General features: G+C 27.3%; 1 protein-coding gene across 1 annotated transcript; it reads right to left on the reverse strand.

The window, feature by feature from the left end:
- Nucleotides 1-2648: 2648 nt before the first annotated feature.
- On the reverse strand, nucleotides 2649-34937 carry LOC107436467 (homeobox protein six1). Its single transcript, XM_016048204.3, has 2 exons — nucleotides 34055-34937; nucleotides 2649-6323 (listed from the first exon to the last, which is right to left on the reverse strand). The coding sequence occupies exons 1-2, from the start codon at nucleotides 34660-34662 to the stop codon at nucleotides 6017-6019; spliced, it is 915 nt and encodes a 304-aa protein (XP_015903690.1). The 5' UTR covers nucleotides 34663-34937; the 3' UTR covers nucleotides 2649-6016.
- Nucleotides 34938-72089: the final 37152 nt, after the last annotated feature.

Consider the following 72089-nt stretch of genomic DNA (forward strand, 5'->3'; position numbering starts at 1 on the left):
TTTAATATTTATATTCATATTTTGACATGAAGCTTTCAAATATTTTAATTTTGGCCATAAACATAAAATAGTTAAAACCACTCTGTCTCTATGTAATAAACAACCATATTTCACAAAGCTCAACTTGAAGTAAGTTAGAAGCACTGTTAATTCATGTATTTTTCAGAGAATATTTAAATGTTCTTATTTTCATAAAGATATTGATATCTAAATCGGTTATAAATATTTCCTCGGTTATATTACCTTTCAAGATGTCTAAAATTTTCCTATTTCTGAGAATGAAAAAGAATTTTTAAGATCTTGTGAACAATAGCTATTGAAATATAATGTTTCGTGAAAATGAAATGTATCAATTTGTTTAGTTATATTTCACATTTAAAGCTAAGATGATAAATAATAATAGCAATTAACTCAGATGCAACAGCTTGCAAAATAGAAGGATGAGCTGTTGAATATCGTTGTAAACTGAAGATGAGTTTTTCTTCGCTGAAATTCTAGTTAGTGATTATTTTCAGAAGTCGAAGAAGTAAATCAGGAAAATAAAACTTTTCGGCTTATTTTCTCGTGGTTTAAGAGCATTTTCTTGGAAATTCTAAAAGCACATTTCCGGAATTGATGTTGAGTGATAAAGGTTGATGTTGAGTGATAGGGCTATAACGAATCACATTTAATTTTTATGAAACATTGTGTTTCTTCTTTTGAATTTTAAAAATTACAAGGAATTATTTTAACTCACTCTTACCTTAGTGTTTGATCTAGGCAACACGAATTTCATGAAATTTACATTTTTATCCCTTGAATAACGCTACTTTTCAGCTAATAAACATTTCTCACTGCTGTTTTCGCGTTCATTTGTTAATAAACGAACTCTTTTTGAGAATTCATAATTTTAGTGAGCAATTTAGTTTCAATAATCATAATTTTTTTATTTATTGAAGGGAAAATTTGAAAAAAATTTCAATGAAAAAGTAAATTTGTTTTTAGCGAACAATTTATAGTTAGTTTAAATAAAATTGTTTATAAAAAAATCGTTTTTATAAACAGTGTGGAACACAATGGAATTGTAAGGTAAAATAGTCCCATGTAATTTTTAGTTTTTTTTTACTTAACTTCATTTCATTTACTTTAATAATGATGTTTTTCAATTAAAAACCTTTTGATTTTTAGTTTTGAGAACTCATTTAGTAATAGACAAACTCTTTTCGAGAAATTGTCATTTGGTAATTGTTATTCTTTATTCATGGATGAAAATTAATTTTTTTTTTCAAAAGAAAATGGAGCTGGCTTATTTATGAAAAGGAATTGTAGGAAAATTTAAGGCAATTCAGTTTTATTTTTTCAGTTAATCTAACCTTAAAAAAAAAGAAGTCAATAGACACGTCAATAACTATTAAGGTGCGAAAAGACCTTAAAGTACGTTTATTTAAATTTTCCTTAATTTCTTCATCCACTAATTTTTTTTCCTTTTATGAATGCATTTAATAAAAGAATTTTTATTGTCTTTTAAAACAATACAGAAAAAACCATTTTCTTTTTAAGAAAATGCAGTATTTTATTCGAATACTATTACAGTATTTTTATTTCATCAGAAATTCTAATTAGCATGAAAAGTAATTTTCCATGATAAAAATTAATTTCAAAATGTTTTGCTCTAAATTGTACTAAAGATATGCAATTTTTATACCTAAATTGCGATGAAATTGATGACTATAAGCACAAATAACTCAAGTAATTGTATTTTAATTATTTTTTACCAGGTTTCAGTTTTTTAATATAGGTATTCTTTTAAATGGGTATCTTTAAATAATAACGAAGTTATTAAATTGTTAATCTGTCAGAGATGATTTTCTTTTTATTAAGGGGAAATAAATTTTTCAAAATTTCAACCCAGATAGACCTTTAGTTATTCATTATTTTAGAAGAAAATAATCGCCAAATACGGAATCGTCTTAAGATAACACTTGCCGGCTTGCAGCAGCCTATAAACTGTAGGCAGAAGACGTTCATTTTTAACATATTATTATATAATATGAAATATCACGCACTTTTTTCTATTAAAATTTATTTAGAAAAAAATTTGAAAGCATAACCCGTGAACGAACCAATAATTTATTGAAAATCTATAAACTTATAACGTAGCCGTGATGGCTAAGGGAATAGAGCGTTCATTTTCCAATGAGGTGAACTAGGGTTGAATGCCAGCGATAGCTGATTAATTCGAATTCCGCACCCGGCTGGCACTGACCACAATGCTGACGTAAGATATCTCAGTGGAAGACGGATCCTGGCTCGCCTTGCCGTCGAGCTGACAGAGGGAGGTTTTCCTCCCTATGTGACGCAAACGCGGATTAGTTCCATCAAAAAGTCCTCTACAAAGGCGAATTTCTCCAAACACTTGGTCCAGGAGTTCACTCGTCTTCTGGATTAGGTTCAAAATTACAAGGCTATGGAATTGAATATTAGTAGTCGTAAGCCCAAAATTGTGTCGGCTGTTCAACGACGGTTATTAAATATAAAACTAATAATATTTTTATTTCAATTAGTAAAAATCTTGGAAAAAATTAAATTTTTCAGGTTATTATATGCCTTTGGAGGAAGAAAAAAAGACAATTTATGGACGCTTTTTGTAATAAAAAATACACTTTGCCTACATTCAAATTTTATTTATTATCCTTCTTTGAATTACAACAGTCGTCGATATTCTGAATAAATGTACAAGAAATATACACTTCAACAATTTACAAAGAATATCAGTCATTAAACGATCCCATCACTTTTTTTTCCCTTTCATACATTTTTTTAAACATTTCTTGGACCGTTTTTAGTTGGAAAAAAAAGTCAATTTTAATGAGGAAGGACAACATTAAAAAACTGGAAACGACAATTGTGTATTACATTAAGTATTACATATCACACAAATAAAATTCTGGTTATCACATGTATCTTTGGCACACAAAAAAAAATGACATTTTCCCCTTTTTACACTGATATTTATATGCACAATTATAAAACACTTTTTAATAAATGGTTGGTTATAAACAATATTTCTGAAATTTTCTTCTCTTTCAAATATACATTTTAAATATATAATATTTATTGTAACTGGTTTTGGTAGATGCTGCAGCCACGACAATGAACGATGCTTTAAAAGTTGATCATGTTAAGCCATTATTTTCAAATGTAGGCTTATTTCTCATGAAAATTATTTAACATAAATTTTTGTAAAAGTAATCAAAAGGCTGCTGAAATTCATCGTAATAAAATTTGGTGTTTCCTTTTTACACTGATATTTGCATGAATAATTATTTTAAAAAAAATTTTATAAGAATATTTTGTCATGAACAGTGTTCCTAAAACATCTTTTTCCCCCAATTGAACATTATAAAAACATATTTATTGTACCTTTTTTAGGCTAATGCTGTAACTATGATATAAGCTTTGTAGATTTAATCTATTTTCCAAAATAAATTTAGTTTTTTATTTCTCACAGAATATGTACTTTATTCACATAAGAAAGTTTGTAACCAAAATTGCAGTTTTTGTAAAAGTAATCAAAAGGTTCCTGAAATAATTTAATAAAATAGATTTTCCCTTTTTAAAATGATATTTATATGAATAATTGTTATATAGATAAACGAAGAAAGATTAAGGCTTTTTGAAAGAATGTTTGGTTATAAATAGTATTCATGAAACCTCCTTCTCTTTCAATCACGTTTTAAAAACGTTATATTTATTATATCTAGCTTTGAAAAATGCTACAGCCATAACAATGCTTTATAGACTTAATGATGTTTAACCATTATTTTCAACTATAGTAAACTTATTAGCTTATTATTTCTCACAGAAATTTTGTGACCTAAATTACAGTTTCTGTATAAGTTATTGAAAATTTGCTGAAAATCATTGTATTAAAATTAGATTTTTCCTTTTTTGCATTTACATTTTAATATAAATAAATGTTTTTAGGACTATTTTTAAAAGAATATTTAGTTGAAAAAATGTATCCTTAGAACACGTTTTTTCATTCATTTAACAATATAAAATCGTGATGTATTATCATCTGATTCTATTAAATATTGCAGCCATGACAATAATCAGTGCTGTGTTTATTTAATCATGCTTAGCCATTTTTTTTCAACGTAGATTTAGATCAATATTTCTCACAGAATGCGTACATCATTTTAATGAGAAATTTTGTCACCATAAGTCGCAGTTTGTGTAAAAAGTTTGGTTTATCTTTTTTTAATGCTGCTAACGTACGATGATTTACTACTTTTTAAACTTAATTATATTCAGCCATAATTTTCCATAAATTTAGTTCTATATTTCTTACACAATATGAGCTACATAACTGTTTTTAAAAAGCAGACAAAGAAAGTTACCAACAAATATGTAACCAGCGCCTTTTATATTCCTTGTTCCTTACCAAAATGACAACAACAAAAAAATTATTTTCACATTTGGGTCTGCATAGCAAAAATCAAACTATGATGAAAATACCAAAATTTGTTGAATCACTACAGAGGAAAGCAGGGTAAAAAGCACGAAAATCAGTTTTATAGCAGGAAAAAACTTGACGGTGTTTCTACTGGTCCCCGCCCACAATATTCTTCAGCAATAAAATATGTTTTGGTGTTTTTAAAATTACAAACAATACATATATACGATTCGTAATTCTCGTTGAAATATTAATTTTCCACTGCCTTGTTAATCTTTATTTTTCACTTCATTTTGACCAGAATTGTAAAAAGTATAAATTATCAAGGGCACTGATTATTAGATTACCCTATATGAATATCAATATCTAATTGACTAATCAGTCGTCAATAGTGGGAGGCGGTATTATGGTCATTGTTCAATATTAGACTCAAATAGAAGAAAAAATAGTTGATATGGCCGTTTAATAGAGATGGGTTAATCATCTGAAGGTTTAATACTAGAAAAACTTACAGGAAGGTAATGATATTGTTATTTTCTTCATTTATGTGTTACATGTTAAAAAAAAATTTCTTTTAGGAAATAAATAAAGAATTACAACATCTAGCTGCTTAACATTTTTGGCTGCTATTTTGGAAAATTTGGCTAAATTAAACTACGTTTATTTTCGAAATAAACAAATGAAATTCGTCGTTGTTTGAAAATTCTATGTGTAAGTTTATATCTAGACATTGTAAACCAACCTGGTAGGAGTATCGTCATATTTCAATATGAGATTCAAATTAGGTGGGGGGAAATAACTAAATACTGGAGAGTTAAACATTTGAAAAGTCTATTATGCTTGACAATAAGTCATTGGAAGGAAATTATATTATTATTTTGTTTCAATAAGTTTTAAACGTGAAAAAAAACATAATTTACAGCAAACAAATTAAGTATAACAACATCTATGATTAACCTGATAATTAGCTAATTAACATATGAACAATGCAACGCAAGTTTGTAATATCTAGGCATTGTAAACTGACCTGATTGGAGTATCGTCATGGTTCAATATAGTAAGATCCAAATTAGGTGGGGAGAAAATAACTAAATAGGAACGAGTTAAACATCGAAAGAGTCTTTTAAGCTGCTTATTTTTGGCTGCTATTTTGGAAAATCAGGCTAAACTAAACTACGCTTATTGTTGAAATAAACACATGAAATTCGACTTTGTTTGAAAACTCAATGCACAAGTTTGTAACTATGCATTGCAAGCCAACTTGGAGTATTGTCATTGTTCAATATGAGCTCTAAATTGGGTGGAGAAAAAATACTAAATAGTGGCAAATTGTCTTTAAAGGCCTATGCTTGACAAAAAGTCATTGGAAGGAAATTAATTATTATTTTGTTTCAATAAGTTTTAAACACGAAAAAAAACTTAATGTTCGGCAAACAAATCAAGTATTACAACATCTATGATTAGCCTGATAATTAGCTAATTAACATTTGTGGGTTGCTTTTTTTTTGAAAATATGGCAAAATTAAAAAACATTCATTTTCGACACAAAATATAGGTGGTTCATGTATCACATGTTTGTCATAAGTTCTGATATTCTCCAACTGCTAGCCTCAGTTCGACCAAATCATTGATGGTCGATGAATTGACATGGTTCTGCATCGAGTCCAGAACTGTTGAGAAACGAAACTGCTGCTGCAGTTGATTCTGTTGATGTTGACTTGTGGTGGGTTGGTCATCAAGATGTGAGGAATGATTGCCTTCAGGCTTTATGTCCAGTTGGTAAAGAGAGTCATCAGGAGATTTCCGACTGTTGGAGTCGTTGTCTTCATTGAATGAATCACTTCCTGTACCACCAGCTTTTCCTTGGTCACCGCCCACGACATCTCTACAAAAAAAATAATAAATAAATAAATAATAATTACAATAATTAGGAAATTTTGGTATAAAATTAAAAACTTTAAGTATTTCTGATAGCTTTAAGCGTGATTTTGATAGTGTTAAGTGCGATTCCGATAGTATTAAGTGTAATTCTGATAGTGTTAAGCGTGATTCTAAAAGTGTTAAGTGTAATTCTAAAAGTGTTAAGTGTGATTCACATAATTAAAGGCTACATTTACTAAAAGCATTTCTAGTCGTATGCAAACCTTTGACACTTCATCGATTTTAATGACATTTCATCATAATTTCAAAAATGTTACCTTTATTTTAAGGTTCTTAGTTCTGTGCAAACCTTATGACACTTCTTTGGTTTTTATGACATTTTATTCTATATTAAGTGTTACATTTCTAGTTATATGCGAACCTTATTACACTTCATGGATCGATGACATTTCATCATAATTTCAAAAAAGTTACCTTCATTTAAACGTTCATATTTCGGTGCAAACCTTATGATTCTTCATTGATTTTTATGACATTTTATTATAATATATCATATTAAGTGAAACATTTCTAGTTATACGCGAACCTTGTGAGACTTTATCAATTGATGACATTTCATCATAATTTCAAAAATGTTACCTTTATTTTAACGTTCCTAGTTCTGTGTAAACCTCATGACAGTTCATTAATTTTTATAACGCTTCGTCATAATATATTAAGTCTAACATTTCTAGTTTTATGCGAAACTTATTACACTTCATCAATCGATGATATTTCCTCTTAATTTCATAAATGTTACCTTTACTTAAACGTTCCTAGTTCTGTGCAAATCTTACGACTCTTCATTGATTTTCATGACGTTTCATCATAACTTAGAGTATGACGTTTCATTAAGTTTAACATTTCTAGTTTTATGCGAACCTTATCACACTTCATCAACATTTCATCATCATTTCAAAAATGTTACCTTTATTATGAGTAACGTTTCTAGTCGTATGCAAAACTTAAGACACTTCGAATTTTTGACATTTCATCATAATCTTAGCAATAGTACTTCTTTTAAGAGTTATGTTTCTAGTTGTATGCACTCCTTATAGCACTTAATTGAGTAAAAGTAGCATTCCTCATTATGAGGGAAATGTCTTTTTCATGTTTACAAAATTAGAATAAACTAAATCAGAAACAAACATGGATGAGCACTAAACATCATTAGCTTTTATAACTTAATTCTTCTCAAATGGAGTCAGAGTATTCATGTTGTTCAGCTTAATTCAAATGTAGTACTAAGAATACCCTTTTGTCCTTTGGAAAATTATTATTTTAGTAGCTTGAAAAAGAAATCATCCCTGTTTTGAGAAAATCAAAACAACTAATCTTAACGACTAGGAAAAAAATCTCAACAAATATAAATTATGTCTAAGCTAAATATTAATATGAAATTAGGAATAAAATATAATAAAATTTTAAAACTTAAGTACATAAGTCATTCGTGTATATTAATAGGAGCAACTATTCCAATCTTTAGAAATCAAAAAATTTCAACGTAAGATTTTATTGCAAATTCGTTTATTCTTGATTAATAATCGTAAAGAAGGAAATTTATAAGTGAATTCTAAGTTTTTAAAAAAAAACACATCTTGGTCGGATTTTTTGTAAGTCCCTTCGGTTCATATATTTTCAGTTAATTTTACACTGAAAAAGACTATATTAAAATAGATTTACTAAAATACTAAAATAGACTTGTACTAAAATTACTAAAAAAAGAAACCTTTTATTTGAGTACAATCTCTTTTATCGAATCTCTTTTCAATCTCCTCGATCTATTTTCAACGAATTATTTTATTGCAAATTCTTTTATTCTTGATTAATAATCGTAAAAAAGGAAATTTAAAAGTGAATTCTAAGTTTACAAAAAAACATATAATCGAGGTCGGATTTTTTGTACGTCTCTTCGGTTCATATATCTCCAGTTAATTTTACGCTAAAAAAGACTATATTAAAATAGACTTATTAAAATACTAAAATAGACTTATACTAAAATTACTAAAAAAGAAACCTTTCGATTGAGTACAAACTCTTTCAATCTTTCGAGAGAAATAAAAACTTCTAATTAAAAAGGTAGTTTTAAAGGTAATTAAAGTTGTGGGGCTTCTAAATACCACTGGATGTGATAAGATTACTAAAATCTTCTAATTAAAATCAAATTTTTCTCCAAAGACAGAAATTATTTTTAAATACACAGTAATTCAAAAAGGATAAAATTTCTTATTATTTAGTAAATTTGTCTTCTACTGGTTTGAATCACCAACAGATTTACAAACCAATTTTGTTTTAATTAAATATAATTAATTTTTTCTACTACTTTCAATTTGTCTGTCAGAGATAAAAATTATTTTACAACCTCTACGTTTAAATCCTGAAAATCTTTTTATAATAACTTTAAAATTATATATAAATGGAGAGCTGCTTCATTAGCAAAATTTTAAAGTAAATAAAAAAATATACATCTTTCACATTATAGAAGATCAGGTGAAAGCGCAAAATAACAGCTGCATTATGTCCATCTTCCGTATTCTTCCTCACCCGTCAGAATTTATCTTAACAGATCTCAGCTGTTTAGTGAGCTGCAATAAACCATATATTTTGAGAAGAACCTTCTTCGCCAAATATTCGAAGGAGTTATAAGTACATTTTTCAAGTCCTAATATCTTCTGATATTGATAATATTTTTATTGAGTTGGTAAAATAACTTTTTTTTTCATTTGGATTCTGTTTTATTTTGCATAATTCCAGTTACATTAAAAACAAATTTATAATAGAGTTTAATTTTATTTAAAATTCATAAATTTATTCCACCTTTCAAAAATGCAATAGCTTTCTTAGAATATCAGCACTTGAGATAAAAGTTTGATTCCGCTTAAAATTCATATTTTTATTTCTTGCCTCAATCCCAGGGCCGTTTTATCCATTAGGCACTGCAGGCAACTGCCTAGGGGCCCTGTGCTACAGAGACAAAAATTGACTATGTTTCTCAAACAGTAAAAATTTAATTCGAAATTTCAATGACGATTGTCTTGCTCTGTACATTATATCGACGCTATTTTAGTACATTTCTGAACGCATTCCAAATTAGATATTAATATTATGGTAGTTAGTTCATATATAACGCAGTAATATAATCGCGAGCAATTTTATCGCGGTAATTTTAACGCCGACTAATCAGATGACTATACAGCAAGAGCAGCTTTTTTAACACAGCACGCTTGAAAAATGAGCAAAATTCTACGTTGTGAATGCACACTTACTGTTCTGGTACCTACCATAGGTATGTATATTCTATGGTCAAGCTACCAAAGAGTCTGTAAAAATAAGGTTGGCAGTATTGGTTCGTTCGTCGCATGACTGGGGAATTCCCCGATCCGCTAAATACATACGTTGTATTGTGTCATAGACAACATTTTTAATGTAATCGTTGAATTTTCACTTCGTGCAATTGAATTTTCACTTCGGCTGAACGTTTCCTTAAGTTTCTTCTCATACAGAACCACAAAGGGGAAGAACTAGCCACCGAGAATTGAAACTAATTAAAAACTGTCTTCGTTCAACTATGTCTCAAAACCGTTTAAATTCATTGGCCTTAATGGCAATTAAAAATGATGTATTGGAAAAGGTTAACTTTCAGGATGTCTTGAACGATTTTGTAACAAAAAAAGTTAGAAGAGTTAATATTTAAGCTTATTGTATGATTTTTTATAAATGCATATATTAATTACTAATATTCTTTTCGTTTGATTCAATATTTTTATTGAATAATGTGATAATATACTATACATAATATACTTTGATATATAATAATTAGGAAGTTAGAAGACGGTAGGGGAGGGGGCCCGAGACGAGCATTGCCTAGGGGCCGCGACATGCATAAGCCGGCCCTGCTCAATCCAGTTATATTTTTGTAATATTAGCAACTTTTGTAACAGAATTTCATTCCGTTTAGAATTCATAAATTTATTCCTCGCCTAAATCTTGCAATATTTTTATATAATTAAAAACTCTTCCAATAATATTAGTTCTGTTTTATTTTTGTAGTATTTCGCTTTTAATTCATAAATGTATTCAAAGGTAAACTTTTATAATTAATAATAACAACTTTTTCGTTAGTTACTATTAGGTGTAGTAACTTATTTTAGTTTAGTTAAAAATCCTATTTTAGAAGCATTTCTAGTTAATTAATTTAAATATTACAAAATTATTACAAATATAAGGACTCATGGAAGAAGTTTTTATGTTTATAAAATATTAAACTTTATTTTATTTTTTTCCATCCTTTTTACATCAACAAATAATTTTAGAAATTCATATTCCAAAGTTAATTTTAACTTTCAACTAGTCATTCGTTAATAAAACATTTTCAATACCTGTAGTTGCAAATATGAAAGGGTGAAAAATCCAATAGTTTGTACGAAATATGACAAATTTTCAGCGAACCATTAAGTAATATCTAAATTAAATTTATGGAGGTAGTTTTATGGAATTTCTTAGCCAATGAAATTTTAAGAAAAATTACGCTAATGACTACAAATTTAAGTGTATTATAAATTAATTATGACTATAAATTTAAGTAGAACAGAATGTTTTCCTTTTATGATTGAGAAATTTCTTATTTAAATAGTAGTGGAAATGAACTAACTAATATGTAACCTATTTTTTAATCAATTTGAAAAATACATGAAAGGCTGAAAATCGAATAGATTGTACGAAGTATGGTAAATGCAACATATTCTTTAATCAATTTAAAAAATAGAGTCCTGACTAAAATAAATTTAAAATTTTTGAATATTTAAAAATATGAAGCTTCTAACTAATTACTGTAAAATACTTTATCACTTAAATTTTATTATATGCTAACTTAATTCATAATTTGGAAGGAAGTAATTATAAATGCTTAAGTATAAGAAGTAATATGAGTAAGAAATATATTATGAAAAGGATTTTTTTTTTCAGGAAGTATTTGAATTTTAGGAAATTTCCAGAAATATACTAAAATTAAGAAAATTTTTGATGTTAAAAAAATAATAATTAAATTAATAAGAAAAAACATTTCTAGTTAATAAAATCAAAATATACGGTTTTTAAACCATTCATCTGATAATTTTTCCGCTCATATGATAATGGTTTTCTGGAAATTCTGGTTTTCAAAATTACAGTTCTGATCACCGTACATTTAATACAAATACAAAACTGAAAAGTAAATTTAACCTATTAGTTTTCTATGCCATACTCTAAGATAGTATGATAAAATTACCAATTTTCACCACATTTACCAAATTTTATAACATATTATAAAACCATTTTTATTGTTAATTTTACTAAAATGTTTTGGTAAAAATTAACGAGCTTCTTGTTGTTCCCTTAGAACCAGAAACACGGTAGAATTTTACCATATTCAGGCAGTTTTGATGAAACTTTTTTCTCAGCGTGGAAAATAATTTTGGGGGATATACTTTTCTTTAAAAAAAATCGCTTTTGGTGGGAAATATAATTCCAGTTGTTTTATTTATAGTTTTCAATGCATTCAATTTAATTACTTTAAAAAAAAATTAAAAAATGAAGAACATTTATAATGCTGTAGTAGGGAGGAAACGAAAAGTAAATTCGTTTATAAAAATATTTATGCGTTTTTAAAGAAGTTACTAAAGTAATAATGTGAGCTCTGTTACATTTCACTTAATTATTATGTCCTCTTTTTTATTATATCTGTCTATCTTTTTGCTTCATTTAATTTAAAAACAGTTTATAATAAAATTTATTAGCAATAATAATTTTTTAACTAACAACCTTACACTCCAGAATATGTTTTTCTATAAAGTTACTCACAAATTTTTATAATGATGTTAAACAAAAAAGAATGATGAAAAATAATTTCTAAAAAGTTTTTGAGTTTTGTTTCTACGTCAAATATAACAGAAGTAATGATTTTTAAAAAAAAAAAAAACATCTATATTAAATTCATAACTGCGTTCTTCCTTGACATAGTTCTCAAAACTAATTTTTCTGTTATTTTCCATCATTCTAAATGTATAATATATCAGTTCATATTGCTTGAAATTTTACATGAATGTTTTCTATGCAAATTTTAAATGAAAATTGTTAACTGAAAAACAATTGTGTGGCTGTAAAATTTCCAAATATTAATATTATGTCCAATGATGATGTCTATTTCTTAAGATGAATTTTTATGATTATTATAAAGCAAGAATAATGTGATTTTGAAAATTGTTAATTTTTCTTTATATTCTTAATTTTCCCGTGTCTTTATTTGCGTTAAGGATAAAATCTTCCAAACATGGTTCACTTCCGAACAATAATTTTTTAGATTCGCACTTTTTTAGATCTAACATTCATCATTGAAATTTCTTTAATTTACAAAATAAATTATTAATACATTTTTGAATATGAATGAATAATAAAAAAATTTCTAATTATTTTTTTTGTATTTTATACGTGAGTACAAATATAAAGCAGATAATCTGAAGAGATTTTTCTCAGTAACTATTAGTCAGCTTTTTGTGATTTAAAAAAATACCAAAACATATTTTAGCTAATAATTACGGTGCCAGAAAACACACATATAAAAGTGACACCGGTTTTCTATCTGCGGCAAAGGTGTGAAATTAATGGGCTTCATCTGTTGCCTTGACAGCCACCATAACATACACACAAACACAAAATAACAATTGATTTACATTAATTGTTATTCTGTGATACAAATAACAATTGATTTACGTTAAAATTGAGTTATTTCATTCAGCAAAAAAGTTTCTACGATCTAAAACATTTCATTTCCTTTCTCTTAGAAATTTGAATCTGTATCCATCCCAAATCAAAATCTGGATTTTATTTTTCTGTTGCTACGATTGATGTGAAATTCTCTCACAAAAACTGTTTTCTTTTTTTCTCCAAAACACCATGCGTGAAAATGGCATCTGAAAGAAGTGTCTGTTAAAAGAGGGGCATTTTACAGTTAAAACAATCCTTTTTGATTTCGCTGCTTCAGCTATGTTTACCCGGAAGAGGATGACTGACTTGTGTTTACACAAAAGACAGAGAGAAAGTTTATCCAGAGATCCTCAAGACTTCATGGTGGGACATGCGGTGGATCGCATTTCTCTATTCCACAAGTATACTACTAGATCAGCGGTTCCAAATTTTTTTTTTTTTTTTACTCTATGGAATATAAATGATCGAACTTCTTTTGGCAAAGCCCCGACTTTGTAAATAAAGTATATAAAGACAATTGTGAACTCATTAACCAATAAAAGGCGACTTTATTTTGAAAATATTTAAAAATATAATTTTTTTTCTTCATCGTTTTGTCATTAATAAATCTTACATTTGATTTTATGTCCGGCAGTTGAACTAGCAGTCTTGGAACTCAATTTAGTCTAGTTGCGATTTTTTTCCGGTGACTATACATATATGAAGTACTGAATAAAATAAGCTGAAAAATAACAGCAATAAGCGTTGGAAATGATTATTAGGGAAACATATTTCTTTAAAGAGTTTGGTTATTATATATGGATTTCAAAAGACAAATTAAAAATATTATTTCAATTTTACGTAAATGCAAGTGCTCTTCATAACTTATTCAATAAACTGTTATTGAAAATTATATTAAAAAATGCATATCTCAAAATAATTTTATAAAGGTCACCAAAATTTTAAGTAAACAATGATTATTGATTGAATCTAAATATAATTTCAGTTTTCAAAAATGGTTTATGATAATATGAACTCTCGAAACTCATTAAACTTTTCGAAATTACTTCATTTGGTAACTGCTGTACTAGATAAGTCTAAACTACGCTGTACTAAATCAAGAAAACAAATTTCAATAGAAAATTAAGCATTAAATTTTGAACTAAATATTTTATTTAAGGAAGAAACTTTCATGGGAATTTTGGTTAAGTGTATCGCATATTATATTACAGTAAACTAAAAATTTTAAAATGATAAATTTAACGTTATTTTCAAATTTCAACGGAAATTTTCTTTTAAATATCAGTAGGCGAATCACGAAAAAAAAAAGCAGCTGAAAAAAAGCATAGGAAGAAAATGCACGGGAAAATTAACGCCCGATTTAATTCGGGCCGTTAAACCCTGATTTAAAGTAATTAAATAATTATTCGAACGTAATTGGACTATTTTTCACTAAAAAAAGTGGTGGAAATAAAGTTTAATTTGAATGTGATTGAAAGAGGAAGGAAATTTTAATACTTTATACATTTATAATTTTAGTACAATTATATAATGTATACAATTATATAATGTAATGTGCTGTTTTCAGAATTTCGCAGTTAAATTAATAATATTGTATTAAGGTGTTAATCTTTTGATAAGTTAAAACACTAACAAAATGATAAAATATTTCAATTTCATACAATATGAAGAAAAAAAATAATCGCTAGTTGAAAAGGTATTATTTATAATCAGATTATATCAGAATAAATAAGTGTTAATTATTGAAATTTAGAACTATTTACGAATTGCTTAAGAGTTCTTATCATTTTATCAAATAGTATCGAGTGGAGAAAGTTCCTTACAGTAACACTTTAAATTAATCCTTATTTATTAATTAAAATTTTAAAAAATAATTTCATTTGAATAAACATTTAATAACTTGAAATTCTGCATTTAATTACATTAAAATTATATTGTTACTAACAAAGTACTTTTTCCGATATTCTTCTTTCCACCTCAGTATGCTACTCTAACAGAAGATATTCATTTTTATTCAATATACTTAATCAATAATCACTTACAAAGGGCCGTGATGGCTCAACATATAGTGTGCTTGCCTCCTAATGAGGTGATCTGGGTTCGAATCTCAGTGATGGGTAGTCGATTCGAATTCCGCCCCTAACTCGCACCGACCACAGTGCTGATGTAAAATATCCTCAGTGGTAGTCGGATCGGGGGTTAGAGTCCTCGTGCCGTCAGGGTAACCGTGGGAGGTTTTATGGTTTTCTTCTCAATGTAAAGCAAATGTGGGTTAGTTCCATTAAAAGGTCCTCCGCGAACTCAAATTTCTCTCAATTCTTGATCCAAAAGTTCACTTGTCTTCTGGGCAGGGTTCAAAATTACAAAGCTATGGAGTTGAACATTGGTTGTCGTAAACCTAAAATTGGGTCGACTGTTCAACGATGGTCATAAAATAAAATATGGTACTAAATTGAACCATATTGCTGTATTTCTTAAACTTAGTTATACAATACAATGGTTCTGTTTGTACGGAGATATGATAAGAAGAGATAGGTGGAAAATAAAATTAAATCACTTACGAAGCAAAGAAAAAACAATATCTAGCCGATTCATAGAAAAGCTTTAAACCACGGTTCCCATTTTTTTTCGGCTGTGGAACCCTAAACGATCGACCTCCTTTTGGCGGAGCTCCGGGACTTAATGAATAAATTTCATTAGAAATTGTGAACGGATTAATTAACGAAAGACTATTAATTATTTTGAAAATTTGTAATAATAAAAAATTTTTTTGGTAATTTTGCAAATATTTAGAGAATGAAATTTTTTCGTCTCACCGTATTATCAAAAATAGTCTTGAAATTGGATTTTATATCAGACAGTTGAATTCACAAGTCTCGAACGGTATCTAGTCTAGTTCTTAATTTAATTTTAGTTCATGCATAAACTGAAAATGAATGAGATGAAACATGGTTTCCCTTAAAATAAAAACGAAAAAGGAAAAAAAATTAACGCTCAGAATAGTTATCAGAGAATCATACTTTTTCACTGTTGAATCAGGTTATGTTTATTTAATGCGAAATGACACTGAAATTTTTCATAAATGTATATATCCTTCTCATCATTTATTAATTTCATGGTTATTAAAAAAACGTTGCTATGAAATTTCTTCCTTCAATCATTTCAATTAAATATCATAAAAATAACGGAGTTATTAAATTTAAAAAAGATTATTAAATGAATATAAATTTAAATACAGGTTTAAAAATCATAACTGGTTAAAAAATTTCCTAACTCTCGGGACCTCTGAGACTCATCCACAGAACCCTAGGGTTCCGCGGAACACCATTTGGGAACCGCTGGGTAAATGGAACACGAAGAACGGTATGGAAAGATAAGCTACGTGAAAGGACCAAAATCGAGTTACATAAACAAAAGTTCTAAGCAAGACAATAAATAAAAGTGTTTGAATTCCTAGAGAGAATTAAAATCCTCGAAGAATAATAGACTCGATGAGCAGACGATCGCTGGACCTCGAATGACATCAGACGTCCAATGAAACGACCGCAAACAAGGTGGCCAAATGAATTGAAAAACGTAGCAGGTGTGGATTGGGAAGCAGAACTGTAGATCGAATTTTTTGGAAAAGTTTGGAGAAGACACTTATTCTGCAATGGATTGATAAAGGTTGAAGAAAATGATTCTTTCATTTTATTTTTTGCGTAAAAACTAATGAGAATTATAGTATTGAAAATATAAAATAAACTAAATTAATGTATAAATAATAATGATGATTTTATAAAAATTATTGATTTAAATGAAAGAAGAAATATTTGAAATGCATGGAATGTCCTCCTCAAACAAACACTTCGATTTTTCCCGCAGCTAAAATTAAAAAGAAAAGAAAGAAAAATAAACCTAATACAAAAAACGTTAACATAAAAAAGTATCATTACTTAACTTCAATTTAATTACTTACGAAAAAAAATTTCTTACAAATTGATCTAATCTATTTTCAGTTAAAGACAATATAAAATGTTATTTTTCATCTTCCATTCAACTACCAAAATGACTAAATCATTATTAATTTTTGGACAATCACAACTTCTGCACTTTTTCAAAAGTTCGTGTAACCAGACACTGCTTGTACAATCATATTTGAATAATCACTACCTCACTGTTCATAATGAGTAATAAAAGAAGATGAAAAAAAAAAAAAAATAGTAAGAGGGACTCTCTGTGAATCTTTGGCCGGACGGAAATTTGACTCTTCCCCAACAAGCTTCAGAAACAACATCCAGAAGGGGATATAGAATTTCCAGCCGTGGAATAGAATGACGTAAATAGCCACTCCGTGTGCACGTACCATGATCCGCCATCTTGGATGTTTTCCAGTAAATCCCTCCTCCCGACACCCTGCAGAAGTAGAAAACTTTTTCAATGTATAAGAGAATGACTATGTCTCTTGCATTAGAAAAAAAAAATCAACTTTCTTGAAGTTTCTTCATGATCTTTTTCTAATCTAGAGGAACGCCAGAAGAGTTCATTCAGTTGGAAAACGCGTGGCGGTAGACATGAATGAAACTGCCGATTTACGCCACGTTTATATTTTATTGGCGAAGATTTTTCGAAGTGATAAAATTTTAATTAGGTAATTAATGTTTCACTCCGTAACGAACGGAGTTAATCATTTAATAAGAAACGGTTTTGGTATTGCTTAAAAAAAACTTGACTATGGATGTATTATGTAAGCAACGGGAAAAAAAAACTGCTGAGAATAATTTTTGATCCTATGACCGGCAAACTTCACGGTTAAAGCGTCCAATCTTAAATATTCTAATGTTCGAAATCAGATATAAAAACTTGCTTTCTCTGAATAAAAATTCCTTTTTAACAAAAAATTTACATTTTGACTCTCAAAATGTAACGATTGAATTTGTAGAATAGGAAATGCGATGATTTAGATCTGGGACCTGTGATTAATTAATGAGAGGAGACATTGAACTTTTAATATTGTTACCTCGACAAGTGAGGTATTTTTCCTTAAATTTTTTTTTTCACTAAATCCAATAAGTCGATAGTTTTGAAGTAAAGAAGGCTTTGTGTATGAAAATTACGCTATTTAATTTAACTTTTAAGCACAAAATTCTTATACAAACACAATTTTAATTTTATTGGATTAAGCCTATAGAATGCACAAAAATCAACGTCTCACTTATAAATATGTAATATAGTTAAATAGAAAACTGTATTTTTTATTCGATTCAGTATATAAAAAAAGAAGAAATCATTGTAAGCAATACCTTATTTGCCCAGAAAAGAATATTTTAGTCTCCCCTTCCCCTATTTTTTTTTATTTTTATCCTTCTCTAATTCGCTCGCGGATATAATTATCTACCATTGATTTTTGTTGTTTTTTGAAAAAAGTGAGTGAGAGACCGCATGCAATCAGGGTAGGCATGATTTAAATCACTTGTAATTTATGAGTTAAAACACGATTTAAAGCACTTGATTTTTTAGGAAAAAAATATTAATGATTTAAGTCAAAATTGTCTTTCAATTAGGATAATTTATAAATATATTCTTGAGATCGTGATTTTCTTAGGTCTGATTTCGTTGATATTGAAGGTTTCATCCAGAGAAATAATGAGAGGGTAATACGCGTAAATTATTATTTTTTGCACCAAATAGACTAAAAAAAGAATCTAAATTTGGACTGCAATGATTATGACAACTTTTAAATTATGATCTCCTATTATCTGAGAGTAGAATAATTTGCTATTAAAAAATGCATTTCAATAATACCAATTTAGTTTCACATTCAGTTCAATATAAATGTTTTTGAAACTTAATAGTTTATGTATTTAAATAACGAAGAAATACTTGTTCTTTTAATAGCTATTTAAAATAATTGCTTCTTTTTTTTTATGTTTCTCGATCTAAATTTATTTATTCTTCGTTTGAAATCTAACTTTACAAATAGGGTCTTCGTTTTTAAAAATTCATGAGAGTATTGAGGTTGAATCAAAACAATTATGATTTTCTTTATTCAGTGAAGTTTGAAATAATTGTATAATTATTTTAACTATTCTAGATAGAAATAATAAGTATTTTAGCTATAATATTGTTTTTAAATAGTATTCTGAATTATTAATATATTTTACATCGGATTTTTTTTTTCTAAATCAGAGTTTATATTTTTTTAAAACAAAAATTAGATTTTTTTATTAATAGAAAATATTTATTTTTTCGAAAAAAAATAATGATACAGCTAAAAAATTGTTTTCGTTTAAGGAAAAAACAGTTATTAGCTTCTTAAGGCAAACATTAAATTTAACATCTTCGTTGAAAAATAAAATAATAACAATTTATTCAAATATGTCTTCAATTAGAATTTGCAAACAAATTTCGAACTATAGAATTAAATTTCTGATAATTAGGGATTAAAGAAGCGTGCCATAATATTTTTAATTGCAAATATATTTCTAAAAACTGTTTAAGACTAAGGGTGGAAAAAGATTTGGTGAGAAGTCTTCTTCACTTTAAGTAGCAAGTAAGATAAGACACACACTGTTTATCTATTTTTAAACTAAGACATTTGTCATCCTTAATTTCAGAGTCGTATTCTGAGATTTTTTCACTCTTACAACAACAGTTCCCTTTTCTTCTTTCCTTAATATTCCTCTTTTAAGTATAGACAATCATTAACTGAAAAAGTAAACAGTTGTCCAAGTGACATCACACCTGCTGTTTTATAAAAACTTTCTTATGTCTTGTAACTTTAATACTGGGAAATAAAAACATGATCAAAACTATGTATGGGAAAAACTATACATGAATATAGGAAAATTTACTATGTTTCTAGTTTTATGGGAAGCTTGGTAATTTTAATCAAAACACTTTGGTGATGAATTTGGAATGTGTTGGGTAAAAAAAACTCATTAAGATACGACTTTAAAATGCGAGATAAAATTTGGTAAATATGGTAAAATTTGTAATTTTATCATGATACCTAACATAAAAACAATTTATTCGGTTTAATTTATTTTTCAGCTTTGTATTCTTTACTAAATGTGGGGTAATAAAAATTTCTAAAATAACGAAAGTGAGAATATCCAGTAAACAATAGCCATATAATCAGATTAATGAACTAAATAAATGGTTTAAATACCGTATATTTTGGTTTTATTAACCAGAATTATGTTTTACATTTATACCAAAATGTCTTTACCATACAGTATTTAAATTTTACTAGAATTTTCTTGATTGTGTAAGGTGATGTTTAGTGATTTAGGGCAACAAGGAAAATATCTATTTAAAAATACATCGTAGCAATCAAAATGTTTCGTAAAACGTCATTTTTGGATCAGTTTAAGTGTCATTTTTTCATCAGTCTAAGTGTCATGGATTATAAAATCATTTTTTATTTAATAACTTTCATAGTATTCATTAATTATCATTATATTTCATAGTGATTATATTTAACAGCTTTCATAGTATTCATTCATTATCATTATATTTCATAGTGATTATATTTAATAACCTTCATAGTAAAAATCATGAGCTTCAAAAACATGCAAGTGAAAACAAAAGTAGACATGTTTCGCTCAAAAATAAGCACCCATTCTCAAGATGTGTTTGGGTAAATAACATTTTTTGATAATTACGTTTCGATTCGTTACGTTTACGTTGATAATTACGTTTCGATTCGTTACGTTTACCTTGATAATTACGTTTGATTTTACGTTTCTTAGGCGTAAAATTTAGAGGCGATAGTTCAAACCTATCCAGCAAAACTCTAATTAATCTGAAAACTACTTATAATTTAAAGTGTGATTTTTGTCTTCCCCGAATTTGTAGCTGAATTAAAACAAAGAGGTCCGTGTTTAAAAATCACGAATTAAACTTAGTGATCACAACTTAGTGAATGACAAAGTGATTACAGAAACAAATAACATGGAAACGTCCAAATATATATATATACAGATATTTGCAAAGCACTGAGTTAATTTGTTATAATAAGTGTAACAGGGTGAGTAGCCAAATTTTTCAACAAAAAATAAGCCATTTTTAAGCACTCTTCAAGCACTCAAAAAATATTTTTAGGCACTTTAAAAAAATTATAATTGTGCAGAGTGGACAAGTTCTTGAAAATTATAGGTTTTATCCGTCATGACAAAAAAAAAAAATTGACAATTTTTGACAATAGTCAAAAACCCAAATTTTTAAATTTTGGGTCAAAACACCTATTATAAATATGAAGTATTTTTAAATTATCAATTCAAAACTAACTAAATCCTGAAATTCAGAATATCTTGCAAAATGCAGCAAAGTTGCACATGAGAGTGAAAGAATCTCACTGAATCCAGCTCAGTGTTCGCACATGCGGACCCGCAAGCATTTCATTGAACATGTAATGGCGTCTTCAAACGCCACACCCAGGGGCCACACCGAAATAGATCGGGGTTGAATTAACTGTGAAAACGTTGAATAGAACAATGTCATTTTGCACAGTTTGTGACGAAAATAAATATGGTAAAGAAAAAATATTTTATTTTTAAAAAGGTAAAATAAAGCACTTTTTAAAAACTTCCCATGAAAAAAAGCACCTTTAAAGGCTTTTAAAAAACGAAAATCGAAAATAAGCACCTTTAAGCACTTTTTAAAAACGCTACGCACCCTGTGTAATTATTGCGCGTCCGAGTTTGTAAGAGGTAATTTGTAGTCAGCCTTTAGTGCGTTGTAATCAGGACATTGTGCAAATTTAATTAAATAAAGTTAAAACTTGAACAGGCTTCATTAATATTAAATAGTTGTAGGTATTTATATGCATAGTCAAATTACTGATCACTAAAAGAAATTGTAACAAAACTGAACATGTATAGATATATAATTTTAATGGTGACAATGATGCATGTTCTTTCTCACTTTCTGATCCCCTCTTTCCTCCTTTGGGGGTGAGCTGGGGGTCACTGGTTGCATCACCACTTGATGAAAAGAGGGGAGACCTTAAAGCTGACCCCTTCTTAGAAGAGCGGAAGTAGGGAACATAAAAGAAAGTGCTGTAATCCCAAAGAACAACTCTAGTCTATTTGCCACCAACTTTTCACAAATAAACGAGTCAACAAATATCACCTGATATCTCTTAACATGAAAGATTCGTTGAATTTCTGAGATTTATTTTTGTATGTAGTTTGTAGTATGTTTGCGTGACTTGATCAAATTTCGAATTTTACAAGCAATAATACGGGATAATCTGCTGCTGAGAAATCTTTTCATAGAACAAAATTTTAGATTATTTTATAACTTAAAAAATAATAAAGATAATAATAAATAAAATTGTAAGAATAATAATAATAATTAGTCAAAGCATCTTCAAGTGTATAGCTATTACAGGAAGACATTGCATTTATCAATTTATATATTGTAAGCTTTTTGCACACGTAGAAAAAAAAAATCTGATAAAGTTACCGTACTGTATGGTAATAACATTTCTGGTAAAAAAATTAACATAATTCTGGTTAATTAAAAAAAAAATATTATACGCTATTTAAAGCTATTTATTTGGTAATTCTTCAGCTCTTATGGCACCTGTTCACGGAAAATTTCGGTTTTCAAAATTATAGTTTTTATTACTACACATTTAGTAAGAAACACAAATCTGAAAAATAACTTCAAATAAATGGTTTTTATGCCAAGCTTAAACGTATCATGATAAAAATTACCCCATTTTACTAAATTTACCAAATTAGATAACCACTGTAAAAATTTCCAGATCAAATTATGGTAAAAAGTACCAGCGATCAGTGTGCCTGTACTTTTTATTGTAAAATTCATTTTTACCACAACATGTTACGGAACAAAAATCTGATGTAGCGTAATTTTCACAGTAATAATCGTGAAATCAGTGAATCTCTCTATTTGAATAAATATTACTGTAAAAATTATAGTATAATATTTTACGATGAAATGATTTTTACGGATGATGCTCTCGAAGTGCTAGTACTTAATACCGTGATTTGATGCAAAAAATTTTACAGCGCATATTATAAAACATTATTTTATTGTATTAACATAATTTTACCAAAATCATTACCAAAGTGCTTCGGTAAAAATTATTTAGCTTTTTGGTGTTCCCTTAGATTCAGAAACACTTTGAATTTTACCATATTCTGGTTGTTTTAACTATAATTTTTTTTTTTTTTTTTAAGTGCATAATTCGAAACTTTGCAAACAGTCGCTTTTGGAAGGCCAGGCTAACAGGAAAAGTCTCCAATTGAACAACAGCCTGAAACATTTTAGACTAGTTAATAAACATTTTAGCTAATTCGAAATAACATCAAGTAATCTTTCTAGCATTTCCTTAATTATCTTAATGGCAAATAGGCCTAGTCAAATAGATACAGTGGAGACGTTTAGTTACATACCGTTAAGGAACTGCTTAGGTACATTTGAAAATACTGAAGACTCTTCCAATTAATTTAACATTTGCAAATATTTGAATTTTTCATTGAGACTACGAAATATGTCAGAACAAAATATAAATAAAAAGAATAGTAATTTAAAAAAATCAATTTTTAAAAAAAAAAATTATTTAGAGTTTTAGACTTCTAAATAAATCATTTTCAAGCACAATAATGAAAAATAAATTTTTTAGTGCATTATTTTAAATTTCGTTTTTAGAACAATTCATAAGTCTTGGAAAGACAAAGTATCTGTTGTCTCAAGATGGCCCTGATATAAAATGGTAGCTGAGTTTAGGTTCACTGTGACTGTCTTTCAATATACTTTCACCATTTCCGCTTAGTTACAAGTCTTATCTGCAGTTTCGGGAATGTGGAACGGGTTATGGATGGTGACCATCTCATTCTTTGCTGACCGTTAGCCAAATGTTCTCTTCTGGGCCGCTATTGGGAAGCCAGGGGGCCCTTTGAATTTGGAGACTATCGCCACAGCTGCCTCTCTCTATTATAACGTTTTTTGTATTTGTTGGTGTTGTTGTCTTTTAATCGTTGCATTCAATAAATAAATCAACCATATTTAGTCAGGACTTTGCAACAATTCAAGGAATTTTTAAAATCAACAGGTTTTTAAAAAAAGAAATCTCTGTAGAATCGAGAAATTTTTATAGCATTTACAAAAATAAATATACATGCTCTACGCGGTACAACAGAAGAGTAGGTGCCGAAGAATGACAATTCAAAAAAAGGAAATAAAAAAAAATGATTCCCGACAAAGAAATAAAAATGATGAATTTGGCTAAATAGTAAACATTCGTCTTGTAGCATGTGTACATCATAAATCAAATTACGTCAACTCCTCAGACACTTTTTCTCTTTCACGCTAATTTTTTTTAAATTTGGCATAACAAGATAAAAACTGCAACAGCAACAACTTGGCACACTGAATTAAATAATTATAAGTAAAAAAAAATAAAACTGGGGATAAATTAATGGCTTCTTCTATATTGCATAACTAGATACACTTTTTTCTAATATGTTCACCTGAACTTCTAAAAAAAAACATATTTATTTTTTAAAAAAGAAGAAAAAAACATGAAGATTTAATGAAATATTTATGAAGGAAGTTATTTTAATTGATGTTTTATAGTGCGAAAATAAACAGGGTTGGATAAACAAGAATATTTTTTATCCGCAGAATTAGCTCTAGAATTCACTGCTTTTTATTTGGCCATCAGAAACACGCCTATTTCAAGAAACATTCATTTTGCTACTCATTTACACTTTGTGAAACATTTATTTTACATAATCAAACGTCCACGTCAGGAAATTTATATGTTTTAGGATTTTAATCAATATAATTTTAACTTTGATAATATTATGTTTTGGACATACAATCTTTTGATCATCGAAATTGCAGTTTCCTTTCTATTAGTAAAACTTTTCATTTTACAATACCAAACGTTAACGACGTGAAATTTATAGACTTTAGTATTTTAATCAACATAATTACATTGATATATTAGATTTACTATTTATCGATCACTGAAATTGCATTTTCTTTTCTATCGGTAAAACTTATTCACCCTAGGCAAAAATCGTTCCTTCATGTCGGTGATCCGTTGGTCCAGGGCAACTCAAATTTGATTCGGACCACCATGAAATATTTACCAGTGATTGATATATTAGATTTACTATTTTTCGATCACTGAAATTGCATTTTCTTTTCTATCGATGAAACTTATTCACCCTAGGCTAAAATCGTTCCTTCACGTCGGTGATCCGTTGGTTCAGGGCAACTCAAATTTGATTCGGACCACCATGAAATATTTACCAGTGATTGATATATTAGATTTACTATTTTCCGATCACTGAAATTGCATTTTCTTTTCTATCGGTAAAACTTATTCACCCTAGGCAAAAATCGTTCCTTCACGTCGGTGATCTATTGGTCCAGGGCAACTCAAATTTGATTCGGACCACCATAAAATATTTGCGAGTGATTCCCCCGGTCAGCATTTACAGTCCAGCAGACTTTAACGACTCATTCTCTTTTATTGGAGATTTTTCTCGTGGCTGGTTGCAATAGTAATGCAAGCTTTTATTTCTTTTAAAATGTTTTACCTGAACTAAACAAAATAATTTTTTTTTTAAAAATCCAGAATCAATTTTTTTAAAGAAAAGGCCAAACATGAGAGCGGGTCGTTAAATGCTGCTGGATTGGAAAATCGCAGCCCCTCCCCCCTCCCCCTCACAAGTCAGCGATCAATGTAAAGGCATTGTTTATTGTTTGGTTTTTTAATTTCCAATTTCGTGTTTTGGTATATGTTAATGACCAAAAATAGCATATTTCATCACAATTGAGCATATTTATTATAATTTATAATTTAAACTCACTTAATTTTTTTTTTAAAAGTTTAATGGAGATATATAAACGGATCAGCGAAAATATGTATGGGTTTATTAATATATGCAATCTTTGTAAGTTGATTCAGATAAGTGATGTAATAAGCAATAACTTAAAGTAATAACGTACAAAAAAGATTGAAGAAGAGATATTCATTATAATTTTCACTTTAGTTCAAAAAAAAAAAAAAAATTTCTGAGATTTATTTTTGTATGTATTATGTATGTTTGCGTGACTTGATCAAATTTCGAATTTTACAAGCAATAATATAGGATAATCTCCTGCTGAGAAATCTTTTCATAGAACAAAATTTTAGATTATTTTATAACTTAAAAAATAATAAAGATAATAATAAATAAAATTGTAAGAATAATAATAATAATTAGTCAAAGCATCTTCAAGTGTATAGCTATTACAGGAAGACATTGCATTTATCAATTTATATATTGTAAGCTTTTTGCACACGTAGAAAAAAAAAATCTGATAAAGTTACCGTACTGTATGGTAATAACATTTCTGGTAAAAAAATTAACATAATTCTGGTTAATTAAAAAAAAAATATTATACGCTATTTAAAGCTATTTATTTGGTAATTCTTCAGCTCTTATGGCACCTGTTCACGGAAAATTTCGGTTTTCAAAATTATAGTTTTTATTACTACACATTTAGTAAGAAACACAAATCTGAAAAATAACTTCAAATAAATGGTTTTTATGCCAAGCTTAAACGTATCATGATAAAAATTACCCCATTTTACTAAATTTACCAAATTAGATAACCACTGTAAAAATTTCCAGATCAAATTATGGTAAAAAGTACCAGCGATCAGTGTGCCTGTACTTTTTATTGTAAAATTCATTTTTACCACAACATGTTACGGAACAAANAATGAATGTATTTTTTTAAAAATATGCTCTTTTTTCTTCTATTTTTTGGTACAGTTTTGTTAAGTTTATTTGCATCAGTGAGAAGGATGATATTGTTTTTGCTATGAATAAAAAAATTGCAGAAAAGTTAAAAATCACAACTGGCTATCATCACCACTAATTATTGAATATTAACTCTGCAAAAAATAGCCATTAGAAAAATACGTACTCGTAAATTTTCATGGCTAGCTTTGTTTTTAAATAAAAATTTTTGAAACTTTCGTTTGTTGCAAGATATTTCGGATACGAACGCGTACCCCCGTTAAACTGTTCCTGTACCCCTAGGGGTACGCGTACCACACTTTGGGAAACACTGGATTAAATTATTGTATTAATAAAAAATAAAAAAAATAAAAAAAATGAGCCCTTGACTTTAAAATCTAAATAAAATACTAGGCACTTTTTTTAAAATTTTATAAGTGGTTTAATTAAATATTCAGATCAAATTTCAAGTTGCGCATGGATGTCATCGATAACCATCAGCCGACAATATCGATATATCAATGAGCACAGATGATTAATGAAGTAGTTTTATAAAGTGGATAAATTTATTGAGTGATGTGAGAAGTAGGTTATTTTAATTCAAGGATGAAATAGTTATTCCTGAATTATATTTATTAAACTATGAAGATAAGATGTATCAAATTATACTTAAAACAAGCAGATGGGCTCAACGAATGAAATACCTTGAACATACTATCTATAAACTATTTTAACGTGTTGTGATAGCTAGGCACTTTCTAACGCATGACGTAACAGAATACCCTTTTTTTTTTAATTTTAAGAACAGAAAAATGGCTTGTAGGAAAAGTTAAGGGATTATTTTAAGTTTGAGCTAATAATAACGAAAGAGGTTCTCATGGGTTACGTTTTCATCAACAGTAAGACAAATAAGTGAAAATTTTTCACCCTTATTATCACTCACTTATTTATATGGCACCTTATTTATCGTACCCTATTATTCGTTACCATTTTACGTTTCTTACCAGTCTTGAATATTAAAAATAATATAGCGCACCGTACAAAAATGATGTCACTGCTTTTTTAAATATTTTTGACCTCCCCCCCGTTCTCACAGTGTCACACTTCATGATACCCCCATGGTCATGTGACACGCTATATTATATTAGCATGTTATTGGTTTAAAAACAAAACACATGTTATAGGTCATATTTCAAATTTATTTTTAATGGCATTTGAAAGTATAACAATAGCAATAATTAGATGAGAATTTATTTCGCTGATAAAGATTAAAAATATAAAATAAATAGTATAAAATGTTTGGTTTGCTGATTTTCAATATTTTTATTTTAACAAAATTGTGGGGTGTGACATTACTTGTTACCTCTCCCTCACCCATGTCACGAATTGTCATATTTTCAGAAAACTCCACTGTCCCTTGACTGTCCCTTGACTGTCCCTCCACTGTCCAGTGTGACATCATTTACGAATTACCCACGTCATTTCATGAATACTAAACTCTAAATTCATTTTCTTAAAAATCAATAATTTTTAAAAATCAACAAATCAATCAATAATAATTTGAAAATTCTAAAAAAAAAAGTATAAATGAAATAAATGTGAAATTTTGTTTCTATGAGGAAATTTTTTACAATGCGCGCCGATAATACTCTGATTCGTTTTCTTATGGCAGAGAAAAAAATATACTAACGTAACACAGAGAAAAAAGTATGATTAAAAAAACTGCCAGAATATGGTAACATTTAACATATTTCTAGCTCTATAGAAACAAAGTACAGTAAAGTTTGGAAAAGAGCTTTGTTTTTGGTAATGACTTCTGGTAAAATTAACAATAAAATATGGTTTATATCGTGCTGTTTGGCAGTAATAATTTTAAGATTAAGTAATGTTATCATGATACCTTAGAGCATGGCATAAAAACCATGTTTGGTAAAATTTACTTTCAGTTTTGTAATTTTTTACTAAATATGTGATAGTAAGAACTATAATTTTAAAAATATATGGAATAAGTTAAATGTGGTAGTAAGAACTATATTTTTTTTCTTGGTCCTTTAATATTATTTCTATTAATTGGTTTAATTTTGATTTCTCATATTAATTAAATTAGCTAATTAAATATGCGTCTTTCATATCACTGCATTCGTCCTTAGTAAAATTCAATGTAAAACCTGACTATTAACCTGATCTGGCCGTTTGCTGTTGATGTGAGTTATAGCAGCACTTATTTATAGATAAGAATTTTCGATTATGAATGAAGTCGAATTATGAAATTTTATAAACACAATTTTAAATTATAACGTTACCGTACCTTAGATTTCTGAAAAAATTAAAAATATTTTTCTAACAGGAAACAAATAATGTTTCTGCATAAAATATCTTTGTCTAATCATCTCCGATTTCAAATTTTTTAATATTACACCAAATAGAAATTTCATTAATAATTTTCTTTTGGTCACTGTTCTTTATTCTTCCTTACTGTTTTTTATTTTTATATTTTTGTTATTTTATTTTTATTATTTCATTTTTATTAGTTTATTTTTACTTTTTATTTATTTTGCTATTTAAAAATTGTTCCCCACTTAGAGAATAATTTTTCAATGCTTACATAATCAGATTAGTTAAAGTTAGTTTGTAGTTATCATCATCATGGAGATAGAAATAGTAACGACAAACTAATTTTATTTTTCAAATTTAAATTATATTTCATGCACATGAACATTTTATTGTTTAATGCAATAAACATTTTATCACGATTTTCAGGTACTTATAAGAATTTTGAAAATATTTATACCTGAAATTTGCATTGAAAAAAGAAAAACGAAGATTCTAACATTGCTCTAAAATTAAATTTTTGAATGCTACTCATAATGCTTTGAATGCGCGTGTACAAAATATCATAATTCTACTACTTTCTTATAAATAATTTAAAGCTAAATGATTAAAAAAATGTAAAATATTTTCTTTAAAAAATGATAACATTTATAAGATAAGAAAAAAAAAACAATCTTATATTATAGCTAAGAAAACTTGGGATACATGAATATAATTTAATAAATGAAGATTATTTAAGTCTGTCAAGAGGTTGGCGACCGTAATAGTGTTTTTTTATTATGTCTAGAACTACCGTAAAATGTCTGGAAAAAAACATTGAACTGATAAGGGAGACACTGAACTTTTTCTATCAAAATTAATTTATTCTAAACAAAGTATGTTAATATCAGTCTGTATGGACAAGAATTCGCGTTATTTTTTAAAAGCAAACAATTCATATATGAATTTCATTTCATAGAGATTGAGAAACGTTATTCATACATTAAAAAGTTAAGTTTTCAAAAACTATGAGTAAGTACATAAAGTTTTTAAATTCTATTAAGTACTATTATTACTATTGCATCTATTCATTAATTAATATAGAATTAATTTAGAAAGTCAGTTTAACTGTTGTAATTATTTAGAAAAGAAAATAAACTTCTAAAAATAAAACAATTTTAATCAGTAACAATACATCATAATTGGCATTGTTAATGTCAATTAATCTCTATAACTATTTTTATTATCTTGGTTTTGATAATAAAAGCTTTTATGTCGTTCTTAATTTGTTTATTTATTTTTTTATTATTATTTTAACGATGAAATTTTTTTTTCTAAACATAAAATTGTAGAATTACATTAATTTGCACAAATATAGTACTATTTGTTTTCCTATTTTATTGAATTAAAATTTTGAATAAGAATAAAACAAAAGATGAAAACCAGCTTCATACAAATTAATTGTTTTTAAATTATATAGAATAGCTAGTATATTCGCTCATAAAATAAGATAACTTTTAAACATAAAACAAGAGAAGTGAATAGATTAGCATTGCTTATGTCACACAAATATACCTACTCATTTATTTATCTTGGTTTTGTTTTGATAACAGAAGTTACTTTATGGAGAGGGGAGAAATTAATTACTTTCTAAATATAAATAGATAGCCTGCAGTGTAAATGTCATCTAACTATAATTTTTCACTATTTAATAAATTTGAAATCATAAACAAGAACTTCTTTTGAGATATAAATACACGTCTAAGCATTAAAGAAAAGATAATTTAAAAAGTCTAACATTTAAGTGTCATATAAACAAAACAATTTTTTAAAATTGATTCTGTTTTTTAAACAAGACGAAAATTTTTTTAAAAAAATAATCATCAAATATACTTAATTCGATTTTGACTAAGAAATAAATATTGAAGCATAAAATGAACGAAAAATAACTGAGTAAGTAAGACTGTACTATAATATCAGGGGTCTGTTTAGAAGAAATTTGGGTCCGTTAACGGACCCTTCACAANAATTTAAAAAGTTAACATTTAAGTGTCATATAAACAAAACAATTTTTTAAAATTGATTCTGTTTTTTAAACAAGACGAAAAACTTTTTAAAAAAAATAATCATCAAATATACTTAATTCGATTTTGACTAAGAAATAAACATTGAAGCATAAAATGAAAGAAAAATAACTGAGTAAGTAAGAGTGTACTATAATATCATAAACATAATTACAGTTTTAATCACTTTCAAAACAAAATTTTAAATAGTATCTTTATAAATAAAACATACGAAGTCATTTTTATTCATGCAGAAATACTGTTACATTATTTATTCATCATTGTCATTGCTATACCATTTATTAGGTTAAATTTGCTCTTCAACTTTTTATTTTATGTGTGCATGTTTCAGCTATTTATTAAATGATAATAAATAGTAGTAAATTCAAGTACATTATAAGAACTATAATTATGAAAAACAGAATTTCCGGTAAACTGTTACCATACGAAGGGAAAATAAGTTGTTTAAATACTGCATATTTTGGTTTACAATAAAGGTAAACCAAATATACCATACCATACAAGAATGGAAATTTTACTAGATTTTTAGTTTTAACAATATTAACTATTGAAACTAATTGTACAACAGCAAGTAAATATTATTTTTGTTACTCTTGTATTAAAATATTTTTGTTAATACTTGTTTTAATTTTTGTTTGCAAATACCTTTTTTTTTTTAAATTAATAAGTAATCGATAAATATATTTTAAAAACTGTGAATAAAATTTCACTTTACAATATTGGAAGAGGTAAATAAGTTATTAGTATAAGAAGTAAAAAAAGATTTGTTCAAATCAATAGATAATCTACTTCCACATAAAGCAAATCACAATTCTTTAGTGAAAGAAATCCTTCAAGGAAGTTTAAAAGTTCTTAATAGTTATGGTTAATGAATATATCTGAGAGAAATACGTAATTTAATAATTAAAAAAGGCTTTAAGTAGCATTTTAGACAATTTGAAAACTAATTGGCATTTTGAATAATTTAAAAATTAAGTAACATTTTGTCTCCAGAAAACATAGCAACCACAGGAACCTTTTTCCCTTTAAAAGAAAAATGGGTCTTATTTAGTGATCAAGCAGAAACATTTAGGTTATGTTCATACCGCTAAGAAAAAAAAACTTCAATTCTAGTTTTTAAATCCAATTCGCTATTTTCTAGAACTAAGTGCTTTTATTGTATTCAAAGAAACGTAACAACTAAAATCAAAAATATGTCTAAAGAAACTCACAAATACAAATTAAAGTGTATTGGCGAAATGTTTGTAAAATGATTGAATCTTGAATTGAATTGCATGATTAATTTACATTTATATATAAAAAAAATTCTAAGTTTACACAAAAAAAGTTTTAATTTGCACTTAAAATGTAAAATATTAGAGTATTTTATTACACGGAGTTTACAAAGGAAATAATTTCTAAATTACTATAATTAATGTTACTGCTAACATAAGTAAAAAGCGATCGCTTTTAAGTTTAGTAACTTATCTATTCTAGAAAAATTCGGATCAAATTTTGGCTATGGAACAATATATATTCAAATGATCAACACAATAAATATTATTTTCGGGAAATAATAATCTTGCCTGTTTCATGAAGTAGTTAGAGGATCGGTGTTGGTTGCTGCTAACTTATAAGAATTGCTTTTAAAATAAGTTGGTAATCTAATAAATAAAAAAAAAACTGGAATAAATTAATGTGCAAAACGTAGCATGTTCAGATGATCAATATAATATCATTCGCGATGGAACATAATCCTAGTGTTGCAACTGACAATATTTTTGAGAGTTAGTTTAAAATTGCAATAAGTTTAAAATTGCAACTAACCAGTATTATTTTAGATAAATCATAATCTTCAATGGTTTATGAAACAATTAAATGTTCAGACAGATTTTTTGCATAAAATAATGCTTGCTTTTAAAACAAGTGATCTGTTCGAGGGAAAAAAATTGGAATAAATTTCGGCTGGAAAATATATTTTTTTTCAAATGATTTACGAAATATTAATTAACAAAACACAATATTAATATTCTAACTAGCCAATATTTGTGATAAATCACAATCTTAAATGGTTTATGAAACAATCAAATGTTCAAAGAGGGTAACTATTTTACATAAAAATAACGGTTGCAAACAAGTAATCTACTCAAAAAGAAATCAGATTAAATTTCAACTAATAAACATATTAGAATCCTAATATAAGTTTAAAATTGCAACTAGATAATACTATTTTAGAGAAATCATTATCTTTAATGATTTTTAAAAACCAATTAAATTCTCAGAGTACGTAACTATTTACATAAAATAGTATTTGATTTTGAAACAAGCAATCTATTCGGGAAAAAAAATAGGATTGCATTTCAGCTGCAAAACATATTATTTTCAGATGATCAACAAAATATTATTTTCGGTGAATTATAATCCATGTTAAATACTGTAACTAACCAACATTATTTTGGATAAATCATAATCTTCAATAGCTTATGAAACAATTAAATGCTCTGAGTAGATAACTATTTACATAAAATAATACTTATTTTTTAACAAGTAATATATTAAAAAAATTGAATTAAATTTTAGCTAAAAAACATTATTTTCAGATGATCAACATAATATTATTTTCGGTGAATCATAATCTAAGTATAATATTGCAACTATTTTTATTATCGATGAATCATAATCAAAGTATAATATTGAAACTCTTATCCTTATCGGTGAATCATAATCTGAATGTAATATTGCAATTATTTTTATTATGGATGAATCTTAATCCCAGTACAATATTGTAACTAAATATTATTTTCATTTAAATAAATATTGCAACTAACCTGTCCTTCTGTTCTGCAGCTCTGTCACGTTGTCGTCTGTTTTTGAACCAATTGCTGACTTGCGTCGTAGTAAGTCCAGTCGCTTCAGCAAGTTCTCTTTTCTCTCTAGGGGATGGATATGGATTTTGATGATACCATTCCCTTAAAATATTCCTAGATTTCTCCTTAAAACAATAACTCGTTTCTTCACCGTCCCATATAGTCCTCGGCAACGGGAACTTCCTCCTCACGCGATATTTCCCAACGGCACCAAGTGGTCGACCCCTCTGTCGCTCGGCCTCGATATAGTGGGCCTTCAACCACAATGTCTGTAACTTAGGATGAGAGTTTGGCGTGAAAGGGTGGCTTTCCAAAATCCTGTAAAGTTCTTTGAAATTACCACGGTGGAACGCTACCAGAGCTTTGGCTTTCAGTACACTTTCATTTCTTTGTAGCTGGTCACAAGCCGGTAATGACCATAAGAATCTGCCCAATCTTTCAATGTTCCCAGACTGCTGAAGTACTTCGCAGACACATGCGACTTGTTCCTGTGTGAAACCGAAAGACGGGAGATTGTTGTTGCTGTTGGGGGACCCCGCGTTATCGGTCATTTCGTTCCCGACAATCATGAGTATGTTTTGTCTTCCTTTTTTTTTATTTCTTCTCAAAACGTCTGGTTGAAATCAATGAACTTTTTAAAATGTAACTGATTAGTTAAATTTTTTGTTTTGTTTGTTTAACTATTTTGAATCGCGTCGAGGGAACAGTTTGGGAGGAAGCATCTTCACTCAACTCTTCGTCGCGTGTTGTTGAGATGCCGCGATTTTTTTAGAGAAGGTTACCGATTTGCAACATCTTCCCACTTGCCTCTCGTGTCCCCGAACGTCCCGCCAAGTTTCGCCAAGGGAGGCATCCCAAGGAAGAGTTGGATGATGGGCGGAGACTAAACGGGGAAACCAAGTGGAAATACGAGGGATTCAATTCTTTTCGTCAGTTTATTTTGACGAAAGAAAGCAAAATGAATAAATATTTTTTTAAAATTCTTTCTAAAATTTTTCGCTAATTACTATTTTGTTTTGCATTCCCATTTAATATATTTATTATAATTGAGTAATTAATTGAATCTATAATTTATATTGATATTTTATTCAATGAGTATTTATTTGGAATTTTCTTTTTTTAATAATTTTTATTTTATTGTGTTGACTTGAGTGTTTACTATAAAAATATATAGTTATTTTTTAAATATTTAAATTATTAAAGAATTTCAAACGTTAACGTGAGCATTTTAACATTGTTAACTTAAAGTTTTATTTATTATTATTTTTTTTCAATCAGAGTTAGAAAGAATGACGAACTCGTTGTGATAAGTATAAAAGAATGTTAAAATGTATGCAAGTATTTCAGTACAATTTCCTAAATACTATGCAGTAATTTACTTCAATTTTTATTTTCCAACTGTGTTTGAAGTTCAAATATTTCTGAGTTTATAGTTGTTTTTAAATGACAATAACTTAAGCTTATACTTACATTTAATATTATAATTATTTTATTGTTGAAAAAACTAGATTTTGTTATTATTTAGTATTTTATCACTAAATATTATTTCATTTCTCATTTAAGTCAAATTCTCATAACAATAAAACTAAAATTTACTGTTAAATATGCTCACATCACAGCTCAGTGATTTTAACGATTTTAACAGCATTTGTAAAGCAAATAAGTTATAAATATGTTATCCTTTAATTATTTTAAACTTATTGATAATTTATCTTCTTTAGTTGCAGAGACCGGATAGTCACATAAATAAATCGAAATGATAAGGACATCGAAAACAAAATATTTATTAAGAGAGAATAAAATTGTAAAATTTTCCAAAATTTGAGTTTTATTTCTACACATTTCAACAGTATGCAAATTTAAGAAATTTCTCTTAAAAGTAAAATTTTTATATTAAGAAATATATGAGATTAAGACACTTTTTAAAACAGCTCTCTAATAGTGAAATACTACTTTAAATAGTTATGATAGTTTTAATAGTTATGAATAGTTTAATAGTTCCAAGTTATGAGATACATAATGAAAGAAACGGAAATTTTTTTAAATTTTCACTAATTTGAATTAAATTGTTACAAAATGTAAATTATTACATACATAACTTTCCATTTGAAGTAGTAATTTTTTTATTGGTCTTTTAGTTTTTAATAAATGAATTTAAACATATAAAAAAAAATTTTTTTTTTAATATGCATATTTTTGTACTACTAAACATACATAAAAGAATAAAAATTCTGAACGTTTTTTCTTTCAAAATCTTTATTATTTAAGTTTAAGAACAGTTGCCTTAAGAATTACTAATATTTAAGAGCTTGATCATGCAGGACTTATTGTGAAAGATCCAGCTCCTATATTTGAGTAAGATCCTGTCTTGTAAATAATCTACTTATAATTTTTGTGAAAATATTTTTTGTTTTTTAATTTCGAGTAAAATCCCAAAATCTGTCGAGTTTGTTAGCGAAAAGACCTGTCTGTTAACCTTTTTTTCTTTGAATGTTTTAAATCCAAAATTAATTTAGGAATCCGGTACTTTCAAAGAGGGACTTTTTTTTTCTGTGTGAAAATGCGGTCCTAATTTAATGAATAATATTAATATTATATCTATTAAAGAGTTGTGGTTTTAAAATCATGCAATAATGACCCTACGACTCCTTTTTTTCAAAAGGAAGAGATTTAGTAAATTTGAGAAGTGTCTGTTTTAATAATAAAAATATGTGAATGGTCTTTAATAGAGCCGAATTTCTCCTATAATTATCGTTGCTTAGATTTTCAATAATATTTAAATAGATGCATTTGTATTTTGTTTTCAAATATCTCAGATTTATAAATATTAAACTACTTACGTTCTAAAACAACAATTGTGTATAAATATTGATGGTTGATTGCATGCAATTTTTCATACAGAGCAAGTACGTCGGTATCTCAAAAAGAAATAACAAAAAAATTAATAAAAGAATAAGAGTAAATAAAAAAAATTAACTGCCCGATTAATTAATATTATTTATTGATTAGCATAAAATTAGCATTCATATTTATTGTATTAATTCCTTTTTTTTTTTAAATTTGAAAGTATCTATTTACTATGTATTTTTTAATAATAATTTCTAAAATAAACATTTAAAAAATGCAGCATGCAGTAAAAATTTCAGTTCCATTTATTAATTTATGATTTACCTCTGCTTCTTGGATAAAATTTACTGAAGATATATGAAATATGTTTTGTAATCAAGATAGATACATTTTTAGAATTCTTTGCCAAAAATGATGTTAAAAATTTATGCAAATTTAAGATCAAAGGAATGAGCAAGGGAATGTCAAAAACGCTGAGATATGGCGAATCACTATTGATGAAGGCGGGGTTAAACACTATATTATTTTCATTGAAACTTGAAAGTGTTTCTAAAGAACCGTCACTCAACAACTGTCAGTTTTCTTCCGGCTAACAAGCAGATTCTGTTGCTTTTTGTCTCACCGTTCTCGACAGTAAATTGTCAAGGGCTTTATGGTATTCTAGCTTAAATATTTATTTGCGTTTACTATTAGTCATATTTTTTACTTCATTTTTTACAGGAATTCTAAAAATATGTAATACGGATGGTGGTTACTGTACACCATGTATTATCAAATTCTTAATATTACAATTAGTTCTTTGCGTCTTACAACTTCGTAAAATCTTTTGCTTTTGGAGAGTTTCTGTGAAATTTTTCAGCTTCACGATTATTGAAATGAGTTGAATGTAATAAATGTAATGTTACCTCTAGGGCTCAGAAAATCACAAAATTTTCATCTACCCTGTCTGAAAAAAAAAGAAGAAAAAAACTATTGAAATCTTCTGAGGATAGCTTATTTTATTTTATTTGATTTTATTTTATTACCGTCGTTGAACAGCCGACCCGATTTTGGGTTTTAGACAACTAATGTTCAACTCCGCAGCTTTGTAATTTTGAACCAATTCAGAAGACAAGGAAACTCATTGATCAGTACCTCCAAAGGTATGATTTGTTAAGAAACATGGAGGACTTCGTGACTCGATAGATTTAATGTGTATCAGTCACAATTTACTACACGGGGAGTCTTCGGACTGCGGGGATCGAACCCACGACCCTTTGCCCAGCGCCCTACCTACCAGGCTGTCTCGACTCTGGATTTCATATTTGAAAAAAATCGAGCCCTGTTTGATTGAAAAAGGAATTTATTGAAAGCTGATTGGTATGTATGCACCCAGATTTCACCTGGCAATCAAACTGGTATTGATATTTTTTATTCCATGTTCCATTTTTTTACTAATGATTTGGCAGGTTTCGAAAGCGTTTTTCTGAAATGTATTCACATGCATGGACCAGGGGTCTTGAAAGTTAAGGTTCCACAATTTCGAGAGCAATTGCATGACAGTACTGTTTTTACTTCCCAGATAAGCTGGTACTCATTGTCCTAAAGCAGAGTGGGCTGCAAGCCACAACCGGCATTTGAACTCTAGTCCTCCGAAGCGTCAGCTTGGTGTCTTAACCACTGGACCATAGCAGCTCATTTTTATTTATTTCTAACTCAAATATTAATTTTTGGTCTTTAATATTCATAGAATTTTTTCTTCATTTTTGGCGAGGATTCTAAAAAAATAAATTAAAGGCTGCGATTTTGGAACCGTCTATATATATATTTAGCTTCTTTAATTTTTGACCCCTGTGATGTCATTATATTCAATGCATATTTTTTAGTTTTTAAATTTACCTTATTTTATAGATTTAATCAATCCTAATCCTAATCCTCTCATAAATCAGTTAATGTCTTTAATTTCCAACGAGCTTCTTTGCCTTATATCATGAGCCAAATTATTTAAATATTAACAGAAGATATAGTGAGGTTGGCTGAATTGGTTTTACTTTTGGCAGTGTCCTTTTTAAATAACAGTGGATCTCTACTGTACTCCAAAACTTTGATTAAATACTTTTAATTATTGGCGTATGATCAGGCAGGTTGTGGGATTTTATCTCCCATAGCCAATCTCTAATGATATTATTATGAAAAAGTTATTATTTTACTATTTAAGAAGTCTTTTGGATCAAATATTTTTTCTTTCATTTTTAATTTTGAGCTCTACAACTGACACTGAATAAAAGTTTTATTATGATTATTATCCTCCTTTGTCTACTTCAATGACACTAACTACTCCAACTGCTACACATTTTCCATTGCAACCCCCTTTATTTATTTGTAACAGTTCATATTACAACTTTCTATAATTCATATAGTATATAATAGTTAAATAAATCACTATTTTTAAAAAGGATATGTTAAGAAAGTAACAAAAGGCTTCATTTAAAGGGAAATAAAATTTTATCATTAATTTAGCAAGTGTTATATTATATTACAGAATTTGTAAGTGGATTAAAAATGCGCATGCGTCTCGCATTTCTGTCAACTAAACTCTTAGATAATAGATTTGTCAGCAATTTTTTTTATTCACATCAAACATGTTATTGTAGTTTTTCAAAGATAATTTGCAAATCTCAACATTTTTACACCTTTCATTCAAGCCGGTCTTTTACGCTATTGGTTTTTAATGAATGATTCGATGTGATTGGCTTCCATCTTGTTTCTTATCTTTATTGAAGTAAATAATATATCATAAATTTTTTGTTTGAATTGCATATGCTTAATTTTCTTGGAGCAAAATCTATTCAGAAATTTTGTTTAAACTGAAGAGACAGACTTATTGATTAGAGAAATTGACGAAAAATTGGTAATCAAAAGATAAAAGTCGATTTTGACGAGACTTTAAATTAAACCATACTGATAATTGCGTCTTATCTAACTACTTAAGTATAAGGAAACACTTTTGGGGGGGGGGGCTGTATGAGACAAAATCAAATTTTATAAGAAAATGAGCTGATGCCTAAAATATTTATAATTTATTTTTTTATTCAGGATCTATCTAAAGTCGTTTTAAGAGTTTTAAAGTGATCTCTTTTTATTTATTTATTTATTTTGTTCTTTTATTTTTGTGTTACACTATTGCAGAAAAATCAGTCCAATGTTAACCTTGAACCAACAATACTATCGGGTAACTTTAAAAAAGTTATGAAATTGGCCGTATTCGAATCTAAAAATGGTGTAATTATGTCTGAGATTAAATTGCACGATTGTATGTTTCAACTTGGGACCATATTAAGGATTCCACAAATTTTTGACAATTTTGCGGTTCGAATGTTTTACAATTTTAAACAGTGCGACTTGTTTTAATTAAGGACCTTATTAAGGCTTAAACAAATTTTTACAATTTTACCGTTCAATTGCAATAAAATTTTTAACAGTGTAACTTGGTTGTTTAACTTGGGACCGTATCAAGATTTCTACAAATTTCTACAAATTTACTGTTTAATTGTTTTGAAATTTTATACAGTGCAATTTGGTTTAACTTGGGATCATATTAAAGTCCCCACAAACTTTCGCAATTTTTCGATTCAATTGTCTTGAAAATTAATCATTGCAACATAAGACCTTATTAAGGTTTCCACAATTTTTTTCAATCTTACTGTTCGATAACAGGTTTTAGGATTTTAAACAGTCCAACAACTTATTTTTACTTAGGACCGTATTAAGGCTTCCACATATTTTCACAATTTTATTGTTCGATTGTTTTAAGATTTTAAACAATGCAACTTGAAATTAATCATTGCAACTTGGCACTTTATTAAAGTTTCCACAATTTTCTAAAATTTTATGGTTCGATTTTAAGCAGATTTATTTTGATTTTAAACAGAGCAACTTGATACAACTTGGGATCGCATTAAGGTTTACACAAATTTTCGCTTTTTGTATGGTTCTAATGGTTTGAAATTTAAAACAGTCCAATTTGGTTCAATTAGGGACCGTATTGAGGTTTCCACAAATTTTCCCAATTTTATGGCTCCAGTATTTAAAGATTTTAAACAGTGCAACTGCATAACAATGGCTTACATGCAAAATATGGAAGCTTCAGTGTTGGAAATATCGAAACGCGTTGAATTATATTTCTAAAGTTTCCAACAACTTTAATAACATGTAAATTATAAACATATTATCGTACAAATGAATTAGTCTTGAACTTGAATAATTACACGATATTACGCTGAAATTTGAAGTTAATTTTTTTTTTTTTAAGGTTGCCTGGTTTTCTTTTATTTAATTACTTTTTAAGTTGTCTCAAATTTACTCAATATTATGGTTCAAAGTAAAAATTTCGTGCTACGACATTAAAATAATTTTCAGAATTTGTATTTCTAAATTTTTTTTTTTTTTTAATATTTCTTGTGTAAGGTATTTTTCTTTTTAAGATAAAAAAAAAACTGTATCCGTTATTTTTCTACTTTTTTTTTTAACAAATTGAATATATTTTCCAATGTTATGTTATACTTTATTTTGCAATACTATATTTTACGACTATTCTGCATTACTCTATATATACGTAATATTATATTTTGGAAACGAAGAAGTTTTATTCAACTATCGCCAACGCTCTGAAATGTTACCAAAACAGGTAAACCTCAAAACTCCCTCACTTTGCGAGTCACTTTATTGGATGAAATCCTTAAAAATACAGGTCGGTAACCATGGTAACCAGGTGGATAAGCTCCTCCTTTCATTATTATAGAGAGCCTTACCATTGCTATTCCACTTTTGTTAAACCTAAATATACTTTATAGTTTCCCTGAAAAAGTCAACAGAAACAAAAATTAACCTACCGTAATTTAATACTGTCTTCAGTATTTCTATAATTTCATACGAATTGTTCATAGTTATATGCTTTTTTCTACGTCTTAGCTTTATTAGTATTTTAGAAAAAAAATTTTTTTTTTTTTTATTAAAGAGAGAAACGGTATAAATTTGTAAACATATTTTTGTAAAGGCTTGTTTTATAACTACTATTCAATAATATTTGAATGAACTCCATGATAAACTCAATAATTTCTCTTTCTCTAAATAGAGCACAAATAATGGGGCTTAGTTGCAATAAAAATGAATTGAAAATTTTATTTTTCAATAGTTTATGTCCTTATTTAATTTATAACCAGAATTAATGTATTTTATAGGTTACTTTATCATTAGTAAAACCATAAGCTTCTAATGGAAAATGTAATTATAGGTATTGAAAAAAAAAGTTATCAATAATTAAATTATATTTCTTTTTTATAATAAAATTATTATATTTCTATTTTATTATAAAAAGCTCAATTATCCCTAAGTTTCGAAAAGGATTTTTTTTTAAACTTTCAACATACATGCTAACATTTTTCAAGTAAATAGTTCTTATACTTTGCAAAGAAAAAAAAAAGAAGAAAAAAAGGAAAAAAACCTTTTTACTATTTTGAAAATTTCGTTCTTTTTATATATGTATTTTTGTTTTGCTATTAAAAAAATATTTTTTTTTTCTAGTGAGTTTAAAGATACGTTGTTAATTTAATTATTCAAAAATAATACATTAATATTATTCACAATATTATAATTTTTTTAAAATTGTATAAAATTGTCGATAATTAACAACTTCTTTTTTTTAAAACTTTTGCACTCCATAATTTTTTTTAAACATTTTTAAAATAAAACTTTAAAAAATGCTTGCACAATAATTTAGGTTAGAATAACTTTTATTGATAGTTTGTCAGAAACAATTTTACAATTTGAGTCAAATAGCAACTGAGGTTTTTTCTCTTAATAACTTACAAATAGTTTTTCAAAGAAAGGAAAATTTAGGAATGAAATATTAACTGAATCAATAAATAATTTTAAAAGACTATAAATTCAATATTTTAGACAAATAAAATTTTTGCATTTTTTTTACTGTAAATATTTGAGCTTTGTATAAAATAGTTACCGCTTTATAATATTGTAAAAAATTAACGGTAACCACTGGCCACAAGGCGACCAAACTATAACAAGTGGCGATTAAAAATTGTCTGCCACTCACCACCCGATCGCAGCTTTTTTTTGTCGAAAATTGTGTATATTCTTAATACTTTGTTAATAAATTTGGTATCATTATAATATTCTAAAAATTATTTTATTTCACGGTTATTTTTTTAAAAATTTTCTTTATTTTCGAAATAAACCTTGATTTACCTCATTTTGTGAAATACTTAAAAAGAAATACCCAATATTATTAATATCAATAGTTTTTTAATTGTTTGAAATTTTCAATTCTTAAAAAAAGTCCGGGTTCAAAATCGTATATCTGGCAGCTGACCAGTTATAGAAAATTTTGCTACTGTCCTCTGTCAGATATCAAAATTTTTTAATTTTTTTCTAAACTTTATAACCACTTGGAGAACTTTTTTTAAAAAAAGAATGAAGATAGATAATAGTGTGTTTGTCAATTCTTTTAAAAATAACATCCCCGATTTAATTTTCACACTAGTAACAGTTTTATTAATGTTTTTGGAATAAAAAACTTTTTTTTGTGATTTGTCTTGAAATTGCAAATTTTTCCTGAATTTTAAATTTTGTGAGTTGAACATTATTATAAAGCTCAATACTTAATCATTTAAATAGTCTTGATAACTTTGTATGTTGTTCTTAAGTTAATTATATTTTTAAAAATAACTTTTTTCATACTTATCAGACTATAGCATTGTTTTTGATATTTAACAACAACAACAACAAAAAATCACATAATTTGTGTCAAATTTATTATTAAAGTCACTTATTCTTCATATTGTTTTAAATATAAAATAAAATTTAGAGTAAAAAATCTAACAAAAAGTTCATAACCCATCATTTAAAAAGTTAATACTAAAGATTCGTAAAGTCACTCACAAGTCGATAGTTTAAAAAAAAGCTTTCAGCATACTTTTTCAAGCAAGTAACCTTTTTATTGATATTTTGCAACATTTTAAACACTTTTTTTAAAAAAAAATAGTTATTAATCTTTAACCACGCGGGTAATCTTTTTACTAATTTTTCTTTTTTAATATTTTATCAGATTGGCCTTCATAATAAACAGGAAGTAATTTCAATTTCCTCAAAGTATCTTGTTGTGATGTAATCTTTTATGCAAAATATCTCTTCAGTTTAAACTAACATAAACGAAGAAATAAAATTTAATCAAAGGTCACGTGATATGAATAATATTAATGTTCGTCATCAAATTAGTTTTTTTGACTCTCGTGTTTACTCCGCCGCTAACTGAATTTGATTAGAAGAAAAATAATAATAAATTCAATTCGAAAGACTTGAAACCTATTCAACTTTATTTTTTGAGTAGTGATAGTTAGTGTCTAAACTTTTTTGCTTACAGTTCATTTAATTAAGAGTATGAATAGGTCCATAATTTAAGAACTTATTTAAAAACCATGTCTAACTATACTGTAAAAAATTTCAGAAACTAATTTTAATTTTACAAAAATGTTTCCGAAAATCATTTAATAGCATGCTTCTGAAAAATTCAAAATTGTAGTAAAATAATGTGATTTTAATAAATTTTTGTAATTTGTGTACCTGGGCAATTTCATGAAAATGTCAACGTCTTAAAATTTCTATATTAATTAAATACCAAATATTGTATGCTATTTTAAAGCTTGACATGACTATTTTAATGATATGCAGAGCAAAATCAAAAAATTTATCAAAAGTCAAAGGATTAAATGGGCAAGCCACATTATAAGAATAGAGGATAGCAGGACAACCAAAAAAGTTTTCTGTGCCAGGCCAACAGGTACAAGAAAAAGAGGACGACCAAACCTAAGATTTTTAGACTGCCTTGAAAAGGACCTACAAATTTTAAAGATAATTAACTGGACAACCTTGGATAAGAGAAGAATGTCTTGGCATAGGCTTGTTGAGAAGGCCAAGGCCCATCCTGGGCTGCCGTGCCAATGAGAAGAAGAAGAAGAGCTAAATTTAGGAAAAATATAAAAAATTTAAATTAAGTCAAATTTAAATAAGGAAAAATAATCTTTTAATGCAAGAAAAGTATTCTTTTAATTCAAAAAAAGACATAGTAGATGTTTAACTCTTTTCAGAAAATTTGCTTGATAATATTTTCAAAAAAATTTTTTAATTTAAAAAAAAAATATTTACCGCCGAATAATCGAGAAAAAAAATCGGTGTATTTTGTTATTCACATTATAGAGTTTCATTCTACAAGATATTCCAAGAAAATGTTGTAATGGTATACCATTTAGAAGAACATCGAAAATTCCTTAACTGAGTTGATGTGGCACACTGTAAAAAATCCAAATCAAATTACGGTTTTAAGGTAAAATCCATCTTTACTGGAACACGTAGCGGAACAAAAAATCTTATATACCGCACTTTTTACGATAATAATTACCGTAAAATCCCTCAAATTAAATAAATATTATTGTAAAAAATTGCGGTTTAATATTTTATGATAAAAATGGAATTTTCAGATGATGCAACCAAAGTACCGGTACTTTATACCGTAATCACCTATCATTATAGGGATAAGTTTTTCACCTAACATTATAGGGTAAGTCAACCAATGAATGAACATTTCACATATATTTTTTAAAAATAAGATTTTAAAAGTTTTTTCTTAGATTGATTGGTAACAGTAACTTACTACCTAACAATAGGAAGTCATCTAACAATGCATTGTGTTACCTGATCATACTGTCTTCGCTGGAAAAATTTTTGAATTTGTTAGTATCTGTGCAACATCTTGTTTCTTTGACAAAATTATAAGGTCAGTTTTTACAGCTATCAATTAATTGCAGTGCAATTAATTGCATGAAGTAGTCTTATTTTTCCCACTGGGAAAAAGAGAATTCAAAATATGGTTATTGAAGTTACGTTTTATTTATTTTAAGCATCATAGCATAAGCAAGTTTTGAGATTAGGGGGTGTTTATTAACTGCGTAACCAAACAATAAAAATATTTGAACCAACCAATAAATGAACAAGTATTGTTTTACTTGGACGTTTCCAAGTTAATGAAAATAAAAGAAAAATTTTAATGTTCTTGTACCTTTAGTCATATTATACATCAAAATTCTGCTAAAAATAGAAAAAACAACTTTTAACCAGTGAAGGAACAGGCCTGTTTCTTCACTGGGAATAGATTTCTCAGTGAATGAGCAGTATGTGTGAAATATGATTTTACATGGCTCTAAGATGATTAGTAGTTCTGTGATATAGAGGACACCTAAAGTTCTGTTTAATGTTGCATGAATAATTCCTAAAATAATTTGATTTCAAAATGCTAATTTAATTGCTAACTTTAGGAAAAGAATTACAATTATAATTTATTATAAATCAAGTGGTTAGTTACATTATACGTTAAACAACTTAATAAACAATGTTTACTCATCAAAAGCTAAATAAATATAGTAATAAAAACCTGAATAGAACATTTATTTGCTGACTTTTGTACCAATAGTTAGCTAAGTTATTATCCTAATGCAGTCTTTAACGTCATGAAGGAAACGGATAAGAAATATCCAAGACAATCATCCAGGTGAAAAATGGATGAAGCTTTTAAGACGACATCTACTGATAACTCAGCGCAATGCGAAGATAATTTCAAGAGGCGAAGCTTCCCTTACAGAGAATAATATTCGACAGTTCTTTAGAGGATCATTCGAGAGAACTTTATAGGAATCTTGAAGAGGAAAATAGCCCTGGCACCCTTTTAGAAAGTGATCGCATCTACAATGAGAACGAAACAGGAGTTTAATACTGCCCTTAAGCCGGAAAAATCTTTCGCCCTAAAAATTATAAAGATTTATATTTTATTTCTAGGAAAGAAAAACAGTTTTGGCAAACATTTCAGCTAGTGTAAAAAAAATACCTGCAATGGTAGTTTTTCCAATTCCTTGAACTATTGCAGAATTAGTTCCTGTTATATATTTAATTTGAAAAAGTGATTCATGAAGTGTATCAATGACCGCAGCAACATTTTGCGAATATATTGCAATGCTTCAACCCATGGATAATTGAAAATGAAAATCAAATTTCCTATTTTGCTTCTTCTGGATGGGCATAAATCTCATATCAATTTGAAACTTAGCAAGTTTTGCTCATCAAAACAAATTCCCTGGATTAGCTTTCTACCTGATTCTACCAATGCACTCCAGCCTTGTGATGTAGGCGTATTTCGAGCTTTCAAAGCTTCATGGAAATCTTCCGTTAAATCTTGAAAACGAAAGAGTTGTAAAACAATATGTAGAGGGAATTTTACGCCCATTTTTAAACATGCTTTTGAGGCATCAATTGATAATTGATGAAGTAAAATTTAAAATGCTTTTAAGAAATGTGATATTTTTCCATTTGATGTTGAAAACGCTGACTATAGAAAATGCATTCAAGACAGACATAAAGATTTAATGAGAAAGAAGGCTTATCAACAAAACACATACTTCGAGAGTAACGATGCACAATTTCTTCAGAAGCTAGATAATGAAATCTTTCAAGATATATTGCTATAGGAATATTGACAGAAGAGTTTAATCTCCCAAATATCCAATAGCCCATGATTATCTCAATGTGGAAGAATTTATTGCAAAAAGAGCATTTGGTTAAGTCAAGCTTTGGCACTGTAGTTGAAACAACTTACATTCAAAATTAATGTATCTTGTAAACTGATTTTGAGATAAGTCCTCTTGAGGCATTGTTAGGGGAAAAAACAATTGATTCTATAAGTAATCAAAGTCAGAAAATGGTAAGTACTGCTGAAGACTCACTAGATATACTCCTTTCTCGCATCTATTATCCAGTGAGGAATTCTAGAAATGGTACTGGAAAATCAGAAGCCAATCAGAATTTACATTGGCCAAATATTGGGGAAAAAGCGAAAGGTCAAATCAAAAGAAGAAGAAATAAATTACGTTTTGCATTAACTTCATTAAAAATGGTAATCTACTAAAAATGGTAAGAATATAAAAAGACTGAAAGAGCTGAAAAAAAGTTAAAGCAAAAAAGTATGATGACGAGAAAAATAATACTTAAAAAGGTTTAGAAAAAAAGCTTTAAAAATTAGGATGTTCTTTTCCGCATGCTTCATATACTACTTTAGATATTTAAGAGTGAATTGAACTTAGTTTCATTAATTTTTAGTTTTTCTTTTGAAAGTTGCCCTAAAACAATTCAAAGTTGATTTGTATAAATGTAATCAAAAGCTTCTATACTGATTTCTGGATAATGTCAAGTATTCCTGAATTCAATTAACATATTTTTAAATGTTAGGTATTAGATGACTTCACTTTATTTGTTATACTTTGCTTCATAATTTTTATTTCTTATCTATTTTTAGAGTTAGTATGTTAATTATTTTAATACTTCATTTTGATAATGTTTTAGAACTCAAATGTCATATGCTAAATTATTGATAATTTTCTAGACCAACTGTAACTTCATTTAATTTAAAATTCATTTTTAACAACAGAAGAACTACTTATTAAGTCAGTATATTTTTTCATATAAGTTTACTAAAGTCTGCTAAGTAAATAAATGTCTGTCAGCTACCCGTGGGATAGACCACTGAATTCATACAATTCAAAAAACTCTCTCATTTTCTTCTTTTTATTTTTTTTAATTATGATAAAAGTGTAAATCAACAAGCTTCACGACCTTCAGTTCATTCAATTATGTGTATGAGAGGATTTAGTTTCTTTTATGTAAATTAAAAGTTTATTACCAATCAATGATCGTTGAAAAAAAAATTAAGCAGTTTTGTAATTCGCTANACTAAAAATGGTAAGAATATAAAAAGACTGAAAGAGCTGAAAAAAAGTTAAAGCAAAAAAGTATGATGACGAGAAAAATAATACTTAAAAAGGTTTAGAAAAAAAGCTTTAAAAATTAGGATGTTCTTTTCCGCATGCTTCATATACTACTTTAGATATTTAAGAGTGAATTGAACTTAGTTTCATTAATTTTTAGTTTTTCTTTTGAAAGTTGCCCTAAAACAATTCAAAGTTGATTTGTATAAATGTAATCAAAAGCTTCTATACTGATTTCTGGATAATGTCAAGTATTCCTGAATTCAATTAACATATTTTTAAATGTTAGGTATTAGACGACTTCACTTTATTTGTTATACTTTGCTTCATAATTTTTATTTCTTATCTATTTTTAGCGTTAGTATGTTAATTATTTTAATACTTCATTTTGATAATGTTTTAGAACTCAAATGTCGTATGCTAAATTATTAATGATTTTCCAGACCAACTGTAACTTCGTTTAATTAAAAATTCATTTTTAACATCAGTAGAACCACTTATTAAGTCAGTATATTTTTTCATATAAGTTTACTAAAGTCAGTTTCGTAAATAAATGTCTGTCAGTTACCCGTGGGGTAGACCACTGAATTCATACAATTCAAAAAACTCTCTCATTTTTTTTTTTTTTTTTTTTTTTTTTTTTTTTTTTTTTTTTTTTTTTTTTTTTTTTGAATTTTGAAATTTGATGAGAATGTGGCTTCCAAAGCAGAACGGAGTAAGTCATTCATCTCTCTTCTGATGTCTTTTTTCTTAAATTGATTTTTCAAACATACGGTTACTTTTAGGACACCCGGTTTAAATAAGAATGAGAAAATTAGGTTTGCTTAAATAAATTTATATTACCATAGTATGTGATTCATTCCAGTAATTTTCAAAAAGATTTGATCCATACGGAGAAAAGTTTCTGAAATTACCATACTTGTATGGCAGGCATTTCTGGTAAAAGAAACTATAATTCTGGTAATTAAATTAAAATATACGGTATTTAAACCATCTGTTTGGTAATTTTATCGTTCGTTATGGTAACGGAAATTCTGATTTTCAAAATTATAATTTTTAGAACCATTCATTTAGTAACAAATATGTTATATTTGCTTTATGGAGACATATAACAGTACCTAAAAATGTGTCTCTCATTAATTTGAATTGCGTTGTGAATTTGAATAACTAGTTAGTGGAGAAAAANATTTAGTAATTATTATAACTGATTTGGTTAAATTTAAATAAATAAATGAATTTTTTATGTCATGCCTTATCAGCTTTATTTAAAGAGCTTAAGATTCAGTATAACTAAGTTGCAATGTACCATTTCCATTTTTACCGGGGATTTACAAAACGATTTCGACTTTATTTTGATGCGCTGTTATAATGATTAAGAATGCAAAGTTATAATGGCAAAGAAAAATAATTTCAAGAAATTTAATACAATTTGAAGTAAAGGAAACAATTTGAAACAAACATACTTAATACAGACAAAATCAGTTAAAACACATAAATTTTAAAAAAAAATTAAAAAATGACATTAATCTATTTTAGGCCAGGAATTGAAATTTTACAAAATGTGTTATTACTTTCATTAAAATATACTTAAATTGCATTTAAAAAAAAAAAAAAAAAAAAAAAAACAGTTTTGTGCATGAAAAATAATTTTTTATTTAACACGTTCACGCCGGGGTGACCCACCGGTGGGTCACGCTAGATTGTCTCATCTTGGCAGCGCACCGGAGTAAAAACTGGTAACAATAAATTTCATTTTTTAGTTTTTTTCCGGGAATAATAAATATCCATAACTACCAATTGATTTTAACGGATGCAATTTTCATATTGAATTGCTTCTTCGCCGTGATAAATTTCCTTACAATGAATTGTTATTGTTGAGAATAGATTAACTACTCCCGAATATTATCTAATATAGAAATAGTTCTTCTACCATTATTTTCTCTTTTCCCAGCGTGAACGTGTTAAGAAATAAGATGGTGAACACCTTTGGCAGTAAATGGGTTAAGGTGAGGTACTTTTCAGTTACTCGTGCTCAACCGAAAACTCGCCAAAAACCTGCGTCAATTTTTTATTTTACTTTATTTATTTATTAATACTATTTTTTTTTAATTAAAAAAAATAGATAAATCTCCTTGCATCCGGCTGTGTAGTTTTCACTTCAAACAAATTAAGAAATTAAAGTCTTTACCAAGTTTGTTCAAAGAGACAAACAGTTTATTAAGTTATGTTTTAACAAAGTCAATCATATATTTTAATTCAAGTTTTTGCAGTAATGACATTTAATTTCTTATTCTTCATTTTCCTTTTTTAATTTAACAAATTCCTACGAAATAGTAATAAAACTACAACTTTGACAAAACATCTTTGGTCGAAGTTCCGTTAAATTTTAGAATTCAGCTTTCGATGAATAAATAGGCTTAAACGCGTTCATTTAATGTCTTAAATTATTCCTCAATTTGATTCGAACAGCTAAATTAGAAGAAAAAAATTAACCTTGTAGCTACACTTAATTTCTTCTAAAGGATAATTTTCAGAAAATCTTAACAGTATGAAAAATTATTCAGTTATAAAAAGAATGTCTATAAAAAAGAAGAAATGAAATTTTTGTATATTTGAGGCAACCCTAAATATTTCTTCTAGAATTTCACATGCCAAGTGAAAAAATCAAAAGAGGAATGAAGGGTTGGAAATACAAAACCTCTGCACCTGTTATTCTGTTTCGAAATAAAGAGAAAAACGAATGAAATAATTGCAGGAGAAAATTTTAAGGGAACGAATTTTTTTTTTTTTTTACTTTTCTTCACATTGTTATGTATTTTCTTGAATTTACTTTAAAATAAATCTTGACATGCTTTTTGTCCAATTAAATTAAAGTAACTATTATTTTAATTGTTTATCCAAATAAATTTGAGCCGACTTTTTAATATAAGTAATTCAAGTATTCTATCTATACATATTTATAGATCCTTCGTTATTATTATTTGTTTATCCTATTGTATTTTATTTTACATGTATTTATGTTTATGAAATTTATAATCCATATTTTTCTTTTTTTTCTGGCTCAATTAAAATAATTCTGTTTAATAATATTTTTAATTGTTTTAAAAGTTGAATACAAATAAATTTAAGCCGACTTTTCTATATAAGTAATCCAAGTATTTTATCGATGCATATTTATCTATATATATTTATAAAATAATATGAAATAATCATATAAAATAATCTATAAAACTCTTTTTTATTTACAATATTTTAAAAAACCCTTGATAGAAAATTTATCTGAAAATCTGGAACTTAATAAAATAAATTTGCAAAGTTATACTTTGAAATTTAAGGAAATAGGTAAAAAAGTATTTAAATCTAACTGAATATTGATTCCAAATTAAACTGAAATTTCAAACACAACTTTACTAATTAATTGACAAAAAAAAAAAAAAGATCTAATCTTTTAAAAATTACTTTTTAGAATTTTTATTTGAGATAATCGAATAAATATTTTAATTTTTTAAATTCGTGTTCAAAAAGTAGAATTGAATCGGTGATTAAAGTCGTATAACTGTTACCCCTTTGAACCTGTCTTTTTATTAAGCTTATTTTTGATATTTTTTTCATTATTTTGTATTTCTTTAAATTAAAATAAGTGAAAAATATCACATTTAGCATGAAATACAGCATGAAGAACCGATCTCCTTTTCTGTGTTAAGTCTAAAATCTTCCATACACAGCTCAATTCCAAGCTATAATTTTTCAAATTTGTTGTTATTTACGGTTATTCATCACTGAAAATTCTTTAATTTACAAAATTAATTATTGACAAATTTCTGAACATAAATGGAAAAAAAAAATTTTTTTTTCATACTACTTTTTTTGATTTTATATTTTAGCACAAACATCCTTGATTGGATCCCTGATAATTATCCCTGATAATCTAATAGATTTGTTTAGTGACTATTAGACTGTTTTTTTCTAATTAAAAAAAAATACAAAAATACATTTTTGCTTCTAATCAGAGCTTCAGAAAAAAAATATATGTAAGGAAACACAGGTGTCCCATCAGCGTCAAAGGATTGGTGCTTTTTTTCCGGTGCTTATTTTTCAGTATTTTTTCCTAGTTCTTTTATTTCGGTAATTTTTTCTCCTGGGACTTTTTGTTCCCCGTGATTCATATTATGGGAATTAGGCTGTTATGTAGTGAAACTTATAAAATGTCTATAAGGAAACAATGTTGAGAAACGGTTTGATGTCAAATAACTTTTGGAAAAATGGGTCTTATCACTATATCAAAAAAAATATATATATAGTTTTAATATTGTACTTTCTCTGCTACAGCGCTTTTGTCGCTTTTTTTTACTAATTACTGTTCTGTTCTTTACTATATTTATTTAATTTTTCTGGCTGTTAATTAATTTACACACAGCTCACTTCTAGTTTTCACACATAGTTTTTCAAATTTGCTGTTACTTGTAGTTATTTACTGGAGGAAATTGTTATTCATCACTGAAAATTCTTTAATTAACAAAATTAATTATCGACAAATTTTCAAACATAAATGAAAAAAAAAATGAAAAAAAGAATTTTTGAAACTACTTTTTTTGATTTCATATTTTAGCACAAATATCCTTGATTTGATCCCTGATAATCTAATAGATTTCTTTTAGAAACTATTACCCTGTTTTTTTAAAAAATACCAAAATATATTATTGCTTCTAATCAGAGCTTCAGAAAAAAAATTTTATGTAAGGAACACAGGTCAAAGGATAGGTGCGTTTTCCAGTGCTTATTTTTCAGTATTTTTTTTAGTTCTTTTATTTCCGTTAATTTTTTCTCCCGGGACTTTTTGTTCCCCGTGATTCATATTATGGGTATTAGGCTGTTATTTCGCGAGACTTGTGAATGTGTATAAGGAAACAATGTTAAGAAACGGTTTGTAGTCAAATCACTTTTGGAAAAATGGGTCTTATCACTATATAAAAAAAAAAATTAGTTTTAATATTGCATTTTCTCCAGTCTCGTTTTTTTTCTTCAAATTACTGTTCTATTCTTTACTATATTTATTTAATTTTTCTGACTGTTAATATTCAGAGCTTCTTTTTTATTGGCGTATTTCATATACCACCCAAAGAACTGTTTCTTAGAGCAAAAATACAAAACGTTACCAATGTTTACCTATTCGATTCTACTGTGATATTCGAAAAGTTTTCCTTCGCTTGAGAGGGGTTGTGAACACTTTCGGAGGTCATTAAAAGATCAAGTGTCATCTTCTGTAAAAAAAGGGGACGAGCAGTAATTCAAGTACGGTGATAGTAAAACCGGAGACAGAAATGTGATACTTTTTAAGTTGACGTCCCCCGAATATATTCCACCCGCACACATGTCCTCCTCCATATGGGGGATTTTCCACAAATTAAATAAAACACGCTTTAAATAATGACCTTATATTTTTTTTGGATGTTCACTTCAGAAATCAATTATTGCAAAGCGAGCTTCGAAAAAGCTTGAGAATGTTTTCAGCTTTTTTTTTAAATAATTGATTGATGATGATTTTTTATTAAGATAATTATATTTATTTATTTTATATAATCCCCGATTCACGCTCAGCAGGAGAAAGGCCATCTCGCGAAGGCACTTTCGGTATTCTAATTGCAAACCGTGGAACTTCGTGAAAGCCACATTCAGTTCTGGATAGGGTGTCGAATTTCACTATTTTCTTGGCGCCAAAATTGCTATATTTGGCTTTTAATTGTCTTTGTTAATGCTGAAATATGCATAAAAAATATTTTAAACTGGTTTATCAAATCAAACAATTCTTCGATTGTCGCGCGATTTTTATTAACACGTTCGCTGCCAGCTGAGTACAAGCTTTATGCTGTTTATAACGCGAAGAGTGATAATCGATAAAGATAAAATCAAAGTTAAATTTTCTTATTTTAGCAACCATTTTAGTTTTTAAAATTCATTATAAATTTATTTAAATAGTTTTATTTAATTTATTTTCTTCAAAAAAAAAAGTCGGATGATAAAATGCATCGTAATCTGTTTAATCCACGCAAACTGGTAGAAAGAATTTCATCACGATGGTGCGGTACGGCATCGAAAGTGTTAAACATATTTTCATACTTTTTTTTATTATTTTGCTTTAATTTAGGTCAAAATAAGAAACAATTATTATATATAGCATTTTAATAAATAATGGTTGTAAAATATAGCATGAAACAAAAGTGTATTTTTCTATATAAAAATAAAATCTTCTTACAATACTTCTAAACAATATTCTAAGAAAATTCATATCAAAATCATATTCTTCTTACTTCTAAACAATAAATTTGAGAAAATGAGTTATTCATCATTGCTATTTCCTTAATTTACAAAATCAATTATTGATAAATTGCTTGAGTATGACGCACAATTTTTATTAAACACAATTTTCATATTTTTTTATTATCTTGTATTAATTTTGGATAAAATGAGGTAATATTATGATTAGCATTTTAATAATTAATGATTATAAAATAAGGTACAAAATACTGTTTTTTTTTTTTTTTTTTTTTTTTTTGAGTTAAACGTACAATCTTCCCAACACGGCTCACTTCCAAAAAATTTTTCAAATTTGCGCTTATTTGCCGTTATTTAGATTTCAGAAATGCTGTTATACATTTCTGAAATTTCCTTAATTTTCAAAATCAATTAACCATAAATGTCTAAATATGAATGAAAAAATAAAAAAAAAATTTTCAAACTACCTGTTTTGGATTATGTATTTTAGTACAAATATCCCCGATTAGCAATGATTTAACAGATTTTTTAGTAACTAGTTGACTGTTAGCAAGTAAAAATATATCGAATAAGCAGTGTCAAGTAAAGTACGGGCCTTTATTCTAATTTATTGGAATATTTATCGAAAATGAATTCTTAATTAGAATCTACACATTTGGCGTCATAAATAAAATTTAAACTAAGAAATAAAAATTCTAAATATGACGCATTTGGTGAACGAAAAAGAAAGTACTAAAAGGAACAGCCCGGAAAATAAGCACCGGAAATGACAGCACTGGTTAAACTTTTTCCCGCGCTTTCTCTCTCGTTATTATTTTTTTATTATTTTTAAATTTATTTATTTATTTACTTATTGTTTTTTTCTTCCAATGTTTTTTACCTAGTTTTTTCAGCGGGTACTTTTTTTTACTTCCTATTGTGGTCAGTCGGAGACGAGATGGAATTAAAATAATCGAAAATTGTCCGTCAAACAGCAAATTTTATTCATGAACATTTCTGGTAACTGGAATTACCGTGTACTTTATACTTTCCATAATAATTTTTGTCAACACTAGTCCTAATACATTTGGTCAAGCTATGGGGCTAATGTAGACAAATTTAATACTTATTAAGTAGTCATTTATTACCACTCACAAAGGTATTCCAACCTAAGCCTTGTTGGAGAAGAAATAGTAACGTATTGAAATTAAAATACTAATTTGTTATAGAGCATTTCTCTAACATTAGGAAAAGCATTTTGAACACAAATCAATACTCTTGAAAACCATTATTCTATTTCATTTATTTAATAAATATTTTGAAATTTTGTTTTATGTTTGATGAAAAGATTTGACGCGTCAACTTGTGTTGAGATACAGTTCTGGTAGCTCTGCTAGTTACGGGCGATGGATGTTTGGTAACTGTTTCTTCCCTGAAGATTTATTTTATTTTGTTTATTTATTTTATTTTATTTTATTTTATTTATTTATTTATTTATTTTATGTTCACGAGTAAGATTAACTAACCCTATCTTTTTATTTTTCTCAAAAAAGAACATCACGATTCTGAATCTATAAGCAACTTCCACTCAACCAACATACATAATGCATAACACTTTTTTTTTTTTTTTAACTTCATGCATAACACTTTTCTTAACTTAAAATTATTAACTCTTATTGGGTCAGTGTTTTTGCACGAGTTTCAATTATCTTATTTTATCGATCTTTGCGATTAAAAAAAGAACAAATTCTAAATTGCAAACCAATTAATGACAATTTGAAATACAAATATCCTTTTAAAAAATAAATAAATAAATAACAGCACTTACCTTGTTATTACGAAATCATGCCTGTGCGCTACCCTTGACTAAGAAACGTTTATTGTTTTATTATTTCTATCATTACGTTAAAAAGTGGATCAATATAAAAGTTTTATGCTTTTTACTTGAGAATGAAATTACTGTTTGTAAAGGTATATTATTCTACAAAATCCTTCGAATTTAGAAAATAAATAAAATGAAAGGTGTTCTTCCATTTGAAGTAGAATGGAAGCAGTGGGGACATGTCCACACTAGCCCCAACACCTTGTATCTACACTATAACTAGCCCCACGAAGACACGTTTGTTTAGCCTAATGTCGATTAATTGAAACTGAATATAGCAAACATTAATATCAAAATAGGTTAAAAAAATAGTATCATTTATAACATACTATCACACTTTGTTGAAATTCAGAAATAAAATATGTTAATAAAAGAGTAAATAGAAAATTTGTAAGTTGCTTTTGCACCTTGAAAATTTCTACTTTAGTACAGTTTGATTATGCAACTGCGCATGAACCGCTCTCCTAACCAAACTATGGGGACCAATTTTCCCAGATTGCGGCTGCCCCCTATACTTTGGGGGTCAGAAATAGAAATCCGTTAAAGAAAAATGCATGTTTATTCAAAATAAGTACGTTTTAGTGTCTGATTTCGTAACTTAGGATTTCGTCTGCACTAATTAATTTGCATATTTGAGGTCACCCCCCCCCCCGCAATCATTAAGAGGGAGTCCTAGAGCGTGAAGACCTGATCATTAGATCAAAAGTTATTCAGGGTGATCCGTTTCTTTTTTTTGGGGGGGGGGGGCACACTGCTCACCTCTATGTGTGCAGTTGCATAATCACACTGCGAATACTGAAGTAGCAAATTGTGATAGAAGGTTTTTAAGGTTTATTCAGAAAAAGTACGTTTTTGTGCTGATTTCGTAATTTAAAATATCATTTGCACTTATTAATTTGCATATTTGAGGTCAAACTCTCAAACCATTGAGATTGAATCCTATAACGTGAAGATTTGATCATTAGATCAAAAGTTATTCAAGGTGGTCCGTTTTTTTTTCTCTTTCCCTTTTTTTTTTTTTTTTTTTTTTTTTGCCACTGCACATTTGTGTTACCAATCTACACTATTTCGCTAAAGATACCAGATAAATAAATTTAAAAAAATTCTGCACACTCTATACCTTGACCACACGAGCCCTAATTTCTCCCACATGGCTGAACCGTGTGATTAATATGGTCAGAACCACGTTAATTTGTTAGTACTGACTTCTCTATAGCATTAAAAAAATATTATTTGCACATTTTCAATTTGCTTTGCGCTTTAATTTTCATAGCTAAAGTTTTCCGTTTTTTTTTTCATTTCTTAGAACAAAAATTTTTTAAAATTGCAAATTATTTACATTTTTTAATCTTTTAATGTGCCGTTGCGGGGACAGCCGTGACCAGTCATCGTAGATGCGATTATACTGCGCTAAATTCAATTTTTTAATCTCAGGTTATTTACCAAAATAATTATACAATGATTATTTAAATCACATATGTAAGAAATAGTATTCTCTTATTTCTTACAGCGATATAAATAGAAATAATAATTATAAAAACTCGTGAATGTCTTTCTCAAATATATCCCGTAAATTTTTTATCAAAAATAACTATTTTTGATTATACTTACATTACTGCGTACTCATTATTATTTTATTATTGCATAGTTATTAATATTATATTTTTACATCATAATATATAGTTATTATTTTTGCATATTTATCGTTATTACTTTTCTAAACAGCGTTTCATCGTAAGTGTTCAAGTTTTTTCTTTATTCACAAAACATTATTATTAACAAATTATCAGAAATGATAAATAATGCATGATTCGAAAATTGATTCGAACATGAAATCCGTGATGATACCGGAAACAAGAAATCTCTGGAGCTGACTGACGCAGGTCAGTCCGGAAATTGCTGGACTGAAGCAAATCACGGATCTTTAAGCAGGACAGATTTCAATCGGAGAGGAAGATTGAAGATCTACGTTTACAAATTCTTATGAAAGATCCCAAGAGACCCTCCTCTCCGGTTGAGGAGTGGAATTGAAACTTTAAGAATAAGAGTTACTTGGAACCTCAGACTTGTTTAAATTCAATCAGTGATTTTAAGATTCAGTTGTAGAGATACAATTAATTATAGCGATATTTGCCATCGACTATGCAATTTTTTAATCTTTTGTTTCATGCATTAACTTAAGATTATTTGTTATTCAATTGTAAAGTACTGTAAGTTTCCGTTTTAATCACAATTTACAACAGCAGACAAAATTGTGATTTGGTATATAAACGAATACTCATATTTAATGTTTGAAACAACACTAAAAAGACTCAAATATGAAATAAATACTTTACTTCTGTTCCTTTTATTTTGAACAACTATTTTGTTTTAAAATGGGGACTAATAATTTTCAGCTCATTATAAGTATGAAACATTTTTTTTTTTATAACCGGCATTGAATAGTCGATCCAATTCTGAGCTTACGACTATCTGTGTTCAACTTCGCAGCCTTGTTATTTTGAACCCAACACAGAAGACAACAGAACTCCCGGATCAAGTATTGGGAGAAATTTGCCGTATTGGAGAACTTTTCGATTGAACTAACACGCATTTGCGTTACGTGGAAAGGAAAACCACGGAAACCACTCGCAGTTAGCCTGATAACGAAGTGTAACTGACCCAGGATCCGTCTAAAACTGAGGATATTTTGGGTCCGCACTGCGGTCAGTGCGAACCGGGTGCTTAATTCGCATTGATCAGCCATCGTTGGGATTCGAACCCGAGTTACCTCATTGGGAGGCAAGTGCTCTATTCCCTGATTCACGACGGCTCAATGTACAATATTTGATATTATCCATATATGCGTTCTTACTGTGTAACAGACATTAATTATTTAATAGTTGAATTTTCTTTAGTTTTGCTTTCTTATTGCTCTTGCCCGGTATACCCAACATTGATGTTTTATTAGGGCTAAGTGCCACTTTCCGGTACAATTTATTTTAATCAGTAGAAGTGTGACAGACCGATACACATTTACACAGTATATCCTACCCTGATATTGTTTAAGGGTAAGTGCCAACTGCCAGTTATATCCTTCACTGATGTATATCCTCCACTGAGGGTGAATGTCACTGCCCGGTATATCGATGGCATTTTGGTGATTATTTGAGCACTGACCACATGCGTACTTGTAAGGTGAAGGTTGAAGTGGGACAATTTGTGACGAAAAAGATAAGAGAGTAAAAAAAAGAAAAGAAAAAATACTGAAAAAAAATTGAGGGGAAAAAAACAGCAAATTGCACATAATTATTATCTTTTAATTTCACTTACTGTTTAGAAAAACTAATTTTAACCAAATACTTCGTTAATGATTAAACGCGAAAGCTTAGAAATGTGCGAATTAAATAAGCGATTATTTACCTTTAAAAAAAGTTCTTTTTTTTTAAAAAAAAATAATATGTTTAATAATTTGGATATGAAAACTTTGAGATGAAATTCCTACGTGAAGTTTTTTAAAGGATAAAGAAGGATACTTTATCAATCCGCCTTCCCATTATGTGAGCCTCGAGGAAAGGTTCTAGATCCGCCTCTGAATCATTACAAACATATCTGAAGTATAAATACATAGCCTGATTTAAAACTGAAGTCCCCAGTCTTTGAACTTAACTTTGTACTCTATTCGATTTTACACTGTATTAGAGTTAATGTTAATTGGCATCATATTAAAGTTAATTAAGATTTACGTTAATATGATTTTTCTATTATAAAGAATGGAGCTTCGGAGCTAAAGATTATAATTACATCAAAATTATTTGTGTATTCTTACTTTACCTGAAAATGTTTAAGTTTTTCCTTATAGTTAAACCTTTCTTTCTATCTTTTCCTTATAGTTTTAAAGCTCCCTGATTTTTTAAATATTTTCGAAATACCCTCAAATTGTAATGTGTCTCCACCGTAAGACATTTTCTATCTATTTATTTATTTTTTACGTAAAAATATTCTAATTGTGAAACCTTTATAATAACCAAAGTAAAAATATACAGTTTTACAGCTGCTGAAACGGTAGAGTGCGACAAAGAATTTATAATCGCAAAAAAAAAAAAAAAAAAAAAAAAAAAAAAAAAAAAAAAAAAAAAAAAAAAAAAAAAANAAAAAAAAAAAAAAAAAAAAAAAAAAAAAAAAAAAAATACAACAACAATTGTAAAGTTTTTTAAAATTACACCTATATTAGTGAACGCATACAAAATCTGAGAACCTAATTTTAGATTCAGAAAAAGAAAAATACAAATAAGTAAATAAATAAAAAACATGAGTGTTCAAAATTTAAAAAATACCATAATTGCACGCAAATTATATGACTTAATAACCACAATGTAAATTCCTATTTAAAGGTTCATTTTTTAAATTTACACCTATGTTAGTTAGGGCATACAACTTATGATTACAAAATCTGCAAACCTCATTTTAGTTTCAGAAAAAAAATTACGAAAAGAATAAATAAATCAATAATGAAAAATATGAATGTTCAAAATCTAAAGAATACCATAATTAGACGCAAACTATATGACTTAACAAACACAATGTAAATTGCAAATTAATATTAGTGAACGCATGCAATTTATGAATGCAAAATCAGCGAACATCATTTTAATTTTCAGGAAAAAAAATTATGAATAAATAATAAAAAATAAGAATGCTCAAAATCTAAAGAATACCATAATTGGACGGGAATTACATGACTTAACAACCACAATGTAATTTACAAATTAAGGGTCCATTGAACGTTAATAAAGGTTCTAATTTTTCGTTATAAGGGAGGTCAAATATTAATTTGTAGTGCGGGTTGTCAAGCACGTGCATCGTCAGGGAGGTCAGCGTCATTTTATCTGTTCTGTTAGTGGGGGAGGGGGCATTTACCGTGTAATTCGATATTAACGTTATGCCTCAGTAGGTAAAAGCTCTTGTGGAAGAAGAAGCAGACAGGTAGAAAATCAAGAAGATATATATTTTTTATTTTATTATTTTTTAAACTGGAACAGGCTGTTTCCGAACCGATATAATGATTTCATCGTTTTGTCAAGAGCAACAACACAATTTGCGATGATAAAGTTTCACTTCAAAAGAATGAAAATCAAGCTTCGGTCTTTAGTTGTAAAACCTATTTCAGCTCGAATGACATTAAAAATAGTTTTTTGTTACTTCCCTTTTTAGGTTTTTAATGGAGCTGGGCAATATATTGATACATCGATATTTTTTGAAAATTGTGCTAAAAATTGAAAATCAGGATTTGATCTTTAATCGGGGTACTTGTTCCTGATAGAATATGGTGAAAATTTATTTTTTGTTACTTCTCTTTTAAGATGTTCCATAGAGCTGGAAAATGAAGCTGGGAAGAAATTATTTTTTTTACTTCGCTTTTTAGGTGTTTAATGGAGTTGAGCAATAAAAATTTTCAAAATCAAATCAATTTCAATTTCGAGCAATTTTCAAAAAAATATCGATTTACCGATATTTTTTTTGAAAATTGTGTTACAGACTGAAAATCAAGATTTGGTCTTAAATCGTGTTAACTTGTTTTTGCCAGAATAAGGTTAAGAATTATTTTTTGTTACTTCTCTTTTAGATGTGCTGTAGTAGAGCTAAGAAATAACTCTATACATCGAGAAACATCTGTATTTTTTAAAAATCCTGATAAAGAAAGGGTTATTTGCCGTGACTTTAAATTATGGTACCTATTTGATGACTAAAAATGATTAAATAAGATTTTCTGTTACTTTCATTTTTAAGTATACGGTAGGTGTTCAGCTGATTTAGATAGATTCGATGTATCGCAACATTTCGATTCAATTCGAATTTTGATTCGATTCGATAGATCGATATTTTAGTTAGATTTGATACATCGCAAAAATTCGGTATTTTTTAAATAAAACGATTACAATATTTTAGAACATATTCTCACAATATACCCCAAATTGTGATACGATAGATATTTAGTTTAATAAAACAATGATAATATCACAATGATTATTAACAATTATAGTTATTGAACACTGTAATTTCACGATCATCATTATCGAAGGTATTTATGTCGCACAAAAATATATTGGAGAAGAAAATGTAACGATAATTATGGACATAATTTTATCGCGAATGTTGAGTCTTACTTAATCGATCAAAATATTTCTGTATTTTAATAATTACTCATTGATTTTTTTAATTATAAATAATGATTTTAAAAAATTTTTGAAAAAAAATTTCTTTATCAAATTAAATGTCGAATATAAAGCTAGTACAAACTGAAAATACTGCTATATATCGTGAAAAAATAATGATATATCGTGATGTTCAAAAGTCTTTGTAGACAAACTCTAGTGCAGTCGATTCTATGATTACTTATCCTCTTTTGTTCTGACACTTAATGCGTCGTTTTAATTTCGCATCTCAGCTGTTCAACTATAATTTTAATGCAATTTTAAATGAATAAATAAATAAACAAATAAATAAATCTCATCAAAATCGATTATAGTTTCCAAGTTTTAAAATTTCAAAAAATCTGCACTTTCAAAATTCTATTTCTCAAGAAGTGTTCGACTAATTTCATTCCAATTTTGTATTATGTCATCTAACTTACTAAATTTAAAATGACATAAACAGCTGTGTACCTTGCAATTCGAAATTCTTTTTCGACTCTTAACAACAACGAAAAAATAATAATAAATAAATAAAAATTGTTAAATTAAAATAGTTTTTGTTATATAGAATTATTTTTAGATAAACTAAATTTATAATTGTGTGCAAAACTTCTTCGTTTCATTTAAAAAAAAAAGCCTCCCGAAATATGATGAAATGCGCGAAAAGTGACAGCGGCCACTAGATATGGCGAAAACCTGCCAAACTGGCGCGCTAGCATCATATCTCGCGTTCGTCATATTCGCTCTTCTGACTTAACAAGTCAGACCATATTTTACAGATTGCTACTATTCAAATTCCGAAAAAAACTATTGTTTATTTATAAAAGGTCTGTTTATTTATTAAAAAAAATGCGTTTTTTAAATTAGTGCTGCACTATCCATTTTGAGGTCATCACCACTCTTAAGCCAATATGATCAGCACTTAATTCATGAAAATTAGAACAAAAGAACCTTCCGACTATACATAAAAGGAGTTCTTGATGATTTGAAACATAATATTGGTGAAACATTTTTTATATCAGAGAGTCTGCATAATGTATTGCATGTAGATTAAAATGCTAGGTTAAAGCTTTCTTACCGAGTTATTGTGTATTATTTTCATTACTAATAATAAATTACAACTAAATTTTACGATAAATTTATTAAATTTTTGTAATTCATCGTTTAAAAAATGTTCTATAAATATTTCACGACATCTGAAGTGCGAATTCATCATTTTAATCACAGTTCAAGTAAGAATGTTTTAAGCTTTTCTTTAAAAAATCATTCCAGTACAATATGTTTAGTACAATTTTATTATATCGTTGAAATTTTTTGAAGATTTCAGTTTATTTTTAAAAAGAATAATTAATGTAATAAAAATTAATTAATAAAAACAATTAAAAAATTATATTGATATTTATGCATTGCAGTTTATTGTAGAGCTGCTAGCGGTAATTAAAAAATTTCTAGCTTTTGTGCTCAAATTTGTCCTTGTTTTCAAAGAAGAAAAAACATTTTGAACATTTACCTTAGATTTATAGATTTAGGATCTCTGCATACCAAAAATCAAATCAAAATTTTATTAAAGCATGTTTGTAAAAAATTGCGTCGAAACCCAGTTGCTAAAGCAAACTTTGTATTGAAATGAATTATTAACATTTCGCCTAGTAATTCATTAAAAAAAGTCTAGTAATTTTTTACTTAACTCAAGATATTAGTTTCTTGAGTTAAGTTCAAGATATTAGTTTATCCTTAGTTTTATCAAATATTTTTTGAACAATTAAAAATCGAAAATTGTTTAGAATGGAAATGTTTTAATTTTAAGTCTTTAAAAAGAAATTCGTAATTACACAGTAATTTATTAAGAAAAAATGCATTTGCCAACAAATGTTTCTTTAAATATAAAAAAATATCATAGGTATTTTCAGAAAATATGACTTTCATTTTTTCATTAGAAATTATTTTCTAATGAATCCTTAAATGCAAATCTATCGTCAAGATACCCTATGTATATAAAAAAAATTAAAATACGTAAGAAGAGGAAAAGTTTTATAAAGTAATTGTGTAACTATGCAAAGAAATATTTAAAAACATGTTTCATAGATAGCGACACAAGTAAATAAATTGTAATGATTTTATTCATGGCATGGTTTATCTTCACTTTATGTTTTCCAGAGTCTGGTGCTGCCATCTATCCAAATGTTTAGTAACTTTTTTTATACCAATTTGAGAACCCATTCTTAGAAATTTCCTCAACATGACATGCAAGAGAAATTAAATTGAAATATTGCAAAAAATAAAATTAAAATTTCCATGTAAATATAAATCGACGGAAGAGTTTAAAAATTATCTACTACTTTTTTTCCCTTTTTTTTTTATTTAACAGCAATTGATTAAAACTTACTTCAATTTAATTTTAGCTTTTCATTTTAATTGAGTTCTTAAAATCTATTATCTATTTCCTCAAATTAAAAGCGAAGGAATTAAAAGAAATTAAAAATAAATTCTGATACATATAAACCAGATACCACATTATTATGACACAAATAACAGTAAGTATTAAATGCATCTTTATCAAATATATATGCAACACCAATGGCTAAGCAAAAATAAATAAATAAATAAAAATTATACAAACTATAACAAAATTTTTCAATAACATCAGACAACAATAAGAATAAGAATAGACATTTAAAGTAAATTTTATTATTTCATAATTCGTATTTAATAAAAATAATAACATATTTCATTAAACTTTGTTTTAAATATAATTTTATTTCAAAAATTATTGATTAAAAATTTTATTTTAAAAAAGAAATGATTCAATTATTCTGAAAATCAAATTGGAAGAAGAAAATTTTTTTTTGTTGTGAATCATAAAATTATGAGAAAAAGAAGGTTATCAAAAAAGAGGGTGAAAAAAAATTTGTACACAAAGCTTTTTCTGAAAAACCTCGCTTCAAAAATTATTTGAAATTTTCTCATAAATGCATTATTTTAAAGTATATTTCAAAATTTGAAGTATAAAATAAAATTAAGGCTAGGTATTTCGCAGAGCTTAGTTCAAAGTTGGAAAAATAATTATTTTTTTGAAGATAATGCTCACTAATACTTGTATGCTGCTGCCATCTATACAAAAAATTATACAATATTATTTCTTTTAATTAAATCAATTGGCTTTTAACAGATGGCAGCATCAATGAATCATAAGTTAAAGAATGAATCCTTGTTAATTTCGTTATTTTTAATAAAAAATGACAATCGAAATCATATATAAACGTTTAATTATATTGTTTATTATTCTCTTTTAAACTAAATTAGCTTTATATGTATTACTTTCAAGTGTTTAATTTTTTTATTTTTAGATTTAAACATTAATTTAAATTTTTCGATTAAATATCGCAAATAAGACTAAAAACAGTCACTCTGAGTAACTTTTGTTGTAATTATCGAATTTTCACGTACATAGTGTCAATCCTAGTGGTTCCACGAATTAGCTTCAAATATGCTAATAAATCAGTACAATAGTTTCACATTAAAAAATACTTCATAATTGAGCGTATTTCCGATCATTTCCTTTTTAATAAAATTTGTTTTTAAAAAGAATATTTTAGTATTTATTTTTAGGGATTGCGATTACTTCAGTAAGCAGGTGAGGCATGTAGTTTTTTAGTGAAAGAAAAAAAAAAACCCGAAAAATATTAAGCCAATTAATAAAACCAAAAAATTTTAAGCCAATTATTAAGCCAAAATTTTTTTTTTTTATGTATGATATTGGCTTTATTAATTTATATCCAATTAATATCTAACTTACAAACTCATCCTTGGCAACCTCATGTATCATAGTCCTCTTAAGTTATAGATAATTTAAAAGTATTTTGTAAAAAAAAGAGAAGAAAAAGATGCATATTCGGTACAATATTATTTGCAGTGGGGCCAATAACATCTCGGTGCTGAGTTTCAGTCCCCAGATTTCTAAAATCCCGGGATATAAAGTAATAAATTAATAAGTTCTTTACATAGAATATAGAATGCCGTTACTTAGCTTGTCTTAAGAAGAAGAAACTGAAATAATTTTTTTAATTTTTCATGTTAGTGGGGTTTCAGAGAAACATACAATTATTTTTTAAAAATTGAAAGGCGAAAATTAGCAAATAAATGAAATCAGCGAACTAGGAATAAGTTAATCGATCTTTCAAGTGAGTCAATATATCAGGAAATCAGAGAATCGGAAAATCAGGAAATTAACGTATAGATGAATCAGTTAATTGAAAGAAAAAGGAAGAAGAAAGAAATCTAGTAAATGAATCAGCGAACTGGGAATAAGTTAATCGATCTTTCAAGTGAGTCAATGTATCAGGAAATCAGAGAATCGGAAAATCAGGGAATTAACGTATAGATGAATCAGTTAATTGAAAGAAAAAGGAAGAAGAAAGAAATCTAGTAAATAAATCAACGAGCTAGGAATAAGTTAATCGATCTTTCAAGTGAGCCAATGTATCAGGAAGTCAGAGAATCGGAAAATCAGGGAATTAACGTATAGATGAATCAGTTAATTGAAAGAAAAAGGAAGAAGAAAGAAATCTAGTAAATGAATCAACGAACTAGGAATAAGTTAATCGACGAACTAGAGAGTTACTGAATTAGCAAATCGAAAAATGCATATAAATACATATATATTATCAATTAATAAATGCATATATATTATCAGCTAATACATGCATATATATTATCAGTTAATATATATGCAATATATATTAAAGAAAGGCAATAAATGAGGCATTGAGTAACTGAATAAAAGAATCGACGAACTACTGAGTCAGTGTTTTAATTATTCCGTTAATTACCGGTTAGATGAATCAGTTATTTGTGTGAAGAAAGAAGAAACCAATAAAGGAATCTCCGAACTAGGAAAAAGTGAATTGACGATCTTAAGAATTAACGTATTACTGAATCTAAAAGTCATAAAATCTGTGAATTTACGAAAAGATGAATCAGATAATTAATGAATCAGTGTATTAATAAATAAAGAAAACAATTATGCAATCTAAAAGTAACAAAAATTACTTTCTTCGCAGCATGCCATATTTTGTAACGTTACCCATGGACCACATATGCCAAAAAACCTGAATAAGAAAGCGTGATTTTTGAAAAAATTTATGACAGTAAAAATAATAATTTTTTTTTTAAATAAAAAAATTATTTCCTTCTTTTTTTTCTCTCACCGTAAAACAAAGTTAAAATACAATTACATTCAACTTTTAAAAAAAATACAGCCAAAATTTTATATTAAGAATTTTAGGATGATTAACATTTTTAAAAAACTTTTGCGCACAAATTATTTAATTAATTATTTTTTTCTCTTATTATGTTATTACATGTTATTATATTTAACACAGCGTACAAATATAATTTTAACGTAAAACAACTTGATTCTTACTTTTGAAAAATTTAGGATTTGACATTCATGTCAACTATTATAATTAACTCTTCAACGTTTAGCAAATTATTTTTATTTTATTAGTGAATATTTTGTATCTTGCTTCAAAACTATAATTCCAAAAAATAAACCTAAGAAAGAAAAAATTTATAATAAAAGAGTTTTAATCTTAATTTTGAAAAATTTTGAGTTCTGACATTTATGTTACCCATAATAATTAATTATTTATGCTTTAGTGAATTATCTTTTTTTTATCAATGATCGTATCATAATACTCATAATACTTCGTATCATAATTCCAAAATATCATTCTAGAAAAGAATCTCTTAGATTTTTGTCTCTTATCAATACAATAGATTTGTCTTTCTCACTAACATAATTAATAAAAGTTTAAAATTTCAGCTTTAGATTTTAAATTTAATGTGAACACTAAATATTCAATAAATTATTTCATTTTCAGCTTGGTTTTAAGATCGTCTAAAAATTTAATCAGCTAAATAAAAGTATATATATATATATATATTATTTTTTTTTTACAAATAAACTTCTATTTTCTGTAATGACGCAATTAAAACACCAAAGCAGTAAATAGAACCATTTAAATAATTCTAAAAACTTGTTGTGAGTGCTGATTTGTTTTGCTCACAAAACTAAATGATATTCACAGTTTCAGAAACAGATGAGAAACAATCATAAAAACTTATAACAGTCATCTGTTAACATTTCCTGAATACTCTTTTCTCATTTCCTCATTTACGGTCACATTAATTGTAGTTAGATCTTTTATTTGCATTTTTAAAAAAGAAATTTTCTGTGGCAACAGCATTTCCGGAAGGGTGGTAAAAAAAAAATCTGAAATGCACTCATTCTGTTTTTAGCAGACCATTATATTTCAAGAAGCTTGCCTAAAGATGTCATTAACTGTGACCTTACCTGTCAATTAAAATTCTCATTCATTGCATTATATATTTTTATTATTTAGACAAAGAATAATTAAAATATAATTCACAAGTTCAGATTATATTTTAAGCTTTGGTTGGTTGGTTGGTGTCGTATCCTCTATAGAATCATATTTCATGGTGTGCTTGAATAGTTTTTGTTATTTCTATGGCATTAAAAGAATACAAATCCTCTTCTGTGGGGTAGTTTAAAAGGTGAAGGCCTGCAGCGACTGCAGGGCAGTTAAAAACATGATATGGTGTCAGTTCCACATTAAGACAGTTGCCACAGTTTATTTTAAGCTTTAATTGTAATAAATAACTCTATGGAGTTCGATGGAATCTAGCAACTTTATTTTTCATCGAAAATCCATTTTTACCGGAGCATGTTAATACTTACCATAAAATCACTGAATTACTCTTATTAAATAAATATTACTGCAAAAATATTACGGTATAAATAAATACGGTTAATAATTACGGTATAAATAAATGCGGTTAATAATTACGGTATAAATAATTACAATACGGTATAATTAAATAAATATTACGGTATAATAATTCACAGTAAAAATATGATTTTACTGTAAAATGGATTTTACTTATGATGTACCGTAATTTAATCCGGATTTATGATGTACCGAAATTTATACCCTAATTTATCTTTCAATGAAGTAAATTTTTTACTGTGTATTATGAAAAAATCTACATAAATGTATAACTGCACAAAATTTGTTAAATTCAAATTGTCTTTTATTGAATATATTTTTATCAATTTAGGCAAAAATTATTATTATTAAACATCTTCCTTTAATTGCAATTTTTAAATAAAAGATTTTCTGGATTTTCCTATAATTTTTATCTTATCTAAAAGTCAGGATTATCTTTTGTTTTTAATTTTAAAATAAGATAAACTGTCACGATTGAAAAGCTGTGAAGCTTATCAATATAAATTGCAATGCAATTTCTACACTGTAGAACTAACTTGCATTGCAGAGTGTGTTTATTGAAAAAATATATTACAGTGCATAACGCAGAAAAGCAAATAAATAAATAAAATTCGAAGTGCCTGTTAAATTCGAATTCTCATTAATTGCATATTTTTCTTTTTAATATTTTAGTATGATTTTATTTTTTATGTTAACAAATTATACTTTTTTTCCATTATATTAGACGAAGAATAGTCATGATTAAACATACTTTTAATTTTAATATAAAAATAAAATACAATATGGAATTTTATATATTATATATTATGTTTTATGCATTATATATTATACATTATATATTAAATTTTATATAACAGAAATGTTTGGATAATTTAAAATTATAATCAAAAACTATCAAGATTGAAACATTTTTAAATTTATTAATATAAAATGCATTTAAATATTATTACCATATAGAACTAGCATGTATTGCGTAATGCATTTTAGTGATGGAATTTTGCTGTCGAGCATTGTGAAAAAAAAAAGTTCCAGAATGCATATAAAAAAAGTTATACGTTAAAGACATCATATGAGCAGTGCAAGCAGTCATATATTTTTTTCTCTCATCATGATTGTCTTCCAAAAGAGGATACTTAATGTTTCATTAAGTTTTATAATGTTAAGTAAATTGTATCGAGTTGTTTAAATAATTTAATGCATTATTATTTATTTTTACTTTTAAATTACACTTTTTATAAAACGCATGCGTAGTATACTATTTTTCCTGATTGAAGTAGACAATACATATTCACTAGATTAAAATCAAGTTATGAATTTAAAAAAATATCAATTTCGTTAGTTTAAATCGAAAATTATCATTACGCTTATTATCCAGGTTTTAAAAACTTTATTTTTTGTGATATTTTGCAGGGAATTCTGTATGAAAATTTTTTAATAAAAAAAATATGCGTCTTATCTAATAAAAAAAAACGTCAAATTTCAAAACTTTGTTATGAAATTTCTTGAAAAACTTACAGAACAACTTTGAAAAACACAGAAACTTTCCCCAACTTCCAGAAATTATTTTTGATCTGAATGTGTCACAATTCCAAGTTTCAATCTAAAAAAAAAAAAAAAAAAGGTACTAGGTATGACAAATAATTTCGAAATTAAATAAAACGTATACCAATTTTTTTTGGTCAGATATGTAGTTTATTTTAAGCCCTTCTCAATGTTCAAAGTACCACTCTTCCCTGTAAAAAAGTTATACTGCTTTCTATTTCATTAGCTCGACAGTACAGGGAGGCCCATGGCCTTCTTCAAGAAGTTTGTCTTTGATCGGCAAGAGTTTTTCCTTTTCTTTAAACGGAAAATGGAGTAGATCTTTTTCTTAACCAATAAATCGCCTCAAACTTGGTCTGTCTTTTACTTTGTAAGTGAGCATTGAAGACTAATTTAGTCACGTGTCATCCTGTCATCGACGTGTTCTACTTATTTTATTCTCTTTCAGTTGATAAAATTATTGATTCTTAATATGAGAGACATAGCTCTAAATTGGGTTTTCCATAGCCATGTACCATACTTTCGTAAACCTCCGAATATACATATCAGGATCGTTATCTCAAACATGCATAACATATCGTTATCTGCATGATTCGAGTCTCATTTGCATATTGCATATTATAAGATTGA

Source organism: Parasteatoda tepidariorum, chromosome 3, assembly GCF_043381705.1.
Source record: "Parasteatoda tepidariorum isolate YZ-2023 chromosome 3, CAS_Ptep_4.0, whole genome shotgun sequence".
Taxonomy (NCBI): Eukaryota; Metazoa; Arthropoda; class Arachnida; order Araneae; family Theridiidae; genus Parasteatoda; species Parasteatoda tepidariorum.

Bases quoted from the DNA above. Each gene is read 5' to 3' on its own strand.
- LOC107436467 (XM_016048204.3), bottom strand. From the start codon at position 34,662: ATGATTGTCGGGAACGAAATGACCGATAACGCGGGGTCCCCCAACAGC. The intron at 6,324-34,054 runs GTTAGTTGCAAT...TTTTTTTTGTAG, and splicing joins GCTGCAGAACAGAAGGACAG to AGATGTCGTGGGCGGTGACC.